This window comes from Bacillus rossius, chromosome 1, assembly GCF_032445375.1.
Source record: "Bacillus rossius redtenbacheri isolate Brsri chromosome 1, Brsri_v3, whole genome shotgun sequence".
Taxonomy (NCBI): Eukaryota; Metazoa; Arthropoda; class Insecta; order Phasmatodea; family Bacillidae; genus Bacillus; species Bacillus rossius.
The window spans coordinates 176012790-176071557 of NC_086330.1; the positions used below are offsets into that span (position 1 = coordinate 176012790).

At 38.3% G+C, this 58768-nt stretch overlaps 1 protein-coding gene across 1 annotated transcript; it reads left to right on the forward strand.

Annotated features, from left to right (window-relative positions):
* The first annotated feature begins 693 nt into the window (after window positions 1-693).
* Window positions 694-58434, forward strand: LOC134529678 (sodium/bile acid cotransporter 7-B-like). The gene is made up of 6 exons (XM_063364024.1): window positions 694-955; window positions 9074-9293; window positions 20119-20269; window positions 53189-53435; window positions 55376-55501; window positions 58248-58434. The coding sequence occupies exons 1-6, from the start codon at window positions 865-867 to the stop codon at window positions 58349-58351; spliced, it is 939 nt and encodes a 312-aa protein (XP_063220094.1). The 5' UTR covers window positions 694-864; the 3' UTR covers window positions 58352-58434.
* Window positions 58435-58768: the final 334 nt, after the last annotated feature.

Here is a 58768-nt window from a genome sequence, read left to right on the forward strand (position 1 = left end):
CAGTTTATTATAAATGAACAAAAACAAGGTGTGATTCCGTCTGAAATATAATTACTCCATACTGAGGAAACTTATAACAGATACAAGAAAATATTAACGTACAATATTAATTACATTCTTAAACAGCTCTCAGGTATATTCAAAAAAAATTAATTGGCCGGCCGTACATGAAATTATCAAAAGTTTCATTTACTAGAAATACATAAACGAATAAAAAAATACAAAATATGTTTAAACGATCCCAGTATCTATACTTAAAGTCCAGAAATCCCGCGATTACGCGGCTGGACGCGGTTGATTTCTTCATTTCAAAGAAGATTTAAAAGAAGAAATAACTATTACACTTTGTACTACGCAGACGGACTAAACTACTTAAAAAGAATTATAGGGATAGCAACCCTTATTTAGGCGACTACATAGTCGGTTGCGGCCGGACGGAAGTCTTGCAACACCAGACTAACAAAGTGTAAATCGCCCTTTAGTAACCATATTATAGAGCAAATAAAATTTCCAAAAATAATTTAAATTATATAAAATTAGAAAAAAAAAACGTGTCGAAATTCCTAATTTCCGGCACAAGAATAAAAGTAAGTTGCCAGTCCTGTCTATATGATCGTGCTCCTGACAATTCCTAACTTCATGATCAAATTAATATCGGTTGTCATAGCCAATTGTCGGGTGTGACAGTCTCATTTATTTTACTTCTCTTTGGTTGAAATATATGTAAACATAATAATTTTCTTGTGAACTTTCGTTTACCATTTTCGGCCTGCAGGAAACAAATATTTTGTAAGAGGACAGTGCTGAATCACACAAACTCGTGTTGAGAAACAGTTGATACCAGTTCGGTGGCTTACGGTCAAGATGAAAGAATGGTTACAGAGATGCTGGGTTATACCCGCTTTGTTACTGATGAACTTGGTAACGATGTTTTTGCCTCAGCCAAGCCAGACAAGTAAGTAAGGTGTTTATTTGTGTTATATTTTTCAAGAAAATGCAACTGTATGACTATCGCTTGTCGTATTTTCCTTTATCGGTAATCGTTGACCGGAGAAGCAATTAATGTTTGGTCCAAATTCTCTCCAAGTGCGCGTGTTTTCATACGTTCCTCTGCTTAAATGTCACTAAGAATAGGGTCAAGCAATGATGCCTGAAATTTATGTATTTTAGGGCTAAATATACTTCCTCAAAAAATTAGTTTCACCACTCGTAGCCAAAACATGAACTGCGGGTCATTTTTAGCAACAATTTATGAGGAATTATCCGGACACTAATAGCTAAGCTGACCATGAAAATTAATTTTTTCCTTTTGTTTATTACATTTTTTAACAGCTTTAGTTGAGAGTTGTGATTTTACTTATATCATCAGTCATATGTAGAGGCCTACTTATATTCTGTGACAATTGAAATTGACATAAGATACAAGAAAATATATTTGTTGCTGAAACTGAAAATGCCATACCTACATGTAAAAAATTGTCTAATTGCTTAGCACTCCTTCACACCCATCATACACACACTCCATAATATTTACAAAAATGCGTTTCGTCGTTGTTATTCAAAGGTTGGCCACACCTGGCTTAGGACTTTATTTGAAATAAAATTATTGAAATAAAATTGTGGCACATCCGAATAACAAATTATAAACTCTTTTTTCTTATTTTTTTTTTACATTTTTTAATTATTCTGTTAAAGAGCAACGTCATGGTGTATTATTTCGGTATATGTGACACCATTATTTCCCAGACGCCTGTTCGTGAAAGGAAATTATATTAATAATGATGAATCTAACGTTCAATAAAACTGTGTATACTTTATTGTATTGAAAGCAATTACTGTAGGTACTGACTGTAGGAAATACGGTAATATTAAGCAAGTGTTAAAAAAATTTTTTTTTTGGTCGTTTGAGTGATAAAAAATAATATTAAAGCTTGGTGAAACAGTTTTCATAAAATTAATATGATTGACATATAATAATCTATCGTTTAATTTATACTGAATTGTACAAAAATTAAGGTATTACGTCGATTGGTGTTCATTGACTAAATTTGCGAAATGTGCGGCTGTCTGACCGTATGTCAGTTTAACCTTCTTCTATCTTACGGCGCGTGGATTCCAATGAAGTTGAGAGATTTTCCCCAACAATACCAATTTATTAAAAATATGCAACAAATAATTCTGATCCCAGATTCTCATGACTATCCCCACTACGGGCATAGGCCAGTATTGCCTGGTAGACATTGCCAAACCCACAAATAGAACTGTGTCATTTAACTTGTCTACAATTTCACAGTTCTCAGCATTAGTATCAGTTGTCTACGTATTCTCCCAGTTCCAATCCTGCTGTTCTGGCAACAGTGAACAGCTGCATGCTGTCGTCAGTGAGTGACATTTGAGAATTGGATATCATTGTTACTACTTTAAAGAATGTCAAATCTGAGGCAAGTTACATGACAAGACTATAAATTATCAGTATTATTATAAGACTATAAATTATTAATGAATGAATTCGTGCTGAACTTCTTGTCGACATAACGGTCGTTTGAGACATTGAGAGGTGACGAAATGAGAAGGGAACATTGATTGAATGAATGTCTGATAAAGGGAGGTAGCACTCCGAGAAAAGCCAGCCGGATTTCGGCAACGACCACCACATTACCCATTTGGAAAAACAAACCGAGTTTTTGACCCCAACCGGGAACCTTTTTTTTCTTTCGTTAGGTTTATACTTTGCCAATTCAGATGTTATTGTGTAGGTACTACCTATGAATTTATTTCTGAATTTATAGTTTTATGAAATTATTTAGTTAAAAATGTTCATTATAATTTTTATTACCTACTTTTTTAAATTTTGATTTTTTTTGTAACTGGTCGTATGTATGTGCCTTTTGCAGTTTGTAAAGCGATAATTTAGATCATTGTTCAATAAAAACTCGCATCCTAGGATTCTAACCCAGAACTCCTCGTTCCTAAGGCTAATGCCACACTGAGCGTTTCTGTCGCTGCGGTAAAACTATTGGCAGTGTTGTTTTTATTTTTATGAATATTATCTTGACCGTTCTTCATTGAGTGCACAATCAGGCCTCTCAAGACTGCACTAGGTAACTTTATAAAAATAAAACATGTAAATGATTGATCTAGAAGTAATCCCCGAGTATAAACTGGCATACGCTCCGATTCAAAAGGGAAGTGAGTGAGACACCGGCCCGAGTCGATGAAGATCAGCAAATATACAGATATATATATATATGTTCATAAAGATTTGAAATCCACGAATCAAATACTGCGATCAGGCAACTCCACCAGATCTCATTCAATCGCTATGGACTGGAAACATTCTTGGTTTAAAGTACATCCAGGATGGACTCCGAATTCCTATACATACTTTGGTTAATGTATGTATATTACTCAATGATTGCCCACTAGAGAGAATTTTAAACCTTGATAGAGTGCCTGTGCTTTAATGCTTCTTTTGAGGAACGTTTATTATTGATTTAGTCTTTCACATAGGTAAATAGAGACCCGGAAATTGCGCATATTCGTTTGGCGTCAGTGTAGAATTGAAAGCTTTATGTTAACTCTAACAATGTTTGCTTTTACATTGGCTGATTTTGACGTGACAAGTCTAATAAATCAATAAACGCCGGCTGCACTCACGAAAAAGTGTCCCGTTACGCTCATTGTACGCTTCCGCCGCATCTATCTCTCTTCCACTCGATTTGACTTTTAAATCATGTTTTCGTCGTTTGAATTATTAATATTATGTAATTTAACGATCGTCCACCGATTTTCAGCACAATCGGTACGGTTATTTAAAAGTAATGTTGAATTTTCAAATACGTTTTTGTACGAACAATGGTGTTTTACAGTTACACATAATAATTCAAATTACACCCGGGATCTTTTTCACAAAGTTTAAAAAAATATTGTAACACATTATAAATAAGTTTGGTGTATTTGGGATGCCTATTTGTTATAAAATCGTATTATAAAAACGAAATAGTATTATTCCCCTACGGTGCTGCCATCTACGGTGACGGACGCGAACCGAACGAATCGCGCTATCTATCAGCTTCCACGGCAACCAGGCACTCGTTAATACATATTTTCCAAGCACTCGTTAGTACATATGTTCCTTTGTTTATCGCGAGGGGCGTTATTATTAATGAATTATAAATAAAATTTCGTACCCGGGGCCACAATTGCATATCTTTTTGAGCACTGGAAGACATAAAAACGTAAAATAATATCGACGAATTTTAATCTCGGCCCCAGCGCACCATGAGCGTCTGGGTTGGAGATTAAAGCCGAAATTCTTTCTTAAACTTACTTATGCTTATTTTATTAACTGCAAGGGCATTTTTATTAAATTCTACGTTTAATTTCACGACGAACAAAATTCGTCGTTAAATGTGTAGGCCTAATTGCGAAAAAGCGTAAAACATTCTCGACGATCTTGAAGTTAAATAGCAAACATTATAAAAGTCATAGTTAAAATAATCTCTTCGTTAAAGTAATAAATATATTTGAATTGATGAGTGCAAATAAAAGTAAATTTATAAATTAAATTGTAGATTTCATTTCACTCCTTCTTTGTATCCATACAAAATAGTGATAATTCAATAAAATTATTCAATTTTATTCATAAAAGTATGCAATCATTTCATCAATGTTTTGTTATGACGTTGTCACGTTAAACTATCGTCCGTAAACCGACTTTACAGACAACCAATTTTTTTTTTATGAGATTTGTTTTTGTCCTTGTTAGTTGGTTTGCTTGCTGCTCTCCCAGCTGGGCGTCATTGGTTTACGTTCGCAGAGGAGCGTGTCCAAATAAACTGTAATATAATCATGGACACGGTGCGAGAGTATGACATTTTTAATTCCAACTTGCGAACAAATGATTCCGCGAAATTGGCATACCTCAACACATAAACGATGGGCTAATTATTGAATCACGTCAAAATTAATTATTTTTTTTCAGTTCTAGCCTACTGTGAAATAAATCAACGAATTATTCCAATTTCTATTCGTGAGCCAGCATTTTGTGAAAATGGGGTAAAATATAACATTATTATATTATATATATTATGCATATATAGGTTTTTATAGTTGCATTTTTAAAGAAAATTGATCGTCACATTAAAATCTCAGAAAATAGTACCTATACTTCCAGAACTCCAAAGTTTACTCATAAAAATTTATATAACAATTTTGCTTAAGAAAATAAAATTGAAGAAGTATTATTTGTTGGCCGGTCTAAGCCCTGGAGTCGGAGTGTAGAGGCGGCGCCGGGGTTCGCCATCTTGGATTATGACGTCAATGCGGGCATATTGGATGACCTTGACCTTTGACCATGACCCTCAAAATTTGCCAAGAATTACCAAATATTACTTAAAATTTCTCAAACGTTGCCAAAAATTCGTCAAATAAGCCAAAGTTTCCAGTAAAAAAAAAAAAAAAAAAATCTCAAAAAATCTGAAGAAAAAAAAACAATTCTCTGTTTCAAAGGTAAAAATGTGCAAAAATTCAAAAATTTTGAATTCAAAAAACGTCAAAAGACTTTTGCCTTAGAAAACAAACTGCCCCCAAAGCGGCATAAATACCCCTTGGGCAAGCCACCCTAACCACTGAGGTTATGACCTCGACCATTAGGATGTCATGGCGGCCATTTAAAATTATAACGTTAAGTAGCAATTTTCATTACGGTAGCCATATTGAATTATGACGTAACGTTGCAATTTTCTTTACGGTCACCATCTTGAAAATCTGTATTTTTAATGCTAGAAAATCAGGAAAAATTTCCAAACTAATAGAATATTTAATATAATAAACTTTTAATTAAAAATACCAGCCATTTTGAAAGTATGACATCATGCTTGCCATATTGAAAATACTTAATTTATAAAAACATATGGACAAAATTTTAAAATTTATGAAACAAATTAAAATAAATGAAATTTTTATTAAAAACGCATTTATGTCATGGAGTCTTCAATTCGGACCGGGCGAGGACAAAATAAAAGGTGGCAGATCCTTCCTCCAAGGAAGCCACCAACAACTGTCTTCATAGCACTAATGCCAAGGTATATATATCGCCAATAGTATGACGTCACGACCGTTATCTTGTTTTCGTATCATGGAGGCCGCCATTATGTTTATGTCTTTGGAGGTCGACAATTTGTTTACGTTTGCTGGAGGACGCCATGTTTGTTTAATTTTTACCCGCTAGAGTGCAGTAATAATTTATTACTGTAGCACCTGCCATCTTGAAATTGGTTGCCATCCTGCAAATTCGTAATTATTTAACTAAAAATTCGGGAGGAATTCCAAAATATACTGTACTGTACTGTACCACCAGCAGAATAGGCTTTAATACCTGCAGTGTTGGCTGCAGAGGAAACCACGAAAAACGTCGTTTTGCCCTTCATGGATAATTCCATGGCTGGTGATTCTTCAACAACTAGCGAGCATCGATGTCGTTAACGTGACAAGATTTTCTCAAACAACAGTAATGTTCGACGACACGAGAACAGACAATGTGCTAAGAATCTGCCTCGCAAAAACGTTGAGCTGTAAAAAAGGGTCGCAAGCAATTTACAAGACATGATACGCTGAAAAGACTCTTGAAGATATGTACAGGTTCTGCTGTGCGGCAAGTTTTGCTAGAACAGCGATTGATGGATTCGCTTAAGAGTACATCAGGATTTGGTACTATAGCAGTTACAACAGCATCTGGTTCGATCTTGAAAGGTTCGTCTTCATCAACTAGACATCCTTGCAGCTACTGCGATACGTCGTTCACATTTTCCCATGATGCACGAAGACATCAGAGAAGCAAATGCATGAAATATCCTTCTCGTATGAAGTTTCACTGCCATGAGTGCCATGTTTGGTTTATGCGTGTTGACAGTTTGAGACGACATGCGAAAAACTGAATAGGTGAAGTCCGTTCACCTGCTGTGGAACTAACTGCAGACATTTCGACTCCTAGTTTTAGGTTGCAGACTTGTATGCGTACAAGAAGGAAAAAAGATGTTCAGAAATCGATTTTGATTACGTCTGGACATGAATATAAGCCTAAGTCTGTGCTTGGTGCATTACAGGTATATGCTAGCTTATTACACTTGGCTAAATCTGTATTTCGTGTAATGTTGAAAGACTACCATTATCTAAATACATTTAGTGAGTCAAAAGACGTGTGTACATTACTTTATGATATACAGTAGAACATAATCAGCTTACAGATGAAGTATCTACGTAAGGATCTTTAAAATATAACTTATGGCTGGAATGTGTATACAGCAAACCATTTCCTCTCGAGGACAAAGTGAAGAAAAGCTAATCAAAGACAGTGAATACACTCATTTACAATTCCAACGATGCGAAGCAGTCTGTTAAACACAACATAGCGAAACTCTGTCGGGACGAAAAAGTCTAAGTAGGTAAAGGATCTGGCTGGTCTCTGTCTTCAGTAAACCTTTAGAGGTAAGAATTAGTCAGGTCAATCCTATGCAGAAAAAACAATGTTTATTAGATTGCTAACTTCAGGTAATTTTCCTGTAGCAGTGTAGGATTTTGTAATACATTTTTTGTTTGTAATTTTGTTGTTTTATTTCATCAACCTGTCAGTTTTATGTTTTTTATTTAATAAACTTTTTATTGCATTACCAAGAATTGTGGCAAGAACAGAAATCCGTCGATTCAATCAGTAAGTAAATGAGTTATTTTTTTGATGATTTTTGAAATTTTTTCCTAATTTCTATATTACTTATTACTCATTTTCAAGATGCTGGGCATAGCGGCTTAATGGAGCCTGGTAGATGAGGAATTTAAGCTTCTTTTAGGATTTACCACCATATTTATTAAAATAAATATTTTTTTAAATAAAATAAATTTTTTTTTGCATTTATAAAGTATCGAACTAAGGACAAGAATCAATCAGTATATCGATTACAGATTTTTTGATGAATTTTAGAATTTTTCCCGAATTCCTAGTTAAATAATTACAAACTTTCAAGAAGGTGGGTGCCACAGTAATAAATTATTCCTGCACTCTAGCGGATAAAAATAAAACTATCGTGGCAGAAGTGCACTCAAGGAGACGAAAACAAGATAGCGGTTCCAGCAGATGTAAAAAGATGGCTACCTCCAAAAGACAAAAACAAGATGGCGGCCTCCAGCAGACGTAAAAAAATGGCGGTCGTGACTTCATACTCTTGTGTATATATATGCACACACACCTTGGTATTAGTGGTTGGAGGTCAGAGTCTGTCGATGGCTTCCGAGGAGGAAGGATGTGTGTCCAATTTAATTTTTTTCTTACTGGGTCTGTACTGAATACTCCATGACGTAAGTTCGTTTTTAATAAAAATATTATTAAAATTAGAATATTTAAAATATTGTATAAATTTGAAATTTTTTTCCGAATTGATTTTATAATTAGTAAGGATTTTCAATATGGCGGGCATTAGGTCATAATTTAACATTGCTGACTTTTTTTATTAAATTTAATTGTATAACAATTTTATTAGTTTTAAAATTTTTCATGTATTCTAGCATTAAAAATACAGATATGCAAGATGGCTACCGTAACGAAAATTGGAACGTTACATCATAATTTAACATGGTCGCCATGACGCCAGAATCCAAAATGGCGGACATCGGCTCCTGTTCCCCAAGCCGCAGCCAAGCGCAGGACCCTCATTTTATACTACATACTATTGAACTTACGTAAATAAAATTTTGGCCCAAATTAAAGAAAACCAAATAAGTTTTTAATTGCGAACATTAAAAATTGTATAATATTATAAACATATATAGTCATGAACCAATGCGTTATTAGACTAATTTTCACAATATTAAATATATTTTTAAATATGCTCTTTAGACTGAAAGTCTATATCAGAATTATTGGCTTTTATTAAAAATAATTACTGTAAGGGTGTAGACTCGTGTGATTCTATATTTTTACAAATATAGGAATCAAAGTGTAAAATAAAATTTAATTCCAGTTGGATATAATCTGACGATAAGTATCGACGAGTGGGGTTGCGGCGTGGTGCTGTGGCAGTGCTGGAGCACGTGTCGACGGCGGACTACTGGTCGGCGGCGGCGGTCGCCTTCCTGTGCGGCCTGTGCGTGGCGCGCCAGCCCTTCCAGCAAGCGCTGCTGGACCCGGAGGTGCACGTGCTGTGCGCGCTCTACTCGCTCGTGATCGCGCCGCTGTCCGCCGTCGTGGCAGCGCTGCTGCTGCGCGCCGCGGGGCTGTCCGAGGCCGAGTTCCTGCGCGGGTGAGTTCCGCTGCTCCGCGTGACATCTCAGCCCTCGGCCCACGGCATCGGGCGCCACTGATTTCCTGCTGCCATCTGCGCGTATGTCGCAAAACAAAGTTCGCGAACTTTCAAGTATTAAATCAGAGGTTTAATGAATTTTAACAATATGGGCAGTAATTTAATATAGTTACTTGTTGAAAATCGGGTATAAAGCCAAGGTTCAGTACTTTTTAAAGTCTTTTCCGCTTTAATCGGAACCTTTTTATTATATAGTTTAAAATTTCAGTCTGCAAATTGAATAATTCGATAGCCGATGTAGCTGCAACGGAAACGATTTCCAGCAGCGGGTGCGGAAACAACGTGCGTTTCGCAAGTAATGTAGTTGAAAACACACACTCAGCATTATTTTTAAGAGCTCTACGTTAAATTTGTGCCAGAGTTTCGTATTAAAGTGTATTTGCAACATGAGAACACATGAATTTGCTCGTTACCGAGGTTAGAAGTTTATACATCTCTGGCAATTACTGAAAGACTCGCATTTTTACGAGTTAGATGTCTGTGTAATTGAATTTTAAAAGAAAATTGAATGTGAAATTATTTCAGGAAATAGTGAACCTTTAAAACTTTCAAACGTTATGCAAAGGAATTTAAGTAATGATTTTGCTTAAGAAAATAAAACGTAATATTTTATTTTTTTTGGTTGTATTGTTTTTAATTCTATGTTCTTAATTTAATTGTTTGATGATTTCGTTAAAAGAATCATAATAAACATAAAATTTGTTTTATTTAATGCATGAAATATTAATTTCCAGTTTGTATTAAAGACATGCTTTCAGTAAGAGGAATGCAAAATGGCATTAAATATAGTCTAATTGTAAACACAGTTCCTGTCGTTTCTGTGTACGATGGATGTCGGACTATATTGGAGAGGAAATGCATTATTGTAGCCCACTAGGGATTACAATAATCCTTCCAAACTAATCTCTCTGTAATCTTATGTATCTAAGTTGTTGTAATTGAATTATTCTGTCTTTGCTTTTTTTTTTAAAAAAATCCTAGAAGTGAGCACTCCGGACCTCACGTCACTGACCTAACTCTCATTTGCGAAGAATCACGTGATTTATGTATAAATGCACCACTAGTGCAACTTTTGAAAGATCTAAAAGATTTATTAGAAATAACATAATATAAGCAGTATTTTAATTTTTCTTATATTCCATCGACAACACGGCAATTTAACACAGAAAATAAACTGTACTTTTGCAAATATTCATTTACAAAAAAGTAGCCATGAAAAGTTGTATACTGCAAGAAATATATTTTATCTTTGTACAACACATGTCTATGGTTATTTTTGCACATATAAAATACGTTTTTCGGGATAATACTGAATATTTATTTGCGTGTAAATTTATACTTTAATTGGCGTTCCATTCAAACATTATGTTTAAAACATGAAATATAAAATCGAAAATTCAATAAATGGACTTTATATTGTTTTGTTGTGCTTATTAATGTGCGCAGGAAACACCGGAAATCTATTCAGGGAACGGTTTACAAATAACTTTAGCTATTGGAAGTACTGAGAAAAAACACAGCATAAATGCTCGGAGTAAGAATCCGAACTCGATATTACTGCGAACAATATTTTGCAGTCATACAGTTTTGCTTACGTAAGTGTACAAATTTACAATAGGTACCTATAATTTTAAACTAATATTCCGTTTACATTTACACAAAAATACAGTGTACTGGCATTGCATTCCGTTATAAGTCAGGTCCGGGTAACCTCATTGCTGTTCTCAATGCTTCCCGATATCTTTCCACACTAATTTTGGGATGGTTACTGATTTATATTAAGATACCAGCCTACCTGGGCGCACATATGGTGCGCAGACCTTCAGAAGAAATGTTATGATTTGAAAACTGCTCAAGATATCCAAATGGTGTCTGTTTACGACTGCACTTATAGCCCAGGAATTTAAGGTTGTTACCTCGAAAAAAAAAGAAGGTAAATCTGAAAATTTGGTCATTGATACTAAACACCTTGCTGAACAACATACTGAAATTCCCAAATTTTCCCATTTCGGCGTCATAATTGTTTGTGCAATAATGTCGTAAGTCCCCCTAAATGACACAAGGATGCAAATGTACATCCGAAAACTATTTGCATCAACTGACATCCACGGGTATCCATTAAAATTAACCACCGGACCACACAAATGTTATATATAAGCAGACACAGTAATAAAATATACCTGAAGTAAAAATATTATTGATCGAACTTTGACAATTCTTCGAAATCATGGAATTTATGAAAAAAACTATCCATAGGTTAAAAAGTACCGCAAATAACAAAACATAAGTTGCACAAATTTAATTCCTTAAGATTTGAGCTCTTCAACGGTGTATCTCACACTTCTCTGTGACAAACAGTTACCGAGATACGGTGGCTCAAGTACCAGCGTGCGCCATCAGATATGACTCGGACGGAAGGCGGGATGACATTTTCACCCGTCAATATTCTGCTTTTGGTGCTTCTAACAAGCCATTGCTCTAGTAAGATATAAACAGCTTTGTTATACTGTGCAGGGGCGCAACAACAGGGGGGCCAATGGTATTTTGCCCCCCCCCCCCCTGAAACCTTGAATTGGGGGCAAACGGGGGCAAATAAAGTGCTGTGTAATCAATTTTTTGATAATAAAACTGCTTAAATAGCACCATTTTCCACCTTGAAATACAACTTTTCCCGGGGGATGACCCCCCCCCCCACCCCCAGCTTCAATAGGGGGGATCGATGATTCTTTATAAAAAAAATAATTGCCCCCCCCCCCCCTTTGGAAATTTAGTTGTTGCGCCCCTGATACTGTGTAAGTAATTTTACATATGATTTAATTATTTACTACATTTATGATATTAAAAATATGTTCCTGCTTCTCAAAAAACATATCGTACGATGTTATACTCTGTGTAGTCATTTTTAATTCAGGTTTTTTTTTCTTTGTAATGTCATGCACTATAACAAATTCTTTATTGGCATCATAAGAAATCTCAAATAACGAGAAACAATAACACAGAAACATAGTTTTTGTTCACATACCTCAGATAACTATTTAAGATCTGGGTCGTCATTGATGTCTTCAGCTACATTCCTATAACTTCTACCTCTACAGCGTGCCAAATCATAAAGCACGGAAGGCCAGCAATGCGGCAGGAGCACTTTGATCCACACTCAGATCTACATGCACATGAGATGAGATGTAGAAGTTTATCGGGAGCTGGTGGTAAGTCACTGGTAATCGGAAGAAGTGTTTGTTGAACCTCACGCCAGCCCTAGTTGGTTGGTGTTTAAGTATTACCCAGCCAATCCTGGACCTATAATGCAGGGTCAAAATATGATCAGTTGATAAGTATAGTCAATAAAATTTGCTGTACACACAGATCCTTATAACGCGAGTTTTCTTACCTGCAAGTAAGTCCTGCGCGAGTGTTGTAAGGCTGCGGACATTGTTGGAGGAAGTTTCGCCAGCTCGAAGGTAGCAGTCACAGCTTTTCGGGCCACAGTTCGAGCATACACGAAGTTCATTCAGGGTGGAGAATTTCTCTGTAGTGTACATGTGGATAATGAATTACTCGCCAGCAGCAGTGATTTTTTTCTGCAGCAGCAGATGTGTTGCTAAATATGGAAGCAATGTTCTGGAGATGTGGATTTTGTTTCAAAAGCTTTCAAGCATTCTTCTTACCTTTATGGAAAATGGCGGAAGTGGTGTCGCAGCGAGTGACTGCACGAGCAAACAATAAACAATTCTTGCAGTCTCCGAGTTGTTTTTTAATTTCACAAATGTTGAACAATTTTGCTGTTCAAGTATTATTCCCAGGGCTGTTAACACTGATGCAAGTGTTTTCTTTAGCTCTTACAATCAGCATAACGAAGATATCAGTATCATTGGCTATGACAACTTATGTTTCATAGATGTCGTTTCCCATGGCAGTTTCCACAATCAGTGTGTCTGCGTCTGGCGGTGCCTGAAGAACAGTGAGTCCTGCTTGTTCAAACTCTTAGAGAGCGATTTGATGAGTTGCGATTTGTTGTGTGTGTTATTGAGGAAATCCTTTTGTGAAGTAGTGACAGCTGTATTCTTATCGAATTCAAAGTTTCTTGAGCACTTACGTAATGCATGGCGCTTCCTTTCTTCTCCTTTGGTTGTAAGACTTTCTCCATACCCATCGAACACAACAATGGCTCTGGACGAATAATGTTTCACAACATACTGTAGGTAAGAACGAACGACTTCACCATATGTTAGTGGGTGGTCCCAGACAAATTCATGTGGAAGAACACCACCATCAACAATTATTGTGGCAACTTCATTTATTCTGTCTATGCACTGGTGGGAAGTTAAGATCTGCAGCAGAGAAAACTTAGGTGTCTTTCGCATTGATACCTCATCAAACAAAGAGGGTGGACTTGGTGCAAGTTCATACTTCAGATACTCCATCAAATCACCACCTTGGTGGTGGATGGCCCATCCAATGCGCATAAACAACTGTTGGGGACAGGCGGAAACAACTTCATCCCGTATGGTAATACTTCGGTTCATAGCTGCTACCGGATTCACCATACTCTTTCTTGACAACTTGACTGCTTTGAACAAGCAGGACTCACTGTTCTTCAGGCACCGCCAGACGCAGACACACTGATTGTGGAAACTGCCATGGGAAACGACATCTGTGAAACATAAGTTGTCGTCATAGCCAATGATACTGATATCTTCGTTATGCTGATTGTAAGAGCTAAAGAAAACACTTGCATCAGTGTTAACAGCCCTGGGAATAATACTTGAACAGCAAAATTGTTAAACAATTGTGAAATTAAAAAAACAACTCGGAGACTGCAAGAATTGTTTATTGTTTGCTCGTGCAGTCACTCGCTGCGATACCACTTCCGCCATTTTCCATAAAGGTAAGAAGAATGCTTGAAAGCTTTTGAAACAAAATCCACATCTCCAGAACATTGCTTCCATATTTAGCAACACATCTGCTACTGCAGAAACAATCACTGCTGCTGGCGAGTAAATCATTATCCACATGTACACTACAGAGAAATTCTCCACCCTGAATGAACTTCGTGTATGCTCGAACTGTGGCCTGAAAAGCTGTGACTGCTACCTTCGAGCTGGCGAAACTTCCTCCAACAAGGTCCGCAGCCTTACAACACTCGCGCAGGACTTACTTGCAGGTACGAAAACTCACGTTATAAGGATCTGTGTACAGCAAATTTTATTGGCTATCCTTATCAACTGATCATATTTTGACCCTGCATTATAGGTCCAGGATTGGCTGGGTAATACTTAAACACCAACCAACTAGGGCTGGCTTGAGGTTCAACAAACACTTCTTCCGATTACCAGTGACTTACCACCAGCTCCCGATGAACTTCTACATCTCATCTCATGTGCATGTAGATCTGAGTGTGGATCAAAGTGCTCCTGCCGCATTGCTGGCCTTCCGTGCTTTATGATTTGGCACGCTGTAGAGGTAGAAGTTATAGGAATGTAGCTGAAGACATCAATGACGACCCAGATCATATGTAGTTATCTGAGGCATGTGAACAAACACTATGTTTCTGTGTTTTTGTTTCTAGTTATTTGAGATTTCTTATGAAGCCATTAAAGAATTTGTTATAGTGCATGACATTAAAAAGAAAAACCTGAATTAAAAATGACTACACAGAGTATAACATCGTACGAGATTTTTTTTGAGAAGCAGGAGCATAATTTTAATATCATAAATGTAGTAAATAATTAAATCATATGTAAAATTACTTACACAGTATAACAAAGCTGTTTATATCTTACTAGAGCAATGGCTCGTTAGAAGCACCAAAAGCAGAATATTGACGGGTGAATATGTCATCCCACCTTCCGTCCGAGTCATATCTGATGGCGCACGCTGGTACTTGAGCCACCGTATCTCGGTAACCGTTTGTCACAGAGAAGTGTGAGATACACCGTTGAAAAGATGAAATCCTAAGGAATTGATTTTGCGCAACTTGTTGTTTGTTATTTGCGGTACTTTTTAACCTAAGGATAGTTTTTTTCATAAATTCCATGATTTTCGAAGAATTGTCAAAGTTCGATCTATAATATTTTTACTTCAAGTATATTTTATTACTGTGTCTGCTTATATATAACATTTGTGTGGTCCGGTGGTTAATTTGAATGGATACCCGTGGATGTCAGTTGATGCAAATAGTTTTCGGATGTACATTTGCATCCTTGTGTCATTTAGGGGGGACTTACGACATTATTGCACAAACATTATGACGCCGACATGGGAAAATTGGGGAATTTCAGTATGTTGTTCAGAAAGGTGTTTAGTATCAATGACCAAATTTTCAGATTTACCTTATTTTTTTCGAACTTTCTTTAAATATTAACCTAAAACTCTTGGACTATTAGGGCAGATGTGTGGTTCTGTTTACGTATTTCGTTTTAAAACTGTATTTTTAGAAGCCTGAAAAATACCTTAATGCGCGTTTTATTTAGAATAATTTTTAGACTTGAAACGCCCGGTAAAGATTCTTGAAAGCACCCAAGGGCCTTGTATTACATTTTATCTTCATTCTTCCACCATCTAATGTTATGGTTACCGCTCAAATTTCATAGTTCCCTATGTTTTATTAGAAGACTGTGCGCCAGTTTAGAACCTTGTGCTTACAGGAGATAGCGCGCTAGAAACACCAGCCACCCTCTTTTCTCACACAGATAAAGAATATTGATCAATCTGAGAGTTAGGCATCTAGTTATGGATGATTTTACAGGAACATTACAGTTGCTTCTGTGCAGACATGGTTAGGGTTTCTGTTGTGAGTTTTTTAGGTACGAAACTTCCCATAGCACTCTGCGAGGCATTGTTCATAAAGTTATCATAACAAGGTATGCATACAATAAGATGTTAATGGTAGCTATATTTCCTAAATGGGAGTCGGGAACAGGGCCGGCGCGTCCATATAGGCGAACTAGGCAACCGCCTAAGGCGCCAAGTAGCTGGGGGCGGCGCAGCACGACACATAACAGCTGATATAATATGTTTAACGATTATTGAAACTAGACGAAAATGAATTTTTGTAACAGTTTGGAATGTTTATATTCATATAAGTAATTATTTAAAGTCCACGGTGACCTTTTTATGATTTGTAATAAGTAAAAAAGTAAAAAAAAAACAAGCCTGCTTACATTTAATTGTTGACAAACTCTTAGGCTTACGTGATGTATTTTGAGGCAAGGAAATTTTTTTTTCGGGTGTCCGGCCGGGGGGGGGGGGGGGGGGGGGTAGCAGGCATTTAGGTTTTTCGCCTAGGGCGCCAATTTACCTTGCACCGGCCCTGGTCGGGAATAGGGAAATTCATCGGAGAATTACCAACTGGCATGGTCAATTTCATGGAGCAAGATAGTAAGACTGTGTTCACATTTTAGAGAGCCCGGGTTTGGGTCACGCGCCGTGTAATTTATTAAGGTTTTTAATGGTTATTCAAATTCACTCCATGCAAATGCAGGACTGGTTCCCTGATGCTATAAGGCAGATATATTTCAAAGTTTCCTGTGAACTGAATCTTCCACCTTCAATGACCTCGCTCTTGACGAGATGTTAAGCGCAAATGAACTAGGAAAATCAATGGAATTTTAAAACTTTGCCATACAGTGCATAGTTTTATAACATGCATTGCACGGTAAAGCCGGTTCTACAACAATTCACTGGTCTAAATAGTCGTGGAATTTACAGAAATATTTGCAACGCTTTGAACAAAAAAGGGGGTTGTCTGTAAAGTCGGTTTACGGACGATAATTTTACGTGATAACGTCATAAGAAAACATTGATGAAAAATTGCATACTTTTTAATTTTCAAATATTATTTCAAGTTTTTGCAAATTTAATTTAAATAATTTGATTAAATATAATCACGAACAATTAGTTAAAAAGCCCGCCTTAACCTGTTTGATATTATAGAAGATTTTCTCGCACGGTGGTTGGCCGGTTTTTACACGCTCGGCTCAGGCGGAACGTGACAGTTTTTCGTGTGTGCAGCTGGCGTTCATCGATTTATAAGAGGTTATCACGTCAAAAAATTACTTTCGACATTACCTCGTATCTGCAAACATACGTAGTTACCACACTTATTAAAACAGAAACTTTGTGTTGGTAACTTGTTTTGATTCTCGTATTGTCTCTTCTGCGTAGTCATATTATTTTGATTTCATCCATTTTATGGACCAGCATTCAGTGACTCTGTGAACCATTCCATGACCCTTGCTACGCCCTTATGACGAATATCTTTAGCTCATATTAAAAACGGCTTTAGGAATCGTCTGTTTGGCTAGTTCCTTGTTGGAGGACGCAAGGTAAATTGTCGGCCAGGGTGTTTCAGAATCCGTGATAAATACGTTAGGGGGCGACAGAACACAACTAGACAAGCACAAATCGCCACAAAATGTATGCTCGCAACTCAAATGGTAAATTAAACAGAAATATTCATGTACGATTACAGATATTTGTAATTTTTGTACATTTAGATGAAAACCACCGAATAACTACAAAATAGAATGAGCTTTGTTTGGATTCTTTCCCGGGAATTTATGCTTAGTGTTGTCCCAGTACCGTCAATAGTTAAAGTTATTAGTAAATATCTTTCCATTATTAACTGCGCACATTATTTAGCATAATGAAACAATACAAAGTCCAATTATTGAATATTCGATCATCTATTTCATGATTTTGAAAAAAAATGAGCTTTAATGAAACATCAATCCAAATATATAATTATGCACCAATTTTCGTAATTACTACTCAGTAATATCTCGTAGTTCGTATATGCAAAAGTTATTTTAACCATGTGTTGTACAAAGTTACAATAAATATATTTCTTGTAGTATTACAAACTATTTCTTCGCAACTGGTTTCCAAAGGAATATTTTGTAAAAGTACGGAAAGTTTTCTTTCCCGTGTACTTGCTGTTTTATGAAATGATGAGGAACAAGGAAGGAAAGGAACGGATTGACATGTCGCACCTCTAGCACGCCCGGCAATTCTCCCAACCAGCCCCTCACCCCGAGATGTCGGTGTGATCTCGCATCGGGCACCGCGTCTCGGTACAATCCTTGTGCCTTACTTGCATTGCCGTGCGCAAGAGCGTGCATGCGATAAATACAGTTGGTTTATTCGCGTACGGATCCATCTCGTTGGAGAGACACAGCACAAAATGACGACGGTTGCCGTGGATCAAACACACTAGACACACCGGACAGCTCCAAAAATTTTCTGTGACAGACTTTCGTTGCTGTCACGTCAGACCGACCACCGGCAGATGGTATTCCCAGTATGGTAAATCATCTGTTCAATACATATGGTACCATCATTATGACACATAAAATAACATTTTTCTCTTAGAAAACCTTTTTCAATAATTTTACAGATTTATTGGGATAAATAATATAATTTAACAATTTATCTGTTAAACAGTTCTGTACTCCGTCTCTTGCAACTAGGTTATTCCATACTCTCGTCTAAGACGTTAGTATAGAGCTATCCGGTATTATTTTCTAGTGTACTGCGTGTTTAAATCATTTGCCGGAAAATTTGACGAGTAGTGACTAGACCATATATCGTATGGTGACTCGTAACTTCTGTTTAGTCTGTCTGACGCTTAGATTGCAGTACAGAGCAAATGACACCAGCAGTTGCCAGCTTGCATTTTGTATACTATCGATAATTGTAATAAGTTTTATTGTAGCCTGTATTTAATTTTACTGTTTGATTATTTTTCTTAGACCATATAAATGTGTCCTTTGAAAGTATTATTGCAGTTTTTAATTACATTCTAAAAAAATATTAAAATTCTATACACTATTTTCAATTTTTTTTTACAGGAGAAATCATTCTAACAGTCGGTCGCTATTTATAAAAGGTCATTCCATTAATTATGTCTTATAGTAAAACAGAGCCCAAATTTTTAGTATAAAACAAAATATATAAAACATTTGATGACAAGAACGCTTGAAACCAAGATGGTGTCTTCATGTTAAGTTTACTTAGAAGTAATAATGGAATATTTAATGATGCTCTTGATGAAATAACATTAACAAAATTCGCAATAAAAGTTTACCTCTTAAAATTTTTTAAAGTACCATAAAATAATTTTCATTTCATTGTAAACTTGTGCTCTTTGGGTATATCTGACAACAGATCACACTGAAAATAGGACAGCGCTAATAGCGTATTTCGTGCACTATAAAGAGACAGTAAATGCCACTCTAAGGCAATCTAAGGATGAGACCCGCAATAGATAGAGACAGGAAAATTTGCGGTTTAATTCCGTGATAGGCTAAAATTCAAATACATATGTGTATATATTTAAGCTGCTTAATCTGTTGGCTCACTATTCGTATGGGCGACTCCGGGCAATGAGAAAGCCTCAACCAAACAAGTTTCGAATCACATGCAAACTAGTTGGGACGACATACAAGTCAGCTCAGCCAATGAACTGGCAGTATTTGCCCGAGTATACAGATGAATGTGCAGCCTATCCTGAAGGTCATCGAATCCGTGAAGCTAGCCATAGCTAGAGACCGGTAAAATTCGCGGTTTCAATGACCTTCAGGGCAGACTGCACATTCTTCTGTATGGTCGTGTAAATAACGACAGCTGTTGGTAGCTGACTTGTGAACCCTCTCAACTGGGTGGTCTGTGAGTGATGGCCCAGAGTCCTCCGGATGAACAGCGAGCCAATGGAAAAGCAGCAGAAAGCTGATCGTGGAATGGGACACCGGAGCTGCCTGGGTTGCAGCCTGGTGCTGACGGCCTGCCTGCCGCCCTCCCTCACGAGCACCGTGGCGCTGACGACGGTGGCCGCTGGCAGCGAGGCGACGGCCGTGGTGGGCGCGCTGGGCTGCAAGTACATCTCCGTGCTGGTCTCGCCGCTGCTCATGCGACACCTGGTGGGTCAGCGCGCTATCCCGCACGTTTATTCGACCACTCATCTCATAGTCACACACGGAGTTTACCCACCCTTCAATGTGTGGTTTAAGGATCACCTACTTCATGGGGTCGGCTTTCCCCTTCAAATGGGCCAAAAACCAACAGCTTCTGCACACTTCCAGGAGTCTCGTCAGACGCGCAAACATGAGCATTATTGAAAAATTAATTTAATTCCACGCATCTCTCTCAATAAATCACGTTATTTACCCTAAACAAAAAAAAAGAAGGATGCAGGCACAAGCAGCATTCACATTCAAACCCAAAAGAGAGCTCAAGAAGTAAGGTTTTCGATAAAAAATTAAATAGATTAAAAGTAAATTTATTTTCCCACAAAATATGAAAAATCTTTACAACAAACAGCTGTTAACATATCCTGTGGAATGGGTCGTGAACCTGTATTCTTACAAAAATATTTAACACTAGCTGCAGTACCCGGCTTTGCCCGGGCTGAACACCGGGTGATATATTGTCCGCGAGTTACAGCAAAATGGATAGCGATATGTCCAGTGTGTTGGACATTAAGAAATGACACATAATTACTATTTGTGTATCTGTGACCTATGATTTTCTGTTTACCCAGGGCGATCGGTTGAAAGGTTTAGAAGTTGATGCGCTACAGCGCCATCTAGCGGCGAGTTACAAAAAAAAATGGATAGCATAAAAACCTTCTTCATGATAAAAACACTTCGATGTGCCAACTTTCATGGCGATCGATCAAACGGTGTAAGAGTTTATCGACGTCATACATACCAAAATCCAATAATATATATTCTTATATTTCGAAATTCTGGGGCTTTCACTGTTGCGAAAAGTGGATGTTCAGGACCTCGAATGGTTTGGAACACTCCATCTCGAAAGAAATGATATTTGAAATTCCTGAAATTGTCGAAATTTTGGGGCTTTGTCCCTAGAGGGGGAGGGGTGATTTTGAGGACCCTGAATGGCTGGGAAACAATAAAAATCGAAAGAATGATATTTGAAATTTTTTTAAATTTTGGGGTTTTGACCCCTGAGGGGGGGGGGGGGGTAATGTTGAGGACCCCGAATGACTCGTAAACACTCCAAATCGAAAAAGAATAGGTTTTTGAAAATTTTGGTAATTTTTTTAATTATTGGGTCTTTGACTCCTTGTGGGGGGAGGGTAGTTTTAGGACCCCGAATGGCTCGGAAACACTCCAAATAGTAAAAAAAGTATTCTTAAATTTAAGAAATTTTTGAAATTTTTCGTTAATTTGGAGTTTTGCACTCCCCCCCCCCCCCCCCCTCCCAAAAAATTGGGTGCGAAGTCGACTTTGGGTAAAAGTTCCACCATGCCCCGGACACTTTAGTTCGTAATGACTTAATTTTAATACAATTTTCTCCAATTTTTCAAAATTTTGTGGCTTTCTCTTTTGAGAAAAGGGAGGGGGGGGGGGGGTGATGGAGGTTCAGGACCTCGAATGTTTCGGAACACTCCATCTCGGAAGAATAGATATTTGGAATTCCTAAAATTATCGAAATTTTGGGGCTTTTTCCCAGAGGGGGGCGGGGGGGTTCTAGGACCCAGAATGGCTCGAAAACGCTTAAAATCGAAAGAGAAAGATTTTTTAAAAATTTTAAACTTTCGAAATTTTGGGGCTTTAACCACCTGGGTGGGTGGGGGGGGGGGTAAGGGGGTGATGTTGAGGACCCCGAATGGCTCAGAAACACTTCAAATCGAAAGAGATATAAAGGAAAACTTATTACCTACCTATGAATAATTTTCTAAATAAAATAATAAATAACTCTATGTTTAAGAATTTACGTACATACATAGTATTAAACTTCAAACTATACACACCAAAAAAAACTAAGGATGTTTGTGAAACTATTTTTTATTTGTAATAATGTTTAAAACATTTGTAGGATTTGTTGATATGTAAAACTGTGGTGGCCATATTCCGCTTATCCAAAGGAGTATAGAAATTAATAGAGATATCACTCCCTGTACACACCACAAATCTTTGAATTAAGTAAAAAAAAACATAGTCCAAAATGAAAAACAAAATTTGTCAAAAAAATTTATTCAACTGGAATGACAATGTTAACATCCACCTGAAATTTAATATAAGTAGGTAGGTAAGAATATATATATATATATATATAAGAAAACAAATGAAATTAAAACATACATAAATAAAATTATCTTACACTCAACCAAACATAATGCTTAATATGAAATAAAGGAAGATGGCAATTACACGTAACTATTATAATTAATAAAAAAAATCGACCTACCTGAAATAGTAAAATTCAAATTTTTCAACAATATATTAATTGATAAATATTTCTGGTCTTCGGTCTCAGTAGCCCTAAGACTCTTGACGCTCAGCAGATTAATTATAAACACTAAACCAAACTCCTTGCAAATAAGTTATAAGTAGGTACTATAAAATATAATTTAAATTGTAATATACAAAAACGGTATTGAAAATTGAAACAAATATGGCGACACTACAAACTGTCAAGATATTTATTTTTTTCTTACTCTCTACTTAGTTCCTTACAATAGCAAAACGTAACGTAATGGCTTGAAAGCTATTGCTCGGCAGACATAGAGGAATGACACTTAACAGTTTGTATATCTATGACACACGTTACATAAAATTAAGATATATTTTTTTTAACCCGTTTAAAATTTATTTTTTTAGACAAAAGATAGCCTATGTCCATCCCCAGGATATAATCTATCTCCTGGCCAAATTTCATTACGATCCGTTCAGCCGTTCAGCCGGGAAAAGGTAACAAACAGACAGACAGACAGACAGAGTTACTTTCGCATTTATAATATTAGTAAGGATTTCTTCCACACCTATAGTGCTAAAATATTACTAAACCCCAAACTTATAAAAATAATGATTTAAATTCTGATAAATTTACACGAGCGTCTAGTGAATTACTTCATACATTCATCTATAGAAAATTACCTTAAAAATTACACTCCATACAGAAAAAAGGAAAGACTACCGAAAATTACACTAACCCATGACTTGATAAAATGAACATAAATAGAATGTAAAAAAAAAACTTTATCCTGGGCTTTTATAAAAAAAAAAAGAATTTTTACTAAATTATTTTCTTTATATCGCAGTTCCAGTTCTCGACAGCCGCTACTATCATAGACCCCCAAAGTTCACTCGCGAAAATCCGCGCTAGGGCCAAAAGGTACGAGTCTTGTTTCCTCAATCATCACTCATTAACGTACTGACAATTCTAAGTAGGGAGAGCGTGCCGACTCTGGAACATAGACGAGGGGGGGAGCGGGGTAATCCGGGGATTATCCGGGGATTATCCAATTTTTTATGGTTTTTTACGCATTTTTTATGGTTTTTTATGTGCAAATCTAGTTTTTTATGCGCTAATCCAGTGGCTAATCCGCAAATCCGCAAATCCGCAAATCCGCAAATCGCAAATTCGCAAATCCGCCATTTTGTATTTCTAGAAATTTCCACCAACTTCAAATCATGACGTCATGATTCTGTGTCGTCTGCTGGAGGCTGCCATCTTGATTTTTCCTGGCCGCCATCTTGTTTCGTCTGCTGGAGGCCGCCATCTTGATTTTTCCTGGTCGCCATCTTGTTTCGGCTGCTGGAGGCCGCCATCTTGTGTGACGTCATATAGTTCTGTTGGTCGCCACCAGGTAGCAGCAGGTATTATTTTATTTTAACTAAAATATTTTCAGTGCCGAGGCTGTGATTCAATCCATGGGACGTGAAAACGTCCAGGATGTCGTGGTTACGAGGCGGACGCCTTGACCACTAGACCACTAGACCAATTGGAATATGGTGGAATAAATAATCTATATATGCTACGTACTGACGGCAAGTTTATGATAAATGGGGGAGGGTGTTTTTGCCTTCCTTAATGCATACCTAAGGCGCCACATTTGAAATTAAAAATTATTATACAGCCGCCATCTTTAATTCCAGCACAGACTACCAGATGGCGCTAAATCCAAAAAATTAGTTGCCAGAGGCGCCGCCATCTTGGTTCTCAAGTTGGCTGGTAGATGTCGCTAGTATCGCGCGCCAAATTCAAAAATTAGTTGTCAGAGGCGCCGCCATCTTGGTTCTCAAGTTGGCTGGTAGATGTCGCTAGTATCGCGCGGCAAATTCAAAAATTAGTTGCCAGAGGCGCCGCCATCTTGATTCTCAAGTTCGCTACCAGAGTGTGCCACCGTCGCCATCTTTATTTCATATTTCAGCTGCCAGGGCGCAGCACCATTCGATAGGTCGAATGCTAATCGATATATTTACTTTTATTTCATATTTCAGCTGCCAGGGCGCAGCACCATTCGATAGGTCGAATGCTAATCGATATATTTAGTAACAAGTGTTGCTACCAGAGGGCGCGATATTTAAATTTAAAAAATATTACCACCTTTAAACAATTCTCCGCCATCTTGGATTCAACAGCCCCACCATCTTGGAAGCACATGATACACCCAAGGACTCGTTCCAATACATGCACAGAGTGCACCGAAAAGATTGTTCCCTTACATGCACAGAGTGCACCATATTGAATGATCATGATATGTGTTCCTTTATATGCATCAGAAGCAGGCATAAGAAATTTTTTCTTATAGGCATACTTTAGTGTTAGCTTTCCTGTAATGCATTTAATAATAGTGTAAGCTCATTATTATTATTTAGTGATAGTGAATTTATAACTATGATGTGTAGTCTCATTCTCTTCGTCTCGACGTGGCGGAAGATTCCCTGGAGTGTAAGCCGAAAATAAAAAAAATAAAAACTTGTGTTTTGAATTTATAGTGGTATGCTGCTTTCCACATCACCTTAGAGACTATGTCTCAGGAGGTACAGCATTAGATGTGTTAACTCCTTTTTTTTATACATGGCGAGTTTCCCCGACAGGCCTATTTTCCATGTTTAACAAGGGCGCAAGCATTATGCTTCACCGTCACTCTCTCCGAAGCCGCTGTCCACTCTATCATCTGGCTCCACTTGCTCTTGAGCCTCCATTACAGTTTCAAAGCATGCTATAATACCGTTGTAAAGGTATGTTAGAAACTCGTATTCCTCTGGAAATGCAGCGAACAAATTGATCGCGGAGACCTCTAGATGGTGTACTATCGCATCTATATTTATGCCGATGCAAGCATGAAGCGCATATTCAATGCAATCGCGCATTTCCTCAAAAGCAGCCATGTTCATTATGGAATTGTCAGAGACAGAATGAAGACTATAGTTGACCTGGTCTTGACGGAAAGATGACATGCTACAAAGTTTAACCACATTAGCATTTAAAATCAGGATAGACTCAAATTTACTTTAAATTATTAAACAGACTAGCATTTAAAGAAAACTATCAGATTCACTATCTGAACCGTGTAAATAAGATGAGTGCAATCTCTACATGTTAAACATACCGATGGTTTTATCTCCACATGCGCAGTATATTAGTGCATGAGTTCTGTCCAACATTCTTAATGTTTTATGGGTGAAGGGGGAGGCAATGAATCGAAGTTGGTTGCCATCTACCCAGTTGGCCACTCCGAGCGGAGGAGGAGTTTGGAGCGCTGTTGTTTTCTTACAACTCGACTCGGAGCAGCAATGCTTATTGAGCGTACCAAGGTATGAGGATAGTACAAAAAAAAATAAAACTGGAAAATTATAAAAAAAAAAAAAAAAGTTAGAATCTCTTATTATGTGGGGGAACTCAGGTTCAGGGATCTAGACGGTAATGTCCCCATGGAATCGTGCTAATTCCATCATCGGAAATGCTCTGCTTGTCGTCACCTGATGACAACGCCACCTTAGTCACGCGTTCAGTACAAACAATGTGATTTTGTGAACGAAAATGATATTGAGTCCCCCAAACCCGTGAATTTGTTTGCAAGCAATCCAGATATTGCTCAAAAAGTAGCGAGCTGAGTACACTGGCCTTCACACCCTTGGCTTTAAGCGTAAAAGCACCATCGTCCATCTTGTATGCATAAAGTTTGGGGCGAAGACCAACATACTCAGTAATGATGCGTCCAGCGGCTTCATCCTTCATGACACCAGTCATGCCGTGGTTGACTGATGGAAACCTTTGAACATTATCTGGAGCATAATTCGAAGTGTCGAATCGAGAAGCCAAATCGGGGAGAATCGAAGAATACACATCGCGACACTCGATGTGGTACAGAAGAGAATCGGTATCTGAGTAAAGCAGGTGCAGAGATGGAAAGGGAAACTTAACCTGCATATAGTTATAGTGGAAATCATAGAGATGCAATTTGGATAAATCTAAGATGGCCACACCAGTGTAAAGGGGTTTGTTGAAGGTTACCGAACCTTTGGCTAACTCAATGAGGACCAGATTCTCATCGACGATCCGCCTTGCCTTAAATGACGGACGACCTATCAACTCTGCCGCACCATATATGGTATCGTACCGCGAAACCACACGTATGTCACGCTCCCTACGCGGCGACTGCAAAGACTTGCCAAAAACGGAATTATTCATTAATTTATAGAAGGATTTCTCAAAGGGGTTCGCTGCCTGAGCACGGAAATTCAGATTATACTGTACGTACGACGCCATCCAGGATTTTTGTTCAAAGCGCAAAACACAATGAACATTGTCAAGAACGGCCCCGTACGTAAGGTAGTGCTGCAGTGTTTTTGCATGTAAAACATAGTTCTTTCGCGGTTCAAGTGTCAATAAGAGCTTTGACATATTGCCGTTCACCGGTACACCATTCACGGGTGCAAGCGGCAGGTCTGATAGCCGGTCATGACATTCACGCGGAAAGGATAGATCCACCTCTATAAAACATGAGCAGTCACCATCGGTGTCCATGGTGCTAAAGTTCCAGTTTGCATATTCGAGTTCCTGCACCCACTGGAAGTTGCCCACCGGAAGCTTACCAAGCATCGTATGACCATAGAGAGAATTTACATCGAAATAACAGATGTAGGAAGACGGCAGGCTGGAGTCATAATCGCTCATGTAAACATTGTTAGCCTTCGCATAGCGCCGACTAACGTTGGTGATCCCACCCCGAACAGCATTCTCCAAGAAAAGATAGATATCTGGATCGGTGACTAATTCCAGACACACCTCAGACTTGCTCAACAAACCGTCCCACGCAAGTGATGGGGCCGTAATGTAGTGCGCCGGATCTAAGCCATAGGACTGGCAACAAACTGAACGGAAATTCTCGAACACGTCAGCCAACAAACACGTATCCACCTTCAAATACTGCAACGCGTAATCGTTCAAAGTCTTACAGCGGAAAACATTCCACGCAGATCTAGCGTGAGCATAGTCCCCGTCACTCACGTCAGTCCCACTAAGAGCATTATGAAATGCTTCCCTAGGGGGTAGTGAGGTCGTCTGCAGTTCTGCCATACTAGTGACGAAATCGTATGGGAACACCACTTTCCTACGAGCTAGATCAAACTGTGCGTCTTCTGGAAACTGGACACGAGTGAGGCTCAGCTGAGCAGGCGAGAGATTACCTGCCAGAGTATCCAGAGATGAAGTTAGGAAGTTAAGGGAGTCAATGAATCTTAAACGCACTGTTCGAGTACCTCCTCTCGCATCATTACCGGTAATCGGTATGTACTTTGTTATGCTCTTGTAACTTTCAAGAGACGTGCCTATAACCCTGACCTCCCCGGGGTTCTCCCAAATGGAGGAACCGTCAGGTTGTGCAATATGACGTGAGACTAATGGTCTCATCAAAATGTGGGCGTCATAATTCTGAAGATTGTGGAAAATAGCCACCAGTTGGTTCTTCTGCAGTCTAAATGCAAGATTACACTTAGAATGCGCATAGCCACGAATCTCACCGGTCAGGTGGTCATGGTCCAACACTGACTTGTCACCTAGTGTCTTGTTACATATATGGCAATGTGTCTGACTCGCCAACCACGCAGCAACAGCAGGAGTCTGGGCTTTCATGGGAACGGTCTTAGCATAAATCGCGCACACCCACTTAGTCATATCAATCAAGGTAGAGACCATGTCGGCAACACAATTCTCCCCTTCAAAGTGCGCATATCTGGTAAGCGAAGCATCGTACGAACAAACTAATAAAATGCTACATGCATAAGGCACGTGCTCGTTCACCGTCGTGGTGCTGGAGGCATCGGTGTCCGGTAAACAGGTGGACATCGGTTTCAAGTAGGTCTCTGTATCGCAATAAGCGACAAAGCCCATACGTTCCTTCTTGGATACATTTGTGAACTCGAGCCATTTAGTCTCCTCAGTCGGGAATACTGACCGAACGGCCGTGTGTTCTCTGCACAAATCAGTGTGGGAGTTCAACTTGTCCGCAGTATGGAAATACTGAAGACAGCGCTCGCAAACCCACTTTGTATGTTGATCACGCGAGAGTTGAGAAGAAAGCAAGCGGGACAAATTCTTAATAGTCACGAAATGGAGATGAGCGGGAGCACCAGACGCACGAATAGCCAAAATATTCACATGGCGATCACATCGCATAGAGGTAATGCAAATCGGCTGGATACTTGCATCAGTAGGTTTGTTAAAATCCTCGTCAATAATCGTTCCCTGATCACTCACGCAAGAATAAATGTTCACGGAAATATTATTGAGACTCTCAAAGATCTTAACCTGATGCAGTGTCATGGGGAACGTCATACCGGTCGTATCAAAAACCTCGAGAGGATTAGGATACGATCCAGTACGAGTAACCATCCCAGCCGCCGGCGTCACACCTGCCATAACGGCATACAGAAAGCACATCTCACGGTCAGTCTCGATGTTTACACAAGCTTTGCGGTTAGACAAAAATGCAGGCAACTTTGTATGCGCTGCCCCCACCGTGAATGGTCGGTATGCAGAGACATGCATGTCGAGATGTTTTACATGACTCAACATCCATCCAGACCCGCGCAAAGCAAACTCACTTACATGCTCCATAAGCACAGAAACTAATGTGAAACTGAAAATTTCTGCTAGGTCCTCACTTAACAAAACAGGGATACTTTTGGAGGCGAAGTGGAAGCTATCACTGATGGGCCCCTGCACAGGATCCTCCTTAATAAATACTGCGGCCAATGTAAGATAAATTTTGAATGGGCGGAGAACGCCACCCACTACGTCCAGAAAGGGTTCCCTGCACCTGGAGAGAAATCTATTAATGTTGGGGTCGGGCTGGGGAATATCATTCGCGATTCTGGAATCAACAAGTCGACCCTGGAATGCGGAATCTAAAGCGACGGGCTTCAGGCTAGGCAAAGAGGGAGGTGGCGTGTCTTCGATCTCTAGGTTGGATGAATCATCAGCCGACGATAAAATCACTGACTCAAATGATGATGAAGATGAAATCAATGAATCAATAGATGATTCATCGAGCTCAGACATCGAAGGCTCGCTTTCCTCAAATCTAGCACGCTTATTAGAGTATGGAGAAGACATTATTATAAAAGGAATTTAAAAAAAATAAAGAAGGATACGCTCAACAAGTTAGAACCTGAAAAATAAATAAAAGATGCTTGCTCTAATATACTGAAACCAACAGCTGTATCATCACTTATTATTTTCCATAATATGTGTAAAAATTTGTATTGAAAAAATAAGTGTAAATATGAAATAATTGTATGTCATGAGAAAACTTCTTGTAATATTTATTTGTGAAGTATTTCAAGTTGTAAATAATGTAGAAATATAAAATGTTTAAGACATGTAAACAATGTGCAAGAAATTAATTATATGTCGGTATATTCTGAGAATGTAGAGAATTATTATTTACATGGAACATACTGTATTGAAAACAAATGTATATCAACTTCATATCACGCTTAATATTGTTTAAAGTTTGACAAAATTTATTTAACTGTTTGCAAGCAAAGAACGAGCTCTGAATGGTTGTTGATTTTATAAATCGCGCATAGCGTTCAGTAACAGAATGAAAGATGTATTAAAGAAATATTAAATACACGCATCCCGTTGTAAAAATAATTATGAAAACAAGTTGATTCTCAATCATTAATAAATAAGCGAAAACAGGAATAATATTCAAAGTGATATAATCGCAACAAAAAAAAAATAGAGTTTAGTAATTTTTCCGTGATAATACACAATTTAAGTAATATAAATACATGGATTTAGTTATTGCTTAATTCGACCGTTTTAACGTGTTTATTTATTTAAAATAGTGGACATATTGTTAAATAAGAACTGTAAACACAGTGCGCGAACGTGTTTTAACGAAACGAATGTACTCCATCTCGTGTTGTCAGTCAGAACTGACAGGACACATACCTTATCTGGAGAAGAACGTCTCTCTGCGGAGGAGGTATCGAGGGCTGACGAGGGCTGGCTGCGATCAAATGACGTTTCCGACCTCTGTGGCAGGTGTATATATATATAAATCTGCGTCGGGCGATGACCTGAATTCTCGCGGAATCGCCTACTCTGTGTGTCGGCATTAGATGACAGTTATAAACTGAAAATTATTAATTTAAGAAAGTTGAGTAGATTATATTTGGTAAAATCATTTAATAATATGGTGATCATGGAAAACTAGTTAAACTATATGTTTTTTTGTTTTAGAAAGTAGATTTTCTACCATTCACTTTTTTCAGAATTAAAATTTAATTAATGTTTTTTTATATTATAGCTTACTGAAAACATATTTCTGCAATCGTTGTAATGCATTACAACGATTGCAGAAACTGTCAACCAAGTCTGTGACAGCATATAGACACCTCTTAGGTGCGACGACGTTGTCTGGAAAAACAAATTCCTTTCTCTGAAAATAGAGAGCTTCATCCACGGGCTCGCGCACGTCAACCCGATGGTCGGCCCAGGAAGGCAGGACGTTTCAATGCTAGCTTTTATTTTATATCAGAGGAATACTTAAATCATAACAGTAAATCAGAGGTTACACATTAGTTTAATTGTAGTCAACATACATTTCGTGAACGTGCGGGCGCAGAGACTGATGGATAATTTGAATACATTTTTTTTTAATTATACTAAACCAGAAAATTATATAATTGAAAAGAGCATTAATAAAAAATACAGTAACCTACACGTTCTTTACTTAAGTTACAAACAGTTTCGGTAATAAGATATGCATTATGCTTTTAACAATTTATTTTAAAACTTTATGCAAAACTGAAATATTACAAGAAAATCACACATAATGTTTGCATACAAACCTGAACATTTACATACAAAGAATATTAAAGTGACGATAAAAAAAATATTTGAATGCTAACTTGAACATTTCCTTACACACAAACAATATTATATTTACGTATTCAGCTGAAACATTTACATACACAAAGTGACAAAAATTCAATTATACTTTGCTTAATAATTCTAGAAGCAATGAGCGCACTGCTACCCGGGCCATCTCGTCAGTTCTTTGTATGGAAGCACTAGACTCTGTTTGAACTCTGACATCTTGACTCACCGGTCCTAAATGACTGAGATCTCTGGTTCGACTCTTGCGAGAGGCAGCAGGCTTTCGCTGTCGTCTGGTGGACTTCGGTGTCGCCTCGGTGATTGGCTCAGCTACAGGTATGATGGATGTTGGCGAATCAGGGCTGATTTGAATGCATTCACGTAGACGTCTTCACTCGTGGCAGGCAGCACTGTATCGTGTCGAAGCATGTTAACAATACATTGTCCATAACCCGAGCAGTTAATTAATTCAAATGGTATGTCTTGAGGTCCTGGGTCGAGTATTTGTTTCGAGTGAAACATGCAGTCACAGCTTTCCGATATGTGTTTTAAATTGTCTTGACTCCACTCGCTGTAATCAACACTGCCTAGACCAGGATTTACACTCACGTATTTCTTGCTTGAATGAAAGTTAGACATCTTGCTTGGCACAGATCCTCACACCGACACAGTTTCAGCTCGACTGTCGACCCAGGAAGCGGCGATCCTATTTAAAAATATATTGCCCATCCGAATGAATAAATTGATTACGAAATTCCATAGAGTAGAGCATCTCGTAGAACAGTCCATTATCTATATCCCCATAGTTGCTTGCTTAGATGCGTCGACACCGAGAATTTGTTTTCTCGTAATAAACGACCTCTCGACAAGGAACACAAATGATTACTGCAAGGCGTGTCGTGAGGTGGGTTCCACATGCATGTAGCGGGATTATGGCGATAGTGTTTAATTCCGGTACACCATTCGGAGAAAGTACTTTCATAGTCTCTGTCACGGGATGTCTTGAGCTCATCAATAGTACAGGGAAACTTTGCCATTGGATGACTAAGATTTATTACACAGTCTTTATGCTGACAGTCGAAAACAGTCAAGAGAGTCACGGACTTGTATGGTCTATCAGCGTGCCACCTCAGTCGGAAATGAGTATTTTCGCGACAAAGTTCGAAATAAACGTATCGAAGACTACTCAATCCAATATCAAATTCATAGAACTCTACATGAAATTCAACACAGTTCAGACTTGCACGTTTGTAAAGATATCTATTTTCGGTATTGTCAAACAAAGTCGAAGGCTTCATTTCTTTAGATCGTGGATCAGGAGGATAATTAAAATATCTTGTCGCTTCATCCCATGTTAAGATGCTCGGTGCCCACAATTCATCTATTACGGCATCTTCTTGGCTTTGAGTTATATCACGGAATCGCGGTGATAACATGACTGACATAGGTATTGTCTTAGCTCTCAAACTTAAGCGAATGGGGTGAATCGATAAAGTTTACACTGAAGGAAACTACATGTCTCGTAGCAAACACTGTTTTAATAAGTTGTGTTGTGAACATAACCATCACACTGCTCCTCCCAATGCACAACTGTCTCTGGGTTCGTGCTGCGTCTCAAATCACACCTTACTGCAGAATAATCTGGTTCTGAGGTTATAGTTTCAGTAGCGGCTGCTGCCTTTAGTTCTTCTAAGGTAGTAGGAAATTTACTGTTGGGTCTCAAGTAGTGCACAACACAATCTACCTGATTGCAGGGCGTCTCAATAAAGTCCGGAGCCTCCAGATCGCAATCGGTGCTCCAGTGATGATTGAAGTTGCAGACTATGAGGTGGAACTCTCCATCTCCGGTAAGGTATGCCACACGACGAAAGCCGGGTGACACGTCTGCGTAGCGTGCCGATGGATCGAACATCATTTTTCTTGAATATATAGTGAGTCTACGCCCGCACGACCGCGAACTGTACGCTGACTGTCGTACCCCGGGACGATGACCTCAATTTATAGCGCCTCCAGTCCAGACATGTTTACCGTTGCTTCGCTTGTTGTTGATTCCATTTCGAGCGCGTCATCCAACATTCCAGGATCGCTGTGTTCTAGCATCCAAGTCCTAAGCAATGCGACGTTACGGCGAGACGATACAGGTCTTATGCTGTCACGATTTTGAGCATACATTATGTCTAATTTTTTGAAAGCCGGGCAGCCATATTCCTCTTGTGCATTCACTATGTGCATGTGTTTGAGACAGTGTTTACCCAACCATCTTTTCTGTTCGCTTCCAGCAACTATTACAGTTCCACTCAAGTGAGTTGTCAAGATGGTGGAAAGACTGTTGTAGGGAAACAATCCGTGTTCCCATTTTAAACTATGAAAATTTTTAGTGAGCCACGCATTACTTCTCCGGTATTTATGACTAATGTCTCTCCACTCAAACGGCGGTTTGAATGTTCGCGTAATTATGTTCCCCTCAGAGTCAGCAATGCTAAGTTCCTTGGTAATAAAGCCATACTGAGAGAAAAATCCTTGCAGATTAACATACTTCATGGTGGCTGAGACACGACTGAGCCTCTACTATGCTTAACTTAGTTTTTTAACAGCTTTGTCTCGTGGATTACAGGAGACAAGTCTGTCGTGCAATATTATTGCAAATGCTTGTGTTAAGATCGGTAGGTTGTCTGAGCTTGTGATCTCCAACTTGCAATCTATGATATTCGAAGGTATTTTCTCAGCTTGATGGCTTACATCAAACATGAATAACGTAGCCAGTTCCTTAAACTGATGAGGGTCAAGCAAAGGTGCATTCTGCTTTCCATAGTAAGACTCTTGAAAATTTGAATACATATCATATTCGATTAAGTAAAATCCATTGTCGAAGTTTATGTCCAAATCCGTGTACGGATAACTTTCTGAATTCAAGAATAGTTTTATATTCTTTATGTTGCAGTGGTCAAACCTCGATTTATCGGCAGCCATTACATTATGTTTAGCCGATTGAAAGCCGACTATTATGTATCGTGGTTTTTCCATCGAGAAGCTTGTCTTTACTGACCAGCTGTCATTTTGTGCTTGTGGCATGCTGGGATATGTTTCAACAGACCAAGATCTAAATGCTATATCTATATTTCTGCTTTTCTCCACAAGCTTAAGCAGTCGCGTGCGTTCCGCTGGAGACACTTGGATGTGTGGTACGGCCCAATCGGTAGAGTTTATGGTTAAATTAACTGCTTGAGGCTGCGCACTCGCATCTACGATCGAGTTAATGTACGTATTTTCTAAAACTATAATTAACTCTTGTTTGGAGTTTAGAAGTATACGGTGATAATCCTCAGCAAAGCCGAGGAGATGGCTTAGCGGAACACAGATTTCGAAAACACCATCGGCTGTTAGAGGCAAGCTATAGTTTTCCTCGAGACACCATCCCTCCATTTTGCTGATGGCGTATTCATCACGAGTTCGTGAAAGATAATTCTTCACTGTAGATACCACTCCTAGTGATCTGGTCTGGTCTATAAGAACGCCGTTCAGTTCAAATCCTATCCGATTGATCATATGTAATACACCATTGTTTATAATCTTTGCATGGTCCGGTTTCCGTCCGTCTGCCTTTACGAGTTTTCCACGTATACGCAAAAAGGATTTTGAGATGTTTGTGTATGCATCATGATTTTGAATCACTATACAGATTTCAGAGTTGGGGGCATAGGGTCCATTTAAGTATGGTTTGTAAATATGCAGTTCAGTTTTTGAAATAGAATCCTCAAATTGTGGTGCTTGCTCGACTTCAAGAACGGTGTTCTCCATGAGGATAAACTCTAAATCCAAGTTTTTTAAGGAATCTCACGTTAAAAGATGTTAGCCGCTTGATGTCTCGTCGTCTACTGGATAAGGACACACCTGAACCACTCCATTTATGCTTAGAAAAATATTTCACTCCCATTGTTTTTTCAAATGCAGTCTTAGAGTTATTTCTTCCTTTCTTAGGTTAACTAAGCGTCCTTCCTGATCGACTATTTGAATGTCGAGCTCCGATATCGATTGAACGGTAACTGGGACATAAATGAGCGTGGTAGGTCGTTCATTTATCTTATATCCCGGAGGTACTATGGGGGAAAATTCATGAATAGTATTGTTTAATTTACCATTCAAGTATGTGTGTCCCACAGCATTGCTTGTAATTCGTATAACATTCACGGGGAATATATTTACAGGATTTGTCGATTCATGCAGCTCACCTGCTTTGTATACTTGAGAAGAAAATCCAAGCATTTCACCTAATGTATTTTTTCCACTAAAATCCACATGTATATTGTTGCTGAACATTATGCACTGTAAGGTGTTGGGGTTGCCTCGTAATAGAAATGTTGAATCTGCAGGTAGGTTCTGTTTTATGTAAGCTTCCATGTCACTTATTTCATATGCACCTGTTGGTAATTTCATTTCATGATGTTCATTGTTTGCGATGTATCGAAAAACTTGATTATTTTCATCAATGTTCGGTATCGAGTTATATGTTGTCAGATCGATCAATGCCATTGTCCACTCTCCATCCAATTGCAAGGGAGGGAAGTAGTAGGTTCTCATAATCGAGCTCTTCCCAGTTAAAATTAATGTTATTGACATTTTGTCTAGTTTACACTGCGTCTCGCGTTGTGTGTGGTCTCTCTATAAACACTCTGTCGCATATGTGGCTTATGATAACACTAATGCTTCTTATATATTGATACTAAAAATCTTAAGCATAAGTGACCGCAATTCCATGAATGCAACTTTTGTTGCCTGTCATAATTATAGGTTATGTTGCACTTGTTTAAATATCGTATCAGTTCCACTGGTGGAGGCAAGTCTCCGAAGCTATCGTAATATTCAACGTTAGGACCGGTCTTGACATAAGCAGTCCAATGCGTTCCCGGTCCTTTGGATGAGTCTAGATTCAAAATAGCACTTTCATTACGCAATGGTTTCTTAGGTAGCGAATCGCGCATGTATATTTGTCTAAAGTATGGTATTTTCAATTCTTTTATCGCCTTCATTAACTCGAGGTTTGTAAGAGCTCGCTTTGGTAAGTTTTTGATTATCGCTTCCTGCTCCCGCGATTTTTCTTTCTTCTTCTTCCTCTTCGCTTTCCCCCACCACCCGACTGTGGGTAGGGGCGTAGATAAAGTCCTGAACCGTTTTTTGCTGCACGTGCTATCGCTTGCATACGTGCCTGACTCCGGACATCGGAAACAGTTTTAGCAACACCCGCAGCTCCACCAATTAAGCTGCCTAATGCAGCGAGTGCTGGAAATATAAATGGTAATAGACCACCCTTCTTCCCCAGGGCTTTCCTGACAGATTTACGGTTTCTCTTCTTTGATGATGATGAAAATCTTAAACCTGCACCAAGCTTACGTTTCACTCTCATAATCTTGTTAACAGTCCACGCGGATACTCTCTGTCCAAATTTAGTTTCGGGAGACTTTCTAATCTTCTCGGCCGTGTCAGCTAATATTTTATCCGCTTTATGTCTTTCAGCCAAGTTATTACTATTCGCATACACAATATCGTGAAGACGACACGCCTCGTCTAGTGCATTCACACCACGATCACCTCTTGCTAGTCTCTCGGCTAGTCTCGTGCCAGGTCCACAGAAATTGTAGCCCGGAAGATGTGCCTCGAATGGTAGCTTATTTATAACAGAATTAACTAAGCCTGATCCTCTCTTCCGTCTCATACAAGACATATCAAGACACTGAGTGGTTTCACTATAAGGATGACTGTTTTATAGTGTTTAGGTTTAGTATTAAGAATGGAGGTTGTTCAACAACAGCTCGCTTTACCAATTTTACTAATTGATGATGATGTGTTTAGTAAAACTGAAGAACGTCATGGATCTCTGTTACCAAATACCATACGGTGTATAGTGTCAGGTCCTTCGAATTCTGGCAAAACTTGTCTTATTCTTTCACTTCTAGAACACCCCAATGGGATACGTTTTGAGAATGTGTATTTATATAGCAAGTCCCTAGAACAACCAAAATATCAACGTTTAGCCCATGTGCTTGAAAATGTCGGGGAGTGAAATTTTTTAAATTTCGAGAAAATGCTGATGTTTTAGACCCCAGTCAAGCCCTCCCCAACTCTGTGCTAATCTTCGATGATGTTGCTTGTGATAAACAAAGCATTGTTCAAAAGTATTATTCTATGGGGCGACACCACAAGATCGACTGTTTCTACTTGGTACAAACTTATACCCAAACCCGAAAGCAATTAGTGCGAGATAATTGTAATCTAATAATTTTGTTTAAAATGGACGATCTTAATCTAAAACATGTGTTTTCCGACCATGTCGGTACAGATATGAGCTTTGAGAGATTTAAAACTCTTTGCGGTCACTGTTGGAACAGTCCTAATGAGCATGGTTTCATTGTGATAGCTAAAGATTTTCCTCTACATAAAGGGCGTTACAGATGTGGTTTTGATCAGTTTATTGTGATAGGTTCATGAATCATGATGTCAAAGTTCGGTGGTGGTGGACTTAAACGATCGCACGACTCATGCATGATGTTTACTCGTGAAGGGGACTGCGACTTAAGCTGGAAACATTTGAAGAGAGTTGGTGATCCTTAACAAGATGGTGATGCTGCTAATAAGAAGTATGTTGACGCAGTAAGCGGGGCTTTTACACATGCTTTGCATTCGATGACTGATGGTATGACACGACAAGTTACAGATATCAACAGATCACTTACTGTAACAAGAGATGTGCAAGTGGGGATTATGGAGTTCTTGCGCAATATGGAGGCTAAAGAACAGCATTTAATTGCTCAATTAAATGAAAGTCTTTCAGCTGTGTCGACAAAGTTGGGTGATATGTGCACCTCGTTGGAGAGCAGGTTAGATTTATTCGCACAAACATTTATAGAGGAACTAAATGATGCACTAAATGCTAACATGGTTGAGATGGTATTGAAAATTAATGCTGGAATTGTACAACAGCTTTCACAAATGAATCGCACTGTTGGTGTTTTGACGATTACTCCTGATGAATATTCTCGCGGTGTGTTGTCTAAGAAACCTTCACCTCCAAAACCAGCACCTGCAAAAACAGCATCTTCAAAACCAGCACCTCCAAAACCAACACCTCCAAAACCAGCACCTCCAAAACCAGCACCTCCAAAACCATCAAGCTCTAGACATGCCTAGATCACTCACGTATTGATGCTAGTTGTATATAAAAGGGTGATATGCTATAGCTAACTCTGCAGTCATGGCTCTTGAGGCTAGTAAGTTGGAGCGCGTCATAGAAAATGTTCGTGCAAAGTATCTACTTGCAAAACGAGCTCGTTTGGAGAGGGATGCAATTAATGAAGAAATATTCAAGTCTGTTAATTCGCGTTTGGATAAACTTGGACCTACTACATCGCTCGCACAGTCTATCGATACTGTGAAGCAGGATTCTGCGGAAGAAGCTACTGTGAAACAATATTTAGAATCAAGCGACAGTGATGACTCGAACGCTATTCCTTTAAAACATCACGGTGTTCCATATGATGATTCTTTAGGTGGAGTGCAGTCTTATTTGCAGAGCTACAACCTTCGCTCTGGTGATGGAACCTATGGTGTATCTAAACGACATAACCGCTGGTTTTTAGGGGACACGGAAGTATTTTTTCACGATAACAATATGATTCGCGTTAAAGATGAACTAATACAACCTGCTCCTGGTTTATTTGAACTTTTATTTCGCAGAGAGCCGCATACGTACTCGGAATCGGCCCTTAAACAATATGGTAATCTACTAGAGCTTACAAATGCTTATTTTAAAAAGAATGATCCTGCAACAAATCTCTATAAAAGCACGTCACATGCGAAATTTGATATCATTTAGCAACTGTTTCCACATATTGGTTCGCAGCAACGAGGAAGTGGATTGTTACATAAAACATTGGATTTAGGTCGTAAACGAGAGTTCATTTATTGGAATGATCCGAATGAGATAGTAGATCGACTCAGGTTGTTAATGGCCTCGCAGGCTTCTGGCCACACCGGACACAATAACGAAATCCTTTCGATACTTGAAGAGTTACAAGAATCAGGATACATTGCAAAATGAGCGACGCACAGCGTGGGATTGCATACGAGCTTCACCAAGGCAAACGTATTATATTTCCTCGCAGAAGGGTTTTAACATATGGACTCCATGATTTACTACAGATTGATTTGGTAGAAATGATACCATACAGTAAAGTGAACAGTGGTTACAAGTACATCCTGACTGCCATAGATGTGTACAGCAAACGTGCTTATGCAGTTCCAGTTAAACAAAAGACAGGTGTGATGGTTACTGCTGCCATGAGAAGTATTTTGAAAGAAGCAGGAAGTTTTAAAAGTATTCAAAGTGATGCGGGAACATAATTTTATAACTCAACTTTCAGAGCTCTTATGAAAAGAAAAAATATTAATCATTATTCCACTCACAGTGAGATTAAAGCAAGTGTGGTAGAGCGGTTTAATAGATCTCTAAAATCGCTGCTTTTTCGCGAGTTTTCAGCTCAAGGAAATTATAAGTGGCTTAAAATTTTACCACAAGTTCTACGTGTCTACAATAACAGATTCCACCGCACCATTGGCATGGCTCCGAATCAAGTGAAGGATGACTCTTTGCTACAAAGTGTTTACAAATATGTAAAGACAATTGACCCTAGAAAACCTAAGGCTCGTGTGGGGGATCATGTACGCGTGTCACGAAACAAGAAAGTTTTTGAAAAGGGGTTTACACCGAATTGGTCTCACGAAGTGTTTAAAGTAACAGCTATGAGGTCCAGCTTTCCGCGTGTGTATAACTTGAGTGATATGGATGGAAATGAAATACAAGGTGTTTTTTATGCTTCAGAAATTTAAATTACAAAATACCCCGATACATACTTGGTAAATAAAATTCATCGAAAGCGTGGTGAAAGATTCCAGGTGTCTTGGAAGGGGTTTCCCGATACCGTGAGGACATGGGTAAAGAGAAACGATATGGGAGTTTAAGATTACATATACACATTTTATTTTACCTTATTGCTTGTTCTCAATCGAAGCATATTCTATGTGGGCTGTTGTTGAGATTCTATTCCTGCAATGTATTTATAATGTGTGGACTACTTCCTGAACACGACCCAGCACTCTGCAGCTTGGGATCAACAAACTGTGACGTCAGCCCACGCTGGGCGCCTCATTGGAATGTGTAGCGCGACATCGGGGTTGCATGTCATCTTTCCGTCAAGACCCGGTCAACTATAGTCTTCATTCTGTCTCTGACAATTCCATAATGAACATGGCTGCTTTTGAGGAAATGCGCGATTGCATTGAATATGCGCTTCATGCTTGCATCGGCATGAATATAGATGCGATAGTACACCATCTAGAGGTCTCCGCGATCAATTTTTTCGCTGCATTTCCAGAGGAATACGAGTTTCTAACATACCTTTACAACGGTATTATAGCATGCTTTGAAGCTGTAATGGAGGCTCAAGATCAAGTGGAGCCAGATGATGGAGTGGACAGCGGCTTCGGAGAGAGTGACGGTGAAGCATAATGCTTGCGCCCTTGTTAAACATGGAAAATAGGCCTCTCGGGGAAACTCGCCATGTATAAAAAAAAGGAGTTAACACATCTAATGCTGTACCTCCTGAGACATAGTCTCTAAGGTGATGTGGAAAGCAGCATACCACTATAAATTCAAAACACAAGTTTTTATTTTTTTTATTTTCGGCTTACACTCCAGGGAATCTTCCGCCACGTCGAGACGAAGAGAATGAGACTACACATCATAGTTATAAATTCACTATCACTAAATAATAATAATGAGCTTACACTATTATTAAATGCATTACAGGAAAGCTAACACTAAAGTATGCCTATAAGAAAAAATTTCTTATGCCTGCTTCTGATGCATATAAAGGAACACATATCATGATCATTCAATATGGTGCACTCTGTGCATGTAAGGGAACAATCTTTTCGGTGCACTCTGTGCATGTATTGGAACGAGTCCTTGGGTGTATCATGTGCTTCCAAGATGGTGGGGCTGTTGAATCCAAGATGGCGGAGAATTGTTTAAAGGTGGTAATATTTTTTAAATTTAAATATCGCGCCCTCTGGTAGCAACACTTGTTACTAAATATATCGATTAGCATTCGACCTATCGAATGGTGCTGCGCCCTGGCAGCTGAAATATGAAATAAAAGTAAATATATCGATTAGCATTCGACCTATCGAATGGTGCTGCGCCCTGGCAGCTGAAATATGAAATAAAGATGGCGACGGTGGCACACTCTGGTAGCGAACTTGAGAATCAAGATGGCGGCGCCTCTGGCAACTAATTTTTGAATTTGCCGCGCGATACTAGCGACATCTACCAGCCAACTTGAGAACCAAGATGGCGGCGCCTCTGACAACTAATTTTTGAATTTGGCGCGCGATACTAGCGACATCTACCAGCCAACTTGAGAACCAAGATGGCGGCGCCTCTGGCAACTAATTTTTTGGATTTAGCGCCATCTGGTAGTCTGTGCTGGAATTAAAGATGGCGGCTGTATAATAATTTTTAATTTCAAATGTGGCGCCTTAGGTATGCATTAAGGAAGGCAAAAACACCCTCCCCCATTTATCATAAACTTGCCGTCAGTACGTAGCATATATAGATTATTTATTCCACCATATTCCAATTGGTCTCGTGGTCTAGTGGTCAAGGCGTCCGCCTCGTAACCACGACATCCTGGACGTTTTCACGTCCCATGGATCGAATCCCAGCCTCGGCACTGAAAATATTTTAGTTAAAATAAAATAATACCTGCTGCTACCTGGTGGCGACCAACAGAACTATATGACGTCACACAAGATGGCGGCCTCCAGCAGCCGAAACAAGATGGCGACCAGGAAAAATCAAGATGGCGGCCTCCAGCAGACGAAACAATATGGCGGCCAGGAAAAATCAAGATGGCAGCCTCCAGCAGACGACACAGAATCATGACGTCATGATTCGAAGTTGGTGGAAATTTCTAGAAATACAAAATGGCGGATTTGCGAATTTGCGATTTGCGGATTTGCGGATCTCTGGATTAGCCACTGGATTAGCGCATAAAAAACTAGATTTGCACATAAAAAACCATAAAAAATGCGTAAAAAACCATAAAAATTGGATAATCCCCGGATAATCCCCAGATTACCCCGCTCCCCCCTCGTCTATGTTCCAGAGTCGGCACGCTCTCCCTACTATTCTACATAAGTTCCTACCAGGAAAAATATCTTATAGTTGTAGTTCACTAGTTAGTGGCTGCTACAACCTTGCGAGCATCGTGAAATTTGTGGCACTCAACAGTCGTTTTGCCATTACACACAGAGCTCACATAAACGTATTCTCAATAGGACTCGGGCACACAGAAGCTGGCCCAATGCGACTTACTTGCAAAATCAAGCGGTGAAGGAGTGCCCATACAAGGCGTGATTCAAGAAACCACACACTAGTATATAAATGCGGTCCTGCTAATGGGTCCTGAGTGTGATGGCGGTGGGGTCAATGGCCGACCAACCTATGATGTCATGGCGGCCATTTTTAATGATGATATCTCCGGTGGCCATTATGAACTCACCATCTTCGATTCTGAAATTTTGGATCTATGAAAATTCCGCGATTTTGGAATCTAGAACTTTCCGGAATCGAATGCTACACTTTTTAATGGTAAACGTTCGTTATGGCCGCCATCTTGAAAAACAGTTTTTATAATAGAAATTCATGAAAAATTTTAACATTTTTAAATAATAAAAAATTTCAATAAAGATAACTTCCACCAATTTTTAATTTGTGTGCCATATTGAAAATCCATAATTATTAAGCTAGAAAATAGGAAAAAAAATTTTAAATAAAAAAATACTTAACAAAATTTTAATAAAAACATTATGGAGTCATCGGTTCAAACATGTTTTTTTTTTGGTTTTTGTGTGTGTGGGGGGGGGGGGGGGGGAATTTGCTTTATCCTTCTTTCTACCATGGAAGCCACCAGCAGAGTGGCCTCCCACAACTAATTTCAAGAAATATATTACTTCAGCCAGTATGACATCATGGAGACCACCTTGTTTTCGTCTGCTGGATGCCGCCATATTGGATCTGACAAATTGTTTTCATCTTCTAGAGCAGTGGTTCCCAAACTGGGGTTTCGAGAGGGGTCGCGAAAGGTTTCCAAAATAATTTTAAAAAGTCGAAAAATACTCTCGAATAGAGTAACGAAAGAAAAAATGAAGTTCTGCCTAAAACAAATTAATTTACTTTAAAAGTAAATAAATACTAATTTACCATTAAACTAATTACTAAACACTAAAGACGATTGTGGTGAATTAAAAATGAAATATCTTCTCAAACTTTCAATATATCTATTTATTAATTATAGATTAATACAAAATAAATCAGCTACATAATTCTTGGCTTCTGGGCCTGGGCCTGCGATGTATGTTAAATCGGCTACAGTTATAAAGTTTTTAAATAAAAAAATAGCAAATATGTAAAAAAAAGGAACTGATGTGGCTTCAGTGCGACACATGTGCCTGCTTCTCGTTAACAAGTTTTTCTAGGTTTGGCTTAATTTTTGAGATACACAAAAAAGATCATCTTCCACATCCAGCCGATTTCTCGCCTTGGTTTTTTATATTAATCAGTGTTGAAAACCCCAGCTCGCAGAGGTAAGACGTTGCAAAGGGCATAATAATTCTGAGGGCTGCCGTAGTCAAACTCGGATATTCGGTTCTTCTATCCAGCCAGAATTTGTCCACGTCTTTGGTGCTGAAAGACAGCTGCAAAGTCTTGTCACAAGACAACTCAATAAGTTTGTCGTGGATATGTGGGCTTAGGTCCGCTTGGTTAACAGAATGCTCGTTAAAAGGGTTCAGCACCCACCTCAAATCGGTATGTTCATCTTCAGGAATGTAGTCGATGATCTGCTCTCGTAGACCTGTCAAATGTGTAACAATCAGTTTGGACAGCTCGCTGACGTCAGGAAAATCTTCATCGCGTTCATCAAGGGACGTAAGAAATTCGTGTGCCAATTCGAAGTTTTCTAAATTTTTTTTCTCAACCCTGGATGCCCACACTGCCAATTTTTTTACAAACGCATTCACTCTGTCTTGGGCAAAAATGATAGTTTTGTCTCTACCTTGCAAGGTAATATTCAGATCGTTAAGATGTTGAAATATGTCCGCCAAGTACGCAAGCTTTAATAGCCACTCCTTCTTGTCAAAAAAACCAACAAAGTCTTTGTTTATAACTTGAAAAAATGCTTTAAGCTCAGTGCGCAGAGCGAACACTCGAGAGAACACCTTCCCACGTGACAACCACCTAACTTCTGTGTGCAGTAAGAGGCATTTGTATTCCGCCCCCATTTCTTCGCACAACTGTGAGAACAATCGACACTGTAATGGCCTGCTTTTTATAAAATTTACCGATTTAACGACATCGTTCAAAACTTCTTTCAGTTCGATGGGCATGTTCTTTGAAGCTAATGCCTGACGATGTAGAAAGCAATGTACCGAGACAGCCTTAGGCATAATAGCCATTAGAAGTTTCACGAAACCACTTTTTTTACCTGTCAGTGCTTTGGCACCATCACTACAGATCGAAACACACTTTTTCCAGTCAATGTTAAGGGAAGCGGTGGCAGAAATAAACAGTTTGTACATTTCCTCACCTGTTGCGTGGTCAGGCAAAGGTTTGCAAAATAATATGTCCTCCTCCACACCGTCATCATTTTCGTAGCGAACAAAACACATAAACTCTGTCAAATTAGATACATCCGTAGACTCGTCTACTTGAATAGAAAGAAATTCACTTTTCTGCAATTTTTCTTTCAACTGGTTCTTGCAGTCTTCAGCCATTTCAGTAATACGCCTCCCCACTGAATTATTTGACAATGGAACATTGGACAGTTTGCTAGCTGCCTCCGGACCAACCATTGTTGAAAGCATGTCTTGAGCGGCCGGTAGAATGAGATCTTCAGCAATCGTGTGTGGCTTGCCTTTCTTCGCTATTCGTAAAGCTACTTGATACGATGCTAGCAAAGCATTTTTACTCACATTATTGCTACTCAACTGAGACACCGAGTTTTTCTGACCGACTAGAACAGTTAATTTTCGCTCAAAAAAGTCCACTGGCTTGTCTTTCAAACTTGAATGTTTAGTTTCCAAGTGAAGAATCATCTTGGATGGTTTCATACTCTCTGCGGATAACAACTCACTGCACACAACACATTGTGGCCGATTCCCGAGCACTGTAAATCCGTACTTAATATAACAGTCATTGTACTTTCTCATCTTAGCCTTTTTTGTTTCGTTCTTATCGTGAGAAACTGAAGGCCCCGCACGTTTAACAAATTTATCCATGACAGAATAAACGCAAACAATATGTGACCGAACAAAACACTATTAACGCACCAAACGACAGTTCGCTCGAGCCACTGCACTCTCCAGTGCTTTGTTTATCTCCATTTTCCATCACGGCTTTGTGTGCCATCTTTTGGGGACAGTTTGAACTACTTCTTCACATATTTCAGCTCCGATGGCTCGGTGACTAAAAAAATATTTGTTATACACATTTTATTTTTTTTTTAATTTATAAAAAAATGTAGCACAATATTTATATGTTTTAATTTTATCACTGTACCAAAAATGTTTAAGGGGGTCGCAGCAAAAATTAGTATCCAAAAGGGGGTCGTGGAACCAAAAAGTTTGGGAACCACTGTTCTAGAGGGTGCTGTCGCCATATTAGTTTAGTTTTTACCCGCTAGAGTGCATTATTATTTGTTACCTTGACATCCGTGTCATGTTGTCGGCCTTCTTGGCCACCATCTTGAAAATCTGTAATAGTTTAGCTAGAAATTTGGGGAAAATTTCAAAAATCGTCAAAAAATTCGCTTATTAAAATAATGATTGATTCGATCGATTACTGTCCTCGGTTCGATCCTTGACTGGTTAAAAAAAGAAAATGTATTTAAAAATTACCATAAAATTACATGCTCGGGAAATTAAAAAAAATCTTACATAATTGCTACTCTACTAGAAGTACAAAATACAAGCAAATTAGTGGAATTTTTCGATTTATACTGTCTTATTAGAAAGTGAAGCGAGTCCTTTGCAAGCCTTGACAAGGTGTTTTCAGTTTATTAGGTCGATTAATTGGTACACCACATTTGGCAAACAGCACAAAGTTTTTGATTTCATTAAAAGGACAGTGGTATATTTCATGACGTATGGCACTTGGAATATCTGCTAAAGCTTTGCCACTTTAAACAGTTTTATTTGAATGAATGTTAAATTAGTCCTTTGCATAACCACATGTGCTTTTTCAAGTTTTCGGAGCATAGGTATAAACTGTCTACAAACACCTCTTGCATTGATACTTAATGCATCCAGAGTTATTATTACAATTGTATATTACATAATCACTAATTTTCAAGTACCTCCAGTCGGGTGATGGAACACCTTTAGTTTTTGCTGAAGACACTGCACACATTAATGTCTCCTCTAGTGCTGTCGATGACATTGTTACATATTCTATTGAGATCTGTTGAGTTGTCAGCGACGTTGCCATCGGAATCTCTGCAGCTGTTGATGTCGATGTTGCTGCAGTCAGGGCCCTTGACGTTGATGGAGTTGACACTGCTATTGTAGGTGTTAAGTCAGACTGGGCTGAAGAAGCACCAATTGCTGATGGTAAAAATGCCATTGAGGTCTTCAACATTCAAGTTCGAATAAGGATGAACACTGTTGAATAACTGACTGGAGAGTCTGTTCTCACTCTTACACAAACAAAGATGAATTGAGTGTCACATCCAAAGCAATCTTGCTACAAATCCACTTGCAAAAGTCATGTGATATTCGGGAGCCGATAAAAATTCAGTTTTGACCTTCACAGTATTTCAAATGGACTGCCAAAGCGTAACGATCTATGTATAAGACACCACACTTTTTGCAATTTGACTAACTAATCGACTTGTTACAGTACCAGTTTTCATGACGTCTAAGTAGTATAGAAAAGTAATTTCTGGGACAGGCTTCAGGCTGAAGGTGCCAGTGCCGGGATTTAGTCTGTGTATTGTGAGGTAGCAATGGCCATATTGGACTAAAGATGACTCAAAATTCCTATAAATGTCTCTATATTTTGGGAAGTATTCCTGTTTCGAAGGAAAATTTCCTGTTTTATTTCTAAAAAAAAAAAAAAAAAGAATTCGAAAAAGCTTCAAAGACTTTTGCATTGAAAGAAAATTCTCCACAGAGGATTGAATTCCCCGACGACAAGCCGTCCCTAACCCTCTAACGGATATCTTGGATGACCTTGACCATGACTATAAAATTCAAAAAGTTTAAATTTTGACCAAAAAATTTCGAAAAAAATTATATTCTTAAAGTTAATTACTTTGATTGTTTAGTAACTTAATCGATTTCGGTCCTTGGTTGAATCCCCGGCGAGAGTAATTTATAAGCATATTAATAAAATTCTAATAAAAAATAATAATGATAATTTCTTACATATAACATGACAACTTGAATTACGACGTAATCGCTGAAATTTTTGTTACAGCCGCCATCTTGAAAAAACACTAATTTTTATGCTAGGAAATCGGATAAAATGTTAATTATTATTATTAAATATAATTAATAAAATTTTAATAAAAATTATTTAAAAACACAGCTGCACATATCGTTTCGTTTTCCCTCTTGAATTTTAGACACGTTGCTTGTTTCGTTACGCTGCCAACATGGATGTGTATGACGTCATGTTTGCAATTTTCGTTTTCGCCATTCTTAAAATCAGTAATTATGAAGCTAGAAAATAGAAAAAAAATTAAAATTTATAAAAATATTAATCAATCAAATTTTAATAAAATATTAATAAAAATTAACTTATGTAATGGAGTCCTCGCTTCAAACCAGATGAGAGCAAAATTAAAAAAAAAGGATGACCAAGCATTCCTTCACAGAATCTGTCGGCTGACTGACCCCCACCACTAATGCCAAGGTATATATAAAGTCAGCTAGTATGACATCATGTCTGCCATCTTGTTTTCGTCTGCTGGATGCCACATTCTTGTTTTAGTCTGCTAAAGTGCATTATCGCAATTTTAGTTTAAGATTTACCTGCTAGAGTACAAGAATAATTTATAATCTTGAAATTTGAGCGCCATTTTTAAAATTTGTATTTATTTAGCTGAAAATTCGGAATAAATTCATTAAATAAAAATGCAATTAATATGCCGGTTGATTCGAATAGTTCATGTCCTTGGTTCGATCCCTGTGCGATGCAAAATAATTTTAATATCAGGTAAAAAAACTCTTATTTAAAATAAGGTGGAACGCCCTAAAAGAGGCTTAAGTTCCTCATATACAAACCTTCTATAAGGCGATATGTCCACCATATTGTACATTTGTATTTATTGACCTAGAAGTAACGAAATAATTTTAAAATCCATCGAAAAAATCACTTATTAGTATAGGTACCGCTCGAATCCATGGATTCCTGTACCTGCTTAAATCCCTGATCAATGCAAACAAAACATAAAAAATAAATTAATAATCTACAACGGCTACAGGCTCCAGAAATTAAACATAACTTTTTTACATTTATAATTCATTACATTAATCCTACACTTCTGCATGAACACTTGTTAAAAATAGCAATCTAATTAACATTTAATTGGCTTCAACTTACTAATTCTCAGCTTCAAATGGTTTACAGAAGACAGACCAGCCCGATCCGTTTCCTACATACTACTTTTCTTCCCGACAGAGGTTCTCGATACTGTGTTTAACAGACTACCTCACATCGTCGGAATTGTACATGGTCGTAATCACTATTGTGAATGCGCACTACTTCACTTGGTCCTCGAACGAATACGGTTTACCATACAAGTATTTCAGCCACAAGTTATATTTTTAAGAACCGTACACTGATACTTCATTAGTAAGCTGTTTTGTTATATCCTGCTTGATATCGTCAAGAACAGTACAAATGTCTTTGCCTCCAACTGTTTTCCACTCCAACAGGCATAGGCTCCAAAGGAAATGCTCCAATACTTCAATTGCTCCAACAGTTAAGTGCTCTAAATCTCAAAATGCTCCAATACTCCAATTGCTCCAAAAGCTCCAAAGCTCTAAGTGCTCCATTGCTCCAAATGGCCCAATGTTCCAAATGCTCCAAAGGTGAAAATGCTCCCCGAGCTGTAAATGCTCCAAGAGCTCCAATGCTCCAATTTCTCCAATTGATCAACTACAACAATTGCTCCAAAGCGCAAAACCTCCAATTCACCAATAGATCTAAGTGCTCCGAAGCTCTTAATACTCCAACAACAATAACTGCTCCATTGCTCCAAGTGCTCAAATTGCTCTAATGTGCTCAAACTGGTCCAAAGTTCCAACAGATTCAAGTTCTCCAAGTGCTCCAAGAGCTCCAATCGCTCCAACAGGTCCAACTACTCCAATCGATCCAATTGCTCCAAAGGCTTCAAAGCTCCAAGTGCTCCATCGCAATGGAGCACTTAGAGGTTTGGAGTTTTTGGAGCTTTTTGAGCAAATGGAGCATTTGAACACTTTGAGCTTTGGAGCACTTGGAGCTGTTGGAGCAATTAAAGCATTGGAGCATTGACCTTAGGAGCCGAAGAAAGTTCTGAGGCAATGAATGCTGGAGCCAATAACTGTTGGAGGCTTTATATCCTTTCGTAGAATTGATGATGGTATCCTACTGTGCTGAATGTTCTTGAAAATGTACATCTATTTCGTAAAATGTGGATAGACATTTGTATCATATCCAACTGATGGGACAGAGTCAAAATGATGAGATCGTATTTTACCAAGTTGAATTTTCGTCTAAACGTGCTTCCTTTTTGTTAAATGTGCTTCCTATTTTTGACTTTGCTTCAGAATGTGCTTCCAAATACGATCCCTTATTTGAATATGCTTCTGACAAAGTCGATCAAAAATGCAGATGAAATCAGTTTGGTACAAATGCAGATGGAGCAGTTGGAGCACTTGAAACAATTGGAGTACTTGGAGCTGTTGGAACAGTTGGAGCAGTTGGAGCTCTGGGAGCAATTGGAGCATTTAGAGCTGTTGGAGCGATTGGAGCTTTGGAGCTTTGGTTCTCTTAAAGCTTTGGAGCAATCGGAGCGTTGAAGGAATACGAGCATTGGAGTTCTTGGAGCAATGGAGCACTTAGAGCACTTGTATCTGTTGGAACTTTGGACCAGTTTGAGCACATTAGAGCAATTGGAGCACTTGGAGCATTGGAGCAGTTATTAATGTTGGAGTATTTAGAGCTTCGGAGCACTTAGATACATTGGTGAGTTGGAAGTTTTGAGCTTTGGAGCAATTGGTGTAGTTCAACAATTGGAGAAATAGGAGCATTGGAGCTCTTGGAGCATTTACAGCTCTGGGAGCATGTTGAACTTTGGAGCATTTGGAACTTTGGGGCATTTGGAGCAATGGAGCACTTAGAGCTTTGGAGCTTTTGGAGCAATTGGAGTTTTAGAGCAATTTGAGCTTTAGAGCACATTGAACTGTAGTAGCAATTGAAGTATTGAAGCATTGACCTTTGAAGCCTATGCCTGTTGGAGTGGAAAACAGTTGGAGGCAAAGACATTTGTACTGTTCTTGACGATATCAAGCAGGATATTACAAACCAGCTTACTAATGAAGTATCAGTGTACGGTTCTTAAAAATATAACTTGTGGCTGAAATACTTGTATGGTAAACCGTATTCGTTCGAGGACCAAGTGAAGAAGTGCGCATTCACAACAGTGAGTACGACCATGTACAATTCCGACGATGTGAGGCAGTCTATTAAACACAGTATCGAGAACCTCTGTCGGGAAGAAAAGTAGTATGTAGGAAACGGGTCGGGCTGGTCTCTGTCTTCTGTAAACCATTTGAAGCTGAAAATTAGTCAGTAGAAGCCAATGCAGAACTAAATGTTTATTAGATTGCTATTTTTGACAAGAGTTCATGCAGAAGTGTAGGATTAATGTAATAAATTATAAATGTAAAAAAGTTATGTTTTATTTCTTGAGTCTGTTGCTGTTGTAGATTTTTAAATTTATTTTTTATGTTTTTTTTTGCAATGATCAGGGATTTAAGCAGGGACAGGAATCCATTGATTCCAGAGGTACCTATACTAATAAGTGATTCTTTCAATGAATTTTGAAATTTTTTCCGAACTTCTAGGTCAATAAACACTAATATTCAATATGGTGGACATAGCGGCTTATGGAAGGCTGGTAAATGAGGATCTTAAGTCTCTTTAAGGGCTTCCCACCATATTTTAAAATAAGATTTTTTTTTTACCTCAAATTAAATTTTTTTGGCATCGCACAGGGATCGAACCAAGAATAGGAACAAATCGAATCAATCAGTTTACTGATTGCATATTTATTAAAAATGAATTTTAGAATTTTTCCCGAATTTCTAGATAAAAATTACGAAATTACAAAATGGTGATTAAATTTCAAGATACTGGGTGCCACAGTAATAATAAATAATTCTTGTACTCTAGCAGGTTAAACTTAAACTAATATGGCGGTAATGCACTCTAGCATACGAAAATAAGATGATGGCCTCCAGTAGACGAAAACAAAATTGCAGAAATGACATTATACTAGCTAATGATTTATATACCTTGGCATTCGTTGTGGGAGGTCAGTCAGCCGGCGCCTTTCGTGAAGGAAGGTTCGGTCACTTTTTTTTATTTTGCCCTCATCCGGTTCGAACCGAGGACTCCTTGACATAATTGCGTTTTTAAAACAATATTTTATCAAAATTTTATTAATAAATTCTTCTTATAAATTTTAAATTCTTTCCGATTTTCTAGCTTAAAAATTACAGATTTTTAAGATTGCAAGTGTAACGAAAATTGCAACGTTCTAGAATCAAATATGGCGGCCGTAACGAAAAATGCAATGATGATATCATACACATCCAAGATGGCGGGCGTAACGAAACAAGCAACGGACTTGCGGACTTTTGGCTACTTTCAATGGCAAAAATCTTTTAAAGCATTCCGAATTTGGAATGTTTAAAATTTTGAGGAATACATTGGAAAATTTTACCTCAAAACGGGAATTTTTCCCTCTAAATAGGTAAATTTATATGAATTTTGAGTGATATTGAGTCATTTTTGAGAAATTTTGAGGAATTTTGAGTTCATGATGGCAATGGTATCGTCATCGAAGATGTAGGTTCCAAGGCAACAGACACCGCCACCGACACCACGCACCGGCACCAGGCGCCGGAAAAAAAAGAAGCTAAAATCGGTCCATGTCAAATGTTAATTGAATATACAGCACACGGAATTCCTGGGAAGGAATTAGTCCGAAATATCACGGCACAGACGAACACAGTGGGATGTCAACGACAAGACAGTTGTCTGTATTTTATGTTCTTTTTGCAACTGTCTCCTTATTGTGAGCTCACTGTGTTCGTCTGTGTCGTGATATATTTTACGACTAATTCATTCCACTGAATTCTATGTGCTGTCATTGCATTTAACATTTGATATTGGCTGATTTTTGCTTGTTTTATTGTGTTTTTGTGTATTCATCTTTCTTGTCCATTCGTATGGTTTTTCTATGGCATGGTCTGAATTAAAAACCAGCAAAGATTTCTTTTTAAATCTCGTTCCTTGCATTTTGCAGGCAGAGCTGGACCTGACATGGCTGTCTGCGACGGAAACACTCAAGTCGATAACTCTGAGCATCACCGTCCCGCTGGTGGCCGGACAGATCATCCGGGCCATAACGAACCTCGAGTACAGGCAGGTGCCGCTCAGGCACCTTTGCTGCGCCATCTTGCTGTTAAACCAGTACGTGGTGTCGAGCAACCTGGCCACGGACTGTATTCAGGCCTACTCGCAGTCCAGATTGGCCATCATGGTTCTTTTAGGTAGGTTAAAAATAATATAATTACAGGTTGTATCATGCATCGCTGTTTTAATATCACGGACCAGTAGAAGGCTAAGTTCGTGTTCTGCACATGAAGTTGGAGTGTGGACCTAGATCCAGGGTCGTCCATACTGGGTTACGTCATGACCACCATATTGGATAACTTGACCTCGGCAGTCATTTTTGATGACCCTGACCCTTGCCGCAATCTTTCCATCTTGTTTTCTAGAAAATTCCACGACAAACATTTTTAAATTCCAGTAACTTCTGCACGCAACTCTCTTGAATCTAAAACATGACAAATATGGTTTTAGAAAAAAATGTTAAATAGTATGTTACTGAAAACGTAATTATATCATACACTCTGGCGGCGGGGTGGAAGGCCACCAGTTAAGAAATTTTAATTTGTAAATCCTAGTGATTAGATATAATTTCAAAATAGAGTATTTGTCTGGTCCTCAGCTCAATACTTTTGAAAAGTCAACAGACTAAATTTTAGTTATTATTTGCCTTAGCCTATAATTACATAGACTTGGACCGAGGAAATCTGTCTCTTACAAATAATTCACGTGTAAAGCCTTAGGCACAGTGGTGCGCAAGTAAGTGAGTAAGAGTGTATTCTATCACATAGGTCAAAACGACAAAAATTTTATTTCCTGAGGAAGAATAAAATAATCTGAATGTGAATCGTCTCTTTAAAAGACATAATCACCACAAAGTATAAAAAACATATATAGGTACGCCAACCCTCGAATGTTACATCGCACAATGGCTGTTTTCGAATACCTTCTTAAGTGATATTAGAGATATTAGGATATTTGGATTTGCGTAAAAAACTATTCCGAGTTGTGTGTTATGTTGTAAACAAGGTAAACACACGCCCGGAACTTTTACTAAGAAGTAAAAGGCTTTTCAATGTTTTGTTACTATCATAAGATTATTACTTTGGAATCATGTTCAAATAAGTAAATTTTTAAACCCGTAAACTTTCGAAGATAACCACAAATTAACGAAGATCCCTGGATAATTTTTAACCAGTTTTGTTCAAAAATTTCTAAAAGGTTAGTTTCTCACAAAATGCAGTTTTATTTTTTACTGATCCCTTAGTTATATGCTGAATCAGAGAAGAACGGGTCCATACTGTTCCGAAACAGCCAAAGACGTACTAAAAAGGTGAAGATTATTTTGGAATCTTAAACCAGCGAATATAAATAAATATTATGTTAGAGGTTAGGACAAACGGTAACCATACGAGTCTACAGTCATCTGTTTTGTGTTAGGCTCGGTGGAAAGTTTTGTACATGTACTAAACATGTTTTGTTTATGTAGCATACTTTCCATGCATTCTGTTTATGTGAAACCTCCGCTGCTACAAGTGGCATTTCATGCTTCTTTTGCAAGAGGTTATTTACACAAAGAATGTGGTAAACCGGATATTTGATTGTTCAGCCTTTAATCCGTCATGACAGCATTTGAGATGAAATTTTATCTGTGGACTACCAACTGCACCAACCTTAAATGGTGCGGAAATATTGTCAGACGTGATGTACTTAAAACATAAAATCGTTGCTAGAAAATGCCACGGAATGCATTCAAAACGCTTGAAATGTTTTTTGTGAAATTTTCACTAAAATTACTAAAACATTTCAATGATGTTATAAGTGTATTTACTTACATAACATTTGATAAAATTCTAAGTTTACCAAGGTTCTAAGGTTACCTACACATGCCACTTGTGACATTATTTTACTGACACCACAACTGCAGCCGAATCATAGATGAAGACAAACAATAGGTATTTTTGAAAATTGCAAAAATGATAACTTAGTTGATAGTGCTGTTAAGCATTAATCTTAAGAGATATCACATCTGTATCAGTATTCATAGTTTTTGTTTCGTTTCAAATATTAACGTTTGAAATCGTTATTTCTTTTGTTATAGTGCTCACAGTCTTGCTGATCCAAGATATGATAATTTTTCAGTCCTCGAAAACATCGCATATAAATTTAACCTCAGAAGAAATCGCCTCTGTTTTATTTACAGGCGCACACAAATCTCTTCGCTACGGTATGTATAATCAGTCACTTTATCTGCAACTGGCATTGTTTTCTGTAGACTTATTTAGCACAGTTTGTATTTCAATTTGGTTACATTACAGTAGAGCAATCGCAGGCATTACAAACAAAAATAATTAATTCACGACCTACTAGCAATAAAAGGGAATTTTTTATAATGAAGTAGGATAATCAGTAGTACCAACTATTTAGTGATAAAAATTTTAATGCAGCTTATAACGATTCTTCCAGTATGGGTGTTATTTAATATACTTCAATAATGACTCAGTTGATGGATTCAAACAGCGTATTGGGCTCATATACTACTCTGCAGGTCAAACCAGACTTTTTTTCTTTAGGTGCATATTACATTTTATACAAATAGCCTAATACTTAAATCCCTTATTTTGGGGGAGAGATGGCGTTACAGAAAACTTTGAAATCAAGAAGTGCAAGAATTGCAAGCGAATATAGTAAACTATTTAGTTGTAGTTTTGTTTTGAAAAGAATATTTGTGATAAAAATGCAGAGACTACTTTCTTGTGAGCACAGCCTGTGCCTGTGTCTAGTCGACTAATTGCGACTTGTTTCAAAAGTGCCGTGCGTATCGCAACCAAGTAAGGAAAGTTGTCAGCCCTCCAGTCGAAGCCAGGCCACAATGGCTCGGCGCGGTTGGGAGCGCACCAGTGGCGTGACGCTCGGCCATCTTGCTGCTGGCGGAAACTAGCGGCGGTTCGCAGACACGCACACTGCGCGCGGAGGCGACCAGTTCAGACGAGGCGGCTTGGCTTGACTCTCAGCTAGCTGACTGCCGTGTGCAGACTCTTTCGAGGGCTGGTTTCACACCAGGCAACTTGTGGAATAAACTTCTCTTCCAAACGGCAGTCAGTACCATGTGAGAACCCGAGGAAGCAGGAGCACTTCTTGTGATTGTTCTTCTGCAAGAAGAGAAGGATAAAAGAGGAAACCTAGTCGAAGAAAAGTGTGAGTTCATGCGTTGTTAAAAAATCGGTAAACGGGTGCTTTCTCAATTATATATCCACAAATACTTAGCCACAAAGATAAATTCTTCAATTATTATCGCATGTCCAATCATGCTTCGAAGAGCTTCATAACCCATATTGTGGGACTTCTGTGACTTTCTTCTGTAAACTGGTCCATATTGAAACCAACAGGTGGAACGCCCTACATTACCACCTCGATGGACTCAACTAGGTAACTGGCGTCTCTTGTGTTGAGTCTACTGGTGGGGAAGAGGTGAGCAGTACAGGTGCATATTGGCCACCCGCCAGAGCGGACGAGCTGACTACGTGTGGAGTTCCAAATCACATGCTGCATCGCTGCACTCCTCGACACCCGTCCGTTCAACTGGTGGAGTCGACTAGTCGCCTCGTCTGAAAGGGATCTAACTCAACCAAAGGCACTAACGCAGCTGCTGCGTCCTTACTTCCGTAGGAACTCGCGAGTCGTCCGCAAGTGGTCTGAGGCTAAGGCGAGTCACGAGCTAATATCGTGAGACGCGAACTTGGGCGGGAACGAGACCATTTTAGGAAAGTTTCTAAGAAAAACACGTTGAAAAATCACAGACCAGACTGGGAATAACACCCGCGACGTTAAGCTTACCAGGCACGATCTTTTACCACTTCTTTTTTTAATGTTTGGCTCCACTGTTAGAAAATTACAGTAAATTCACAGACTTTTAACGAAAAATTTAACTGAAATAAACGAAGAGCTCTTTGTAGTTTCAAATAACTGTATCTCCATAGAAATTACGCTGTAATTTTCATACCGGGTGGAGTGTTTTGTTCTTGAAGGTAAACACACACCTGGAAAAAATAAGGGAGTTCTTGCTGCGGACCTAAACAGTATTTGAATATATTATTATATGTTCAAATATTATACATATTAATATACCACGAATATATATTTTTGGATTCATGTTCTAAATAAACTAACTCAGTGTACATAAATTTACGAATATATTCATAAATTTACGAAGATCGCTGGATAATTTGTAACTAGCGTTCTTCGTAATTGAAGGTGAAAATTTTTACTGTGCCCCTGGTAATTTTCAACACTTTATCTTGGACTATTTAATGAAATTATTTACATTTATTTGATAAGTGGAGTTATTGACCGCATTTAGACATGATAAATGCACGATACATCCCTTCCTTACCAGAGACTCGAACCAGAACCCCTCGTAACGAAATGAAATTGAAAGGATGGCTACTAATTGATATGGTGGACTAAAGAAGCAATTGTGTAATTTTTATACTCATTAAATATGTTCTGTAAAACCCAACGTGACGCATGTTGCAAGCTGCCAATTTTATTTTTTTATGACACATTCCTGGTTCAATAAAGACCTAAGAATTCAGTTATGCTCCAGTTTTCTTGGTAAAACTATTAAATGTATATTTTATTTCGTTTGTTGAGAAGTGATTTTCTTTTAACATTTACCCACAAGGTCAATAGAGTGAATGCAAGTTCAGTGTATCATTATGTAATTTACTTCATTTACTACCAAACAATTAAATTGCATGTTTGTAAATATGCGACTTCGTTAAATGTAGACTTAGATATAAATTTACCACGGCTGTGTGTTGTGAAAGGTGGCATATACTCTGATTTGTTCTATTTTAAGTACAATTTTCCGAGGTGTTTCTATTGCAAGTAATTTCAGTTTCTCAAATGCACTGATAAATAATGATATTAAACTTTTGAAAATAATATTAGATTTCCAACATTTTTTTCAGGTCGGCTGATGCTCGACGGGAAAAATACGTCACTTTGCTGCTTTTATATATATACTGCTTTCCAAACAATGGTTTGCTTTGGTGTTGATTATTTCATGGGATGAACATGTCTGATTGAAACTATACGTCGTCACTTTCGTATTTATGTATTATATCCAAGAATAAAATATAGGTGTCTGAATTGGAATGTGTGTTATAAACTTTTCTTTAAAAACCACTCGAAATAAGTTTGGCACCACCCAGATTTCTGTGTAAGCATGTCCAACAGTCAACTGCAAACACTAAATTAAAATACACATTTGATGACACCAAAATACACTTCACGGTAAAAATATAACCAAAAAATGTTAGAAATCGCGAAATTGTACACATAACGTATGCAAGGTAACTGAGTGAGGCAAGGCATTTTAGAGTAGTTCATTTATAATGCTAGAATGTGTTTTTTTTTTGTAAAATTTAAAATTAAAAAAATTGGACATAGGCTATGTTTTATTTTAAGGATTTTCTTTTTCCATAAGAAT

Bases quoted from the DNA above. Each gene is read 5' to 3' on its own strand.
- LOC134529678 (XM_063364024.1), top strand. From the start codon at position 865: ATGAAAGAATGGTTACAGAGATGCTGGGTTATACCCGCTTTGTTACTG. The intron at 9,294-20,118 runs GTGAGTTCCGCT...CCTGGGTTGCAG, and splicing joins GAGGCCGAGTTCCTGCGCGG to CCTGGTGCTGACGGCCTGCC. The intron at 53,436-55,375 runs GTAGGTTAAAAA...CTTTTGTTATAG, and splicing joins GGCCATCATGGTTCTTTTAG to TGCTCACAGTCTTGCTGATC.